Source organism: Myotis myotis, unplaced genomic scaffold (genome assembly GCF_014108235.1).
Source record: "Myotis myotis isolate mMyoMyo1 unplaced genomic scaffold, mMyoMyo1.p scaffold_m19_p_5, whole genome shotgun sequence".
In the NCBI taxonomy this organism is placed as follows: domain Eukaryota; kingdom Metazoa; phylum Chordata; class Mammalia; order Chiroptera; family Vespertilionidae; genus Myotis; species Myotis myotis.
In genome coordinates this window covers 32,165,141-32,237,229 of record NW_023416357.1, presented here as the reverse complement: position 1 = coordinate 32,237,229, position 72,089 = coordinate 32,165,141, and positions in this window count along the sequence as shown.

The window sequence follows — 72,089 nt, the reverse complement described above, 5'->3', positions numbered from 1 at the left end:
TTGACTTGTCACCTCCATTAGTAGGTTGTAAGCGCCTTGAGGCAGGAAACCATTTGTCTTGTTCACTCTCGTGCTCCTACAGCATGCCTGGTCAGAGTAGGAGCTAAGCCCTCGCTCACCCAACATCCTCTGGATTTCTCCAAAGACAGGCATCCTGTGCTTGGCCATTTGGGGTCAAGAGGAAACACTCTGGTGCCCTAGGAGGCTTTCTTCTAAAATGCCTCATGTTCACCCAGGCCACCAGGTCACTCTGTTTTGAATTTCGAAATCTGTTCAAGAATCTTCAACTTCTAAAACACTTTTCCAAGTTAACCTTTCCTGAGTCTAGTCCAGAACTTGCAAATGGAGAGACCAGGCAAATAATTGAGAGAGGCAGGCCAGGTGGCGGGTAACAGAGAGCACCAGAGACCATGGTTAACTGCAGAGCTGTGTTCCCTATAAGGGATATGATCCCTGCTCATCTCCAGTGGGTGTTCATATGCAAGAGAAGCAGGCCACATGATATTAGAATTTCTGATTTTTCAAAAGAACTAAAATCTGAGTTTCTTTGAGACATCTGGATTTTTAAAACATGGTAAGGGCATATTTCTACAATCTCTGTTGGCCTGATAGTCAAATTCTGCTCTATTATTTCAAGGAAGTTGGTTGGCACTTACATTCTGAAAATTATGGTGTGTCCTGTTGCCTATGCCAGGCTGCTCCCGAGGGCAGAAATGATGCCTTTGTCTTCTTTGCAATCCCTCCAAGCACCCAGTGAGCAGGGCACACTACTCTCCCTGTCAGTGCTGCTGTCTAACAAAGCGTTTCTTACGGAGGCAGCAGCTTTGCTTTTTTGTGAACGGAAGCCTTGCCTATTACACACAGAAGCTCGGCACTTCACACAAGGCTCATATATTTCGTTCATTAGGCCTTCCGTCCCTCAATCAGCTGGAGAGTTCCAGACTCTCTCCACCTCATCCATTCTCCTTCTGCCTTAACGCCTTGTTGAAAGGTATCTCCGTCCTTTGTTCTAAATTCCAATCTCTTTTGTGCTATGATGATAATGTTAACTTTGTAATTGTGCATAAGTCAGCAAACCAGAGTAATTCCTTATTCATTCAGCATCTGCAGGAAATGAGGTGTTCCACATAATTAAATTGTCCAGATAACTAGCGCTAGCCAACATTTTAAAGATCAACATTTAAAAAAGAGTAAATGGAAACATCCTCAAATGTATTACCTACCCTCTTGTCTACTTTGTTTTTAAATTATTTTATATAATTTCTTTTTCAGAATATGAAAGAGTAGAGAGTGATAATTAAGTTTTCCTCCCACCCCAGTGCCCCAGCCTCCCTCTTCCCCATCCCTAGCAGATGCCTCATTACTACTATTGCCAAGTTACAGGGAATCTCCTTCCTCAGGTAGTCTATACAGACACAAGCACATTTTTTTTTTTAATCTAAAAAGGTGGCATGCTATGACACTGTTCTGCACCTTGTTTTTTAAAAATAATTTCTTGGTCATTCCTCTTCACCAATACATAAAGAGTTGCCCCATTCTATATAATGGCAGCATCCTATTCCATTCTATGGGTGCAGTACTATTTATATAAGCAGTCCCCTACTGATAGGCATCTCGTTGTTTCCAATCTCTAGCTCTTATAAAAGATGCTGCAATTATAGTCTCTGCATTTACTCCATTTTGCACATGTTCACATATATCTGTATCTTAAATTCCCAGAAGGGAATCGCTGAGTCTAAGAAAGGATACGCACATTTGTGATTTTGATAACTATTGTTACATTGCCCTTCACAGAATCTGCATCAATTTCCTTCTCTTGACATCACTAAATGAGCAGACCTGTTTCCTAACACCTTCATCAGCACAATATGTAACCAGACTTTTATTGGAAGTTTTATCAATTAGTAAATAAAGAATATTAATTCAATTACTCTAAAAATATTTCATTGTGGATGTGGCTTTTATAAAGCATTCTTTGTCTCTTCTCATATGGTTCAGCTTGAATTTTACTTTGACATTAGGATTGAACACATGTATTCTTATTGTTCCCACTTTTCTTATAAATCTTTGTCCATTCTTGTTTTTTAAACTAAGAGGCTTTATTTTTTAGATCAGTTTCAGTTTTACAGAAAGATTGAGCAAGAAGTAGAGGACCTATATACCCCCTTTCTATGCCCCTAATCTGTCAACCAGCACACACTTTCCTCTGTTATTAACATCCTGTATTTGTGTGGTACGTTTTTAAAACTGATACATTATTATTAACTAAATTGTGTTTGTGTTTTGATAAGTACAGAATGCCATGAATGCACCATTACAGATCATACAGAATAGTTTCACTGCCCCAGAATTCCTCGTGCTTTGCCTATTCATCCCTGCCCTCACCCCAACCCCTGGTAACCACTAATATCCTTACTATCTTCATAGTTTTGCCTTTTTCAGAATGTCATTTGGTTTGAATGATATGGTATCTAGCCTTTTCAGATTGCCTTCTTTCATGTAGCATTATGTATTTAGGATTCCTCCGTGTCTTTTCATGGCTTGCTAGCACATCTTTTAGCACTGAATAACATTCCATTGTCTGGATGTACCACAGTTTATTTATCTATTCACCTACCAAAGGACTTATTGGTTGCTTTCAACTTGGGATAAATATAAGTAAAACTGCTGTAAACATTCATGTGGAGGTTTTTATGTAGACATGAGTTTTCAATGCATGTGGATAAATACCTAGGAGCATTTTTTAAAAATATATTTTATTGATTTTTTTTACAGAGAGGAAGGGAGAGGGATAGAGTGTTAGAAACATCGATGAGAGAGAAACATTGATCAGCTGCCTCCTGCACACTTCCTCCTAGGGATGTGCCCGCAACCAAGGTACATGCCCTTGACCGGAATCGAACCTTGGACCCTTGAGTCTGCAGGCTGACGGTCTATCCATTGAGTCAAACCGGTTACGGCCCAGGAGCATTTTTGCTGGACGGATGGTAAGGCTCTGTTTATCTTATTTATTTTTTGTTTGCTTAAATACTGTTTTCCAAAGTGGCTGCCCATTGTGCATTGCCACCAGCACTAAGGGAGAGATGCTGGTGCTCCACATCCTCACCCGCATTTGGGGTTGTCCATGATCTGGACTCTTGCCGTTCCAATAGGTGTGTAGTGATAGCTCATTGTTTGCAATTCCCTAATGACATATGATATTGAGCATCTTTTTATATGTTTGTTTACTATTGTCAGGGGCCAGGGAAACCTTCCCCACACCCCTTTATTTCTTCTGACTGGTCAAATAATTCAAATGACATATAGCGGATGAACTGGAGAAAGTCAAAATTTAATACCTGTGCACAGGGAACTCACATAAGCATGAAAATTCTAAAGATGGTGAGGCAAAATTGGGAATATATGTCATTTTTGAAAAAAAGAGGAAAGGGGAGGATGGGGGTCTTAGATTCCGTATGTGAAAATGGATAATTTGCAGGTGGCCAGAGAAAGTGGCAAACAGACTCCTGCCAGGTGTCTCAAAAACAATGGAACACAAGCAAATCCCAGGGCCCCTGCTTGGATTCTGCCCCGCTATAATGGGAAGGTGAAAATGCTTAAGGTGATTATGCTAAGGTCCCCTTCCAGGAGCAGGTATCTCCATGTGCATCTCTTTAAGAAGAAGGGAAGGTAAAATACTGCCTGTGTTGTTGGGCTTTAATTGATTTCAGTTTGAAATAATCTGCACGCTGGGTGGCCCATCCATAAACACTCCCAGCCCTCACACTATATGTGTATCTTTGGTGAGATATCTGTTCATAATTGTGCCTACCTTTTAATTGGGCTATTTATTTTATTGTTGAGTGTTTAAAGTTTTTTTGTAGATTGTGGCTACAAGTTGTTAATCTGATATTTGTTTTGCAAATGTTTTCTCCCAGTCAGTGGCTCCTTTGTAACACATTTGCTTTTCATTTGAAGCTTTCTTATTTAGAATGAGGCTGAGCATCATTCATTGTGTAAGGACCACTTGTATTTCTTTTTCTGTGAACTGCGTAGCCATATCTTTTGGTACTTTCACGTTAATGACTTCATAGACCTCACAAAAGTGTACCATTAGTTGAGAATTGAATCATTCGCGTGAACATGGATTGCTGTGCTATAAGCGATTGTCCAAACTGCTTTGCTCACTTGAGTTCTTGTATTTATTTATTTTTATAGTTCCCTGTTCTCTCTCTAGGCTTTAGGATACGCGCTATCACTTTTTGCTTTCTTCAAAAGTCTGTCTTTCAAAACCCGTGCCCCCTCTTGTAATTTATTGCCTTTACTATCAAAAGTTTCTGATACTGAAGTAATAAAATTAGTTATGATAGCCTGAGAAGCACATGTATTTATACAGCCATTTTGGCCATTCAGGAGTCTTTATCATTTCCTGGTTAGTAGCCTTCTTCAGAATATGCAGTATCACCCACCAAAGGAATCCCTAGTTCCAGCATTCCCTGCTAGAACGTGTGATGGTGATCACAGAAGCCCTGGTTCTGAGCAGAGCCCTTGCACTCATATGTTGCTACACATAGAAATAGAATTGCCTAGAATGGGGGGAAGTCTGCTCTCTTGCTCTCAAGAGTAGCAATATGAACTTGTATTTCTGGAAAACTTAAATTAATTTTCAATGGTGCAGTCGTGTAGAGGCTCAGTGCAATGCCCGTGCTTGCTGTGCGTGGACATTCCCGCCTGGCTTTGTATCTGGAGTTTCCCGTGAGTTACATGGGAAAGGGATCCGCTGTCCTAGTAGCCAGCTGCCTCCCATAGATGGCAGTAAACACACTTCCTAGCACTTCTCTCCATCTTCATTGGAATCTGGCTCCTTCCAGAAAAGAAAATGAATGCAGAAACTGTGGAGTAATAATTGGCAAACAGGCTCTAGTCATTTGAAAAATTGGCAAGAAGCCTTATTAGAGGAGGTAATAATAGTCATATTTTGCACTTCTAATAGGGCCCTTTATCTCTGTGCCTCTGAGAGCCTGTCTGAGTCATGTAAAGGGGGGAAAAAACCTGAGCTAGGTCAGAAGTCAGGAAACAAGGACTCTGTTTGACATTCAGTAAGGCTTTCTCATTTCAAAGTGAAGGTAGAGTGTCTCCGTTGCATTTAAATACCAGGAATTTCTGCTGGTCTAAAAAGGAAAGTCAAGCAATGCATTGGGAGATAAACTGCACATTCCTGGGTTAATACGGAAAACCTGCTTTTCTCACGTTGTTTTCCTATGGAAATAACAACAAGGATTTAAATACTTGGCTTCCTGTAAGCTCACGGACAGCATTATTATTCACAGTGCCCTAGACAAATGGAGAAAGCGTTCTTACATCCTCTTTCATGTATCAAGGTGTAATTATCAGCACATCTCGTATTTATCCCTAGGAGGCTGGAATACATACTGCTGCTGATGGATATCAGTCCCGTGAACTCTGTATCATTCATTCTTTATCTCTGGCAGCGGAGGCAGCAGAAGAAAATGACTCCTAACATGTATACACAGCAAAAAGCCTTAAATCTACAAGATATGGCTGTCCTCCTTGTCCCACATTCAACCTGCGTCTTCAATTTCCCACATAAACTCCAGATCTATTGAAATCTTGGAACATTAAAATTCTCCTTCATTGTTGTCAAGGTTTAGTAACTTGACAGCCAGAAGACAGACAGCCTGACTACTTGAGGGAACGTGGGCTTGGGAATAAAGAAGAGCAGCTTTTCCTGGTGCATTAAAATTTGCTTGGGGCTTGGTAGGAAGAATGTGTTTTATAATAATCATTTTTTGGCTGTGTCACTTTGACTTTGGGCAAGCTAATTAACCTCTCTGAGCATCAGTTTCTTCGCTGTAGTAATTCCTACCTCATGAAAGATGGCTAAAGGATTAAATGAAATCATGAATGTTAAAATATTTAGCACAGCACCTGTCAGCAGGTTTTCAATAAGTATTAGTCTTCAAAAATAGATATACACACATGCAAACATACATATGAGAGAGGCAAGGTGCGGGGGGGAGGTTCTTCTGAGCCTCAGAGATTTAGGTAAACTGGTTCAAATCCTCAAATTCTGAACCCATCAGTCCTCCTTACAATTCCTACAAGTTCATGACCTCACATCCTCTTGATTTCTTAGAATTCTTCTAAACCCAAGAATCTCAGGTTGAAGGAATGCCCAACCAGCTAGTACATAGGAAAACAGCTTCTTAGCCATTTTTGCACATGAAAAAATCCCATTCACTCTCACAAATAGTGTGAATCTGGTGAAATGACTAGAGATTTACATATGAGAAGAGATCAGATCTTGCACCTCTTGGCTTTCTGTCATTCTTCTGACTCCCCACCATGCCCCACTATTTTCCAAAAGTGTAATATGGAACTTGTACCACATGCAGTCCCAGCCCTGGGGAATGCAGCCCAGTTCCTCCCCTTATCTCTCTAACTGCTTTTAGGTAGGAAACAGCTCAACCTGACCAATCAGATTGTTCCAGTCTCCTGGGTTTTGAGGAAATACAACTTCTTTCCTATTACCTTATGATTATTAAGTCACTATAAAACTCAACATTCCCATAGATAATGCCATTCCCCTCCTTCTATGGAACAATAGATTTTTCTACATTTATATATAACAGCACACATAACAGAGTATATATGTAGCATACAGTATATAAGTAAGTAATATATATTTCATACTCTAAGAATCATTTCTACATCGCAACTCTTCTTTTAAGGATTACCTAGTTGTGCTTTGTTTTAAGACATCAATGTTTGTATATAAAGTTTTTTCTGATCATTGCATTCATCCTCGTCTGATTTTTTTTCCACCCAAAACACAAGTTCATCTTTTCCTGTTGGTCTTGAGCCATCAGTATGTATGACCGTGATGACATGTTGCCCTCTGGGGCATCGATTGGGCTGTACAGGGCTCTTTGTACCAAACACCCCAGATTCTTGTGCATTTGGAGTTACTGTATGTGGTTGTTGGGTCTCCCAACTCTTTTGTCTCCTTATCTTATTTTGCTGTCACTAATGTATTCTGTCTCCAGCAGTAATTCTGTCACCATAGTTTCCTTTTGCAGCTTCCAGTCTACTGACTGATGAGAACAAGGAAAACATTGAAGGTGGTTTTACTGTCAAGACCCCTGGCATAGAACCCCTCAGGACTCTCAATGAGCAGAGCATGGGAGCTTTGAACAGGAGACTCTCTTCTAGTTACATTAAGTGACTCAGTCCTCTTTGTGCTGAGCTCCTGGTTCTTGAGTGGGTTTTGGATTATTTAAATCATAAGAAAAATGATCTGGGAGGAGTGATAGGTTGCTCTATTATTTTCCCATCAATCTCATTTTTGAACTCCAGATCAATGATATCTGAGGGCTGAGGGCCGGTTGGTTCTCATGGACACCTTCCAGGAAGCACCTGCTCTAACTGGGGCCTGGCCCTAGGATATACCACTCTAAGACTTAAGGAAGGTTACGCATGATGAAAATCTTAAATAAAATATTTCCTATGAAGGCAAACATAACCACTTCACAAAAGGGAATCAATAAAGCCAGATAATTGTGGATGATCGGATTATATTCTCATTACCACACTGCCATAGTTTAATCTAACAAAAAGGTTTTCCTTTTTCCATGTCTTCCCTCCTTTGTTTATACTTCTTTCCCCTCTCTTTTTCCCCCTTTATTTGTCTACAAATCAGTGATTCTTTTTTTTACTGATGGCAGAGAAAAGAGGGTACCAAAACACCTTACAGTTAGGCTGAGGCAATCAAACTATTTTTTTTATAAATCTTTATTGTTGACAAACTATTAACATATGCTAGTAGCAGGAAGCTTTCCCTTTTCTAACTTTGAAAGTAACTATGCTAATTAAAAAGCACACACCTTAATATCTTGCAGGATTTTCACAGTATAAGCATGTTTCTCCCAAGTTTCACATTATTCGCACATGAAAATTAAGCCCTTCCTATAGTTCAGGAAACAGCTATGAATCCTCTCTCACAGTGTGTGAGATTCCAGGGAAGAGGGTGACGGCAAAGGGACATGTGTGTGCATGACTGTCATCCAGATACTCCCTGGCTGCTGAGCATGGTGTAGGAGAGGAGGCCGAATGGGTGCCTGAGTCCATGCCGAGTGTGTATCATTCCTGAAAAGATCCTTCCTTGCAAGTCATATGTGCATACTCTACACGTTTTTCTCTTCAGTACAGTGCTGTAGCAATATGGTCAGAGCCCAGCCACCTGAGTCAAAATTCTCACCTTTGGCAAGTTACTTGACCTCTTTGTGCCTCAATTTGTTCATCTCTAAAAAGTAGAAATTAATAGTGTTTTCTGCACACGGTTGTTTTAATGTTAATAGAATTAGTAAATGTAAAATCTTTAGAACAAAGCCTGAAACACAGTAGCACTATACCACTGTTGGTCATTATTGTGCACAGACTGTAGACTGAGGCCTCCCAGAATGTGATGCTGTAGCTGCCATGTGGGTTTTTAAGAGTTTGGGTTCTGGAGTCAGTCTCATGAGGATTATGGCATTTACCCTCTCACATCCTGGCCAGTGACTTTGGACATATTAGTAACTCCTCTAAGCTTGTTTCTTTATCTGTAGAAAGAGGTTAATTATAATATCTTCCTCATAGGGCTGGTATTAGAACCCACAGGATGCCTGGCACATAGAAAGCGCTCCGTGAATGTTAGCCATGGCCATGTGGAGGAGGAGGAGGTCAATGACCCGATGGCCTGCCTACTGAGAATTTTTACAGGCAATTCCCATGTTGTCCTTTGTGAAGTGAAGGAACCAGATAGAGCAGTTCTTTGCAAACCGGGGGCACAATTTACACAGTTCTCTCTGTGCTGGGCTGGGAGACAGACAGGAGAACAACGGAAGCAAAATAAGACTTGGGGGGTTCTGCCAAATCTTACAGGTAGTTGAGTCCAGACGCCTCCAGAGGGAAGTCCTGAGCTTTACCTGTGGCCCCTGATCAGCAGTAAAGCCCCTAACCCAGGAGATAAATAAATAGCCTGGACACAGGACTCAGGGCACAGCAGATGAGGCCCTAGATTAAAGAAACTAGAGTTCTCTTCTCTGGGTTTTCCTTTAATTCTCAAACCCATTTTCCTGAAAGAGGGCTGGGGAGAATGCTACTTCATTCCCCTGGAAAATCTTCTTTCCTTTTCCTCTTGGAAGACTCCTACCTTTCTTTCAAGGCCAAGTTCAAATGTCAATCCAGACAGCTTTAGCTGTGCATGTGTGTTATGAAGGTAGAAGGAGTTGGAAGGGGCCATGACATTTGGGAAATCACTGCTTACCTCGGACAGCTGGGGTTTCTATTTGCCACAAATAAGGCAGGTGAATTTTGTATATGTTGCACTTATAGTCCCCCTAAGTGCCTAGATGGGATGGGAAGGCTTTGAATAGACAATTTTAAGTTTTATAAGAATTTGAAGGTCTGGCTCAAGCAATTAAAATTCTTTTCTGCCCAGTCTTGATTATAAAGATCTGCTGGCAAATCTGGTGACCCTTGCCCATCTTTGACTCCTGCCATCACTGGGTGCCTAGCACAGAGCTTGGCACAGTTGTCCAACAGCGTAATGGGGATGAAGCTACCTCTGCACGCTGAGCCCAATCCATGCCTCTAACTGTCACCCATCTTCTAAGTATAGCTTTCTTAGGTCACATATATCGCCTATAACTTTTCCTATATTTTTCATATCTGTTGACAACTGCCAAACTTATCGAACATTCTCATTTCTTCCCAAATACCTCCCTGGCCCAACCCACAGTTTCTCAGATAGCATAATTTTTAATTCCCCTTACTTCTCATTCAAGTTCATCAACAATCCTTTTAAAATGCTGCCCACAGAATTGAACTTATCCTCCCCTCCTCCAGCCTGCTGCCCTTCTGCCTTCTTGTCTCTTTGCTAATTGAACTACCCGTCATTTACGCTGGCCACTCCGGGCTTCCTAACTGCACCTCCTCCATCATCTCCCCCATCCACCTCCCGTCAGGCACTAAGTCCTATTGATTGTTCCAACTAAATATTGAACAACTATAGTAGGTATTCAGACAGTATATGGTGACGGAATATAAATGAATAAAATTCATCACTTTATATTCATCCCAGCTACTTCTAACTTGTGCAAAGATTTTGTTTTGCTTTGCTTTTATTTCTAAATATTTCAAATGTACAGCAAAGTTGAAAGAGTATATTGATGAGCACCAATACACTCTTCCAAGATTCATCAGTTGTTAACATTTTGCCTCAATTGCTTCCTCTCTTTCTCTCTCTCTCCTCCCCCCAAACACACACACACACACACACACACACACACACACACACACACACACACTTAACATTTCATCTTTAAAACTGCCGCACATATCTCCTAAGAACTATAAAACTCTCCACAAACTATTTCTCACAAATACTTTTAGAGTGAGAATTTATAAGCTGGGGTATATGGCATATGGGCGGGCTTAGGGGAGGTCCATGAAATCATATGTAAAATTGTGAATGTATGAGCAGTGTTCCAGGAGGCAGTTCACAGCCTTCATTGGAGACTCAAATCTCCAAACAAATGCTGGCCCCACCTTATAACTCCCTCTTTAACCCAAATGGGTAGCAATATTGTCAGGTATGGGTTTTCAGCTATCTCAAGCAAGTGATAATTCATTTGCTACCTGAAATGTATTCAAAGGCTTCCTATTGGTTTCATGAGAAAGTTTTTTTTTTATTTCTTGATTTTTTTTGAGAGAGAGAGAGAGAGGGAGAGAGAAACATCCATTTGTCTTTCCACCCATTTATATTCATTGGTTGATCTTGCATGTGCCCTGACTGGGACAATGCCCCAAACAACTGAGAATCCTGCCAGGGCGAGAAAGTTGTTTCATAGCATGATGCCTGGAACCTTGCGATCATGCTTCCAGTACATCTTCACTCTCTCCTTTCATAGCGTCCCTCTCCCCAAAGGGAACTGGCCACCTGTCCCCACCCAGGTCATGCTCGCAGCGTCACCTCACCCCACTCCCACTTCTTAGCCTTGTCTCCTCTTGGAAAACTTCTACTTTTCTTTCAGACCCAATCAGTTGCTACTGCCTCTGGGAAGCCTTCCCCAGTGCTCCCCCCAGTCGCTTTTGCCTGTAATTTGTGCATTCTTCTGTTATATTAGTTATCACATTTACTATGCTTATTTGTTTAAACAGCTTCATCCCCAGTGATATTGTGAAGCACTCAGCATATGAATAAATGGATGTATCATGAAAGGGTCCCTCAGCCCTTCTAATTGCCTGGCCTCCTGACCCTCCTGCCTGCTCTGTTCTCTGAGGCCTGTTTGCACTCTGACTCGGTGGCTCTCCTGGTCTCAGGCCCCTGTTTTGCCTTCACCAAAGGCTTCCATGTCTCTCCCTGTATGATGCTCTTGGCTCCTCTAATTTTGGCAGATTCCCCCATACCCACATCCCTACCATCCCTGGCCTTCCAAATGCAACCCCTTGAGAAGACAGCCCTACAGTCATACATGGTAAAGATTCCACAAGATTTAGAGGGTCCGAGACACCAGGAAATGCATGTTTGTCTAGGCGCTGGGCCACCAGGAAGAGAATGACATGAAGCAATTCCAAGGCCTTGCGAGAAAGCACCATGCCAGGCTGTCAGGCTGCAGGGACTCGGAATAGAATGTGGTGGGCTGACCGGAAAAGCTGGCACTGGAGAGGCGGCAAGGACCCTGGCAGCATCCCCGCACAAGCTGGAGGCTGTTTTCTTTGATTTTGAAGGGTGACTCCATTGTGCCTTTCCCACGTAGGTACTCACACTCCTAATCTAGAAATCAGATCCTGACCTGCAAGGATGGCAAGCAGCTGGCCTTTTGGCCAGAGTCCAGATCTGCAGCACAGGTAAGAGCCCAGCATTGTTTTTACTCCAAAGCAGAGTATGGTCCAGTGAAACAGCAGGGAGTTGGAGTGGGCGGGGTAGCCATTCTATTGTGATTCTACGAGCTTGCCTGCGGGATTGCCAAAAAGGATTCTCGGGAGGGGTTGGGGATTCTGAGGAGAAGGCTGGGACATCCCACTGAGCCTCCAGCTTCCCCAGAAAGCAGCCCCTCAGCAGCCATGGCCTGTGCTGGGAAGCTCAAAGGCTGCTAAGCTGCCTGCTAATGTCAATGCTGACCTCAGCCGGCTGCACCCTCCTCCTCCTGCTTCCCTGGTGGGTTACCCCTGTGGGACGTTAGCCCATCTGCTTCCAGAATCCTGGCTGCCCAACCCTCTTCCCCCATGCTGCCTTCCTCTCCCCCAGCGGGAGCCCCTGGGCGCCCGGTGAGTGATGTTTCTGAAGGAGTTTCATCCTGGTGCTCCAATCAGAATGCATTACCAGGCAGGGCGCATCAGCTCAGCGATTTGGTTTCCACAATAAATCTCCTTGCTTTCATGAGTTTAAATCAGACTTTAAAACATTGCCCTTAATGTTCTTTTAATGCAGTTTTCTTGTGAATGAGTTCCCTTTAGGTCCAGTCCTTGTCATTAATACACTCTCTTGGCACACGAAGGAGGGCTTCTTCGAGGAAAATCCTGCCAGTTTAGGAAACCCGTTGAATTGCCTTGGTGATGCCAGGAGCCTCTTTTGCATTTTACAAGGACATTTGAGAAAACAAAACTCTCTGACCGTAAATTTAATTTTCTCTTGACAGCCTCAGTGTCTCTGCAGCCCCAGAAGTTATCCATTACTCCTTTCTTCTGTAATTAAAAATCAAGGGGGGAAATGTACAGGATTAACAAGTTCTAATTTTCATTGATGAACTCTAAGAGCTTATCAATAATGGGATCAGAAAAGCCGCTTCGCCTAAGCTCTATTTTTCCAGGCTGTCTGATTTTGATGGAGAATCTTGCTTAGGATGGAAAATACTGGTTTTCCAAGGAGTCCCACTGCCAAAGTCAAGAAGGAGACGGGGTGGGGGCAGGCCAAGCAAGCGTCTAGCAGGAGTGAGCGGAAGAGCGGCCTGGGCTTGCAGCTTTCACAGACTCAGCATTTGGGCTCGGGGGAGCTGATTACAGGGAAAGATTAAACAGCCCGTCGTTCACACACATGTTCCTTCTCTATGGATGGCTTCTGCAGGAAAGGAGCTTGCACATCTCTGCTTAAGGGGAAGAAAGATCTTTCCAATTAAAAGAATATTGGTGGTAATTCCTTTTGAGTTATACATTTGTAGATATAAATACTTTATCGGGGATGGGGCATCCATCCTATTTATCACCCACCGGCAAGTAGCTGAGCATGGGATTCTCTGAGACAGACTGAGCTGATCGATAGCATCTGGGCTGTGTCATTTCAAAAGCTGTGACATACAGGCTCCCAGTGAACAGACAGCATGCGATAGGAATGAGCTGTCTAATTGATATGCACAGGTTCCACAAAAGTCCCAAGTAATCAGGCACAGAAATGATTCAGCTAGGATTTTTTTTTTTTTTTAAAGACAGGACAGGTACAGCATAGATACCATGAAGCAGGAGCCTGAGCTCCGGGTCTTGAGGTTCTTCTGCAGGAGAACAGAGGCCTCTGCTGTGCTCAACGGGGTTGAGCGTATGAGTTCAAGGCAGAAATGGGATGATTTGGCTCCGAAGCTTCCTTGCTTGGAGCTGAAAGCTCAGGCCATCTCTGGAGACCAGAAAATGCACAGGATAGCAGGAAAGGCTGGCAGCTGGGGGTTCTGTCAAAATGATACCAGCTTAGTTCCTGCCATAAAGAACTACTTACACCAAGTCTAGAGATCACAGACTTCTGGAGGGCACCTCTTTGAGGCATTCTGTCAGCCTCCCTGCCAAGCATCCCTCCTTCCCAGTGAGAACACTACTCTGCAGCGAAGGCTGGATGCTGAGGACAGTTCCATCTGCAGGACAGGCTCCCCTGTTAATGCTCTATGGATAGGGTAAGAGCATGGGCTCCAGCCAAATGGTCAAGTTTGAATCAGAGTCCACTCTTATGAGCTGTGTCATCTTGGGCAAGTTCCGTAAGCACAAGCCTCCTTGGTCTTTTCTGTAAGATATTATTTTAATCCCATCACATAGAGCAATTATGAGGATTAAATGAGTGAATACAAGTCATAGAACAGTGTTCAGCATGCAGGGAGCACTCAATAAATGTTAGCAACTTAAATGTTATGCCATTTAAATAGTGATCTTGCCAAAGACGGAAAGAGTGGCCTCTCAGAGCCCTCTCCAACTCTGTGATTTTAAACAGCCAGATGGCCTGGCTCACTGCTTTGAGAAGCTGGGGTAGTTATCGTGGTACACAAGATGAATTGGGCCCTAACTGGTTTGGGTTGGTGGATAGAGCATCAGCCTGCGGACTCAAGGATCGCAGGTTCGATTCCAGTCAAGGGCATGTACCTTGGTTGCGGGCACATACCCAGTAGGGAGTGTCCAGGAGGCAGCTGATTGATGTTTCTCTCTCATCGATGTTTCTAACTCTCTATTCCTCTCCCATTCTCTCTGTAAAAAATCAACAAAATATATTTTTTTAAAAAGATGAATTGGGGGTTATATGGATAGACACATTAATTTTAATAACTATGCATTTATTATGTATCAGAAAAATCAAGTGCATTATTCCCTGAACATTATTGATTGGTTTGGAGATAAGACTTTTATAGAGTGAAATGTATATATATATATTAATTTATTTCAGAACCTGTGCTGTGTGCAATATGGGCAAAATCCTAATGACACTTGAGCTGAATCTTAAAGGATGACTAAGAGTGCTAGAGGGACTTTTGACTGGGGCACTGTCTGTGCAAAGGCCCTGGTCAGAATCCAGCATAATAGCAGGGAAGGGTGATGAGGCTGCAGAGGGGGCAGTCAGAACACGGAGGGCCTTATATGTCAGGTTAACAAGTTTGAACTTTGTCCCAGAGGTGATTGGAAATGTTGGTGGATAAGGTTGAAGGGGAGTAGAAACAGGGATCTGGTTAGGACACTTGCCAGTTCAGAAACAATGAGGGCATAAACAGAAGCAGTGGTCCTGGAGAGAGTGAGAGAAGCAGGTGAAGTCAAGAAATCTTTAAAAGGTAAAGGAAGATGCCTAGGATTCTATCTGGACATCCAAATAGATGCTGTGTCGACAACAAAATCTGAGATGAGGGGGCTGGTGAGTGAGGTGATCAGTGAGTGAGAGCAGGGAAATGATCAATGCAGTTTGGGTCTACGGAATTCGAAGTCCCTGTGGGGAGAACTTTAGCAGGAAGATCTGGGCCAGAGTCTAATTGAAAGTCAATGGAGGTGTGCTTGTGGAGACAGAGGGTGCAGGCTGCTCTTTCAAAATGCTTAGATGAGGTGGGGAGAAGAGAGGTGAAGGACACCTCTGGAGGATTGGAGAACCTAGAGTGTGCTTTATTGGTTGATGATAAGGAGCTGGTGGGAGGGCAGGGAGTAAAGTGCAGCAATGCCTTTGAGCCTTGGGCTGACCTCACTGGCGTCCAGATGTGTGTGTGTGTGTGTGTGTGTGTGTGTGTGTGTGTGTGTGTGTCTGTCTTCATGCACTTATACATGCCTGTCCCTGTCCTCCAGCCCACCCTGGCCAGCCTCCCACCCCCTCTTTCCATCCATCCTTTCTTTCTTTCTTCACTCAGCAAATATTTATTAAGCACCTACTATGTGTTCTAGGGGCAAACATATAAATCAAAACAGACAATCCTGGAGCATCTATTCTAGTGAAGGGAAGTAATCAACAAACCAAACAGTAAACTATAAAGTGAGTGAGATAGTGATAAGTTCTCTTAATAAAAATAAAGTAGGACCGGAAGAGAGGGATGCCTTGTTGGGTGAGCAGAGGGGAGTAGTGATAGTAAGTAGGGAGGTCAGATAAGGCATTACTGAGAAGGTGATATCTGAGTACAGATCTGAGGGAGGTGAAGGAGGGGATGATGTAAGTGTCAGGGGAAACATGTTATCAGAAGTGGGAGCAGTGAGAGCAAATGCCCTTAGTCAGGAGAGGGCCACGGTGGTTCAAGAAACAGCATCACAGCCTCGCCGTGGATGTTTTCCAGGCATATCGGGCACTTAGCCTTGCTTAGAATATAATTTTATCATTTTATTTCATCTTTCTATCCCCTTCTTGCCATCAAGCTAATTGCAGTCGTAACTCATGGGGCCCACCTTTCCCCAAACTCATGGGGAGAATTTAGGGATTGTAATATTCTTTGGCTTTTGGTATTGACTCTCCCATACCGTTATCTGGTTTTTCAGTCTGGGAGGCAGGGCTTAGGAGTAATGAGGGAGACCAGGTGCGGGAAGGACAGGATCATAAGTTTAGGCTGAATCCTAAGATATGGAAAAACTAAATTCCAGTAGCAGGGGAAAGGTAGGTGTTTGTCCTGAACCTGGAGATTGTTCTGGAACCCAGGTTTTGTTCTGTGGTGGAATCCAGGCAAGGAATGGTTTCTGGTGGTTTTAAGATCAAAATATTCACAAAGTCAATTCGGAAATGAGTGGGCAACGTAGGTAACCAAGAGGATGACTTAGGAATGTGTTGAAAACGTGTGTTAGGGTAGATCCAGCAGCAGATTTCTGGGAAACCCAAGTTCAGGGTCAAGAAATGCAGTCACCAGAGCAACTGGGACTCACACAGGACTTGGTTCCAGCTTAATTGGATCAGGCCTAACTCAGTGATGAAACAGAGAGTTATCAGTGAGATCCTTTGATTCCCCCCACTAGGGACAAGACTAGCTCCAGAATCTTGGATGGGACCACCCTTAATTATGGGATTAAATGGCTCCAGCTTTGACATATGGGGGTGGCCACAACCCCAAACCCAGCCAACCCCTTGAAACATATGGAAAATTTAATTGTTGGCTCCAATTATTAACCAGTTCCTGTAACTACATTCTTGCTGTGGCCAACTCACGGTGGAGAATACTTCTCAACCTCTTGACTTTGGACTTGGCCATGTGACTTGCATTGGCCAACAATAAATGGATACAAGCCAGTTTTGAGTATAGGTCTTACGATGCCTTACACAACAATAAATGGGTGTGTCGGTTTTGAGCATAGGCCTTATGAAGCCTTACAGATTTCTACCCACCCTCTTGAGGTTCTGCCATCAGTCTGAGAAGAACCAATATTGGCAAGTCCACTGGTCCCAGAAAAAAAATGGAGACATGAGGAGCAGAGCTGCCCAGCTACTTGCAGCCTGAAACAGAGCTACCAAAGCCCATCCAGACCATGCACACCTCAGATGACCTGCTGATGCAGGAGCAACAAATAATGATTGAAGACAAAAACCCACCAACTTTCTACCCTGCTTCCAGGTGCCTAGCACAGTGCTTTGTCCCCAAAACCTCAGAACTGACTTGCTAGTTTCATTTGAGATGCTCACTGGAAATCCACTGGATATCTGGGCTCCCCAGGGCAAGGGGACATGTAGACACTTTCGTGCAGGTGACAGAAAGTAAAAAGCCATGAGGTTTCCTTAGACACCAAGGGCGATGACTGAGCTTTCTGTCTTGTGCCTGCTCAGTGCATATTAACAATATCTAAAGGAGTACACCAAAGGTCTATAGTAGTTTGGGACTCACAAAAAATAATTCATTATGCATAATGGTGATGTTGGCAGTGCATGCCAAATGGTTAAATCTAATGTAGCATACAGTTTCATTAAGGCACAACAAAATTAATCTATCCCTTCCCACCAGGAGGTTTAAACAAAAGCAATGGGGAAGGAGCTGCATGTAAAAAGCAGCAATTCATTAATGAAATGAAGACATGTAAAATAATTAGGCTTATAACAAGAGATTAGAGAACTAAATTAACCCTTCTGTTTACTTTGCACAGAATGCAACAGAGAACTTTGGCAATTGTTAAGTTATTACGGAAATGTCTGCTCAAAAGATTAACCTGATAGCCTCTCATGAAAGGAGTGACCTGTGAAAGTCCTAGTCTAATAACTTCGTTTTATGATAGTTAAAGCATATCTGTGAGGTGGCATGAAAGAAAGCAGGTTTGCAGCCATGGAGCTGCAAACGAAACAGTTAATTCAAAAAAGTAGGGTTTGATGTTGACATGCTATATGCTAACTCAGGTAATTAATAATATTGAAACGAGGGGGCTAATCTAAATCAATGGTGGGTTGAAGCTTTCCTCTGCCTGGTTAGTGATGATAAGCCAAGGGGGACAATGGAACTTCTTTTCTTAATAACTCCAAATCCTCATCTGCATGGGGGAATGGCAGGAACAAGAACCGGTCCACATGACCAGGTAAAATGCAGCTTAAGACAAAACTGAGGTAAACAGCATGTGCACATCCAGGCAGGAGCCCTCCTGGCTTTAGAACGTGACCCTGGTTTCTTGCATCTTGGCTTCCTAGTTGAAGGGCTTCTATAAGGATTTACAGGCTGGTACTTCCCCACTGATACGAACCCTTCCATGTTTTTGGAAGAGGTCTAGATTCTTAATAGATTTACACTGTAAATCTTAGACTCCGTGCATCCTATCACTGAGGTTGGGGACATGCCGAGAGTTGGGTACCGAATGACCATGGGCAGTGTCCATACACCTACCCTTCAATGGGGAGAGTCAGCTAAAAAGGCTGTGCCCAAAAGACGGTGGCAGTGAGGAGTAAGAGGGCAGTAGGAAATGGTCTAATGGGCTGACTCAAGGGAGAGCTTTTTAAAGAGAGGAAGCAGTGCCCCCTTTAGGACTCTACCCACAGTGGCAGCCCCACAAAAGGCAGCTTGGGTCAACAGTTCCTGATACCCCCATATGCTGTGCCCAAGGCCATGGATGCTGTCTCACACAGTGGCACATCATCTCTTTACAACTTGCCTTATGTGGATGAAAGCCAGTGGCCACTAATTCATTTTACATGACAAACTGAGGATCAGAAGGTTGTGTAATATACTAGAATCAAAATTACCATTTTTTTAGTGCCTAGTGTGTGGCTGGTGCTCTTCCAACATTATCTTGTTTTATCATCCAATGGAAAATGATACATTAAGGAATTGGCCTGAAATCATTTTAAGATTTTAAGACTATGACTTTCAAAAATGTTATAGATATACCAATCATCTTCTATGGCATCTCCCCAAACTATTGGAGAGCACAGCAGGTAAAATCATGGTGAGGGAGGGAAGACCAGAAATCAAATTCCTCAAAGATAGTTGTGGTGACTCTCAAAGCTCTTAACCCAGGACTAGGTCTGGAGAATGTGACTTTGTGGTGCTGTCCCTCCCCTGCCTACCCTTGAACTGTTGCCAGGAGTGGGCAGTTTAGCAAGGCACAGGGAAGAATAAGGTGAGAATGTGGTTGGACAAACTTCCAGGGCTGCAGAAAGAAATCTTCACAGCCTGGTTTCCTGACGAGGCCCACATGGACAGCAGCATCGCTTCCAAACTGAAAGTAGGACAATTGCTTCAATATAAGTATAAGCCTCTTTAATGAAGAATATTTGAACTTCTGGAATTTTTGTAGGCATAGGACTATCCTATGTGGTTGAGCAATTTTGGAAAGTAGTGCATCTCCTTCCTCTCATGGGCCCATAATTGTCACCCTTTCAGCATTGAGTCTTTGCACACACAGCTCTCCTGGCCCACTTTGTCCCAAGCCAGAGAAAAAAGAGAGGACGGGTAAGAAGAAAAAGACACCCTACTTTTTCCTGTTTGCAGTTCTTGATGCATGCTCAGTCCTATTCTCCAGGAGCTACTTTTGCACTCATTCACTTGTTCGTTCATTCAGTGCTTACCTGGGTGCCTACCACGTGCCAGGCATCCTGCTGGCACTCCTCTCATGGTATCGTATTTGTCACAATCTCCTGTGAGGAGGGTGCTGTTATCCATGATTTATAAATGAGCAAACTGAGGCACAGAGAAGCTGAGTGATTTCCCCAGGTATCCCTAGCCCATAGGCGTTGGAGCCAGCCTGTGAACCCAGAGCTCTCCAGCCCCTTCACCATACATACTATCCTCCCTGCCCCAGAGTTGCATCCATCATTTTTTTTTTTTTTGCTAGAAATTTGCCATTATTATCTCTAGGAGAAAAGGCATTTCTCCCATTATCCATATATTCAAATTGAGGTCCTAGGGTCATTCTGGAATAAATGAGAACTTGGAACACCCTTAGATGCCGGTAATCGTTATTAATCTTTACTAAGCTACTTGGTTTGCTGAGCCACACTGCAATTTCCAATGCTAACTAGCACAGCTCCCCTTGAGAGGAATTGTGTCCTTGATGGTACTTCAAACAAAGAAAACAAATTGTAAAACTGCAGATTTGTGACTAGATCGTGTCCAGAGCCTAGCATAGTGTCTTGTGCATGTAAGGGTTTAATAAAGATTTGAGTGGAATGAATGAGTGAATGATTGAACAAATGAATGACTCTGAAAGGTGCCTGAGGCTTCTCTGATCTTCTGAATTTCTTGCTGTTGATACAGACTCATGTGAGAGGTGGATAAACAGCAGGCTGGGCATGTCGGCACTGTCCGGCTCTGTAGGTAGCCTACAGTGGGATGTAAAGTGCGCAGTTCTTTGTGGAACTGCTACTTTATATTCATGCTGAGCACTTGTCTGAGGTTCCCCACGAAGGCTGGTGGAATTTGTGTTTAGGATTACCTGACATGCATTAAAAGCAACTGACTTCAGAGCAAATGCTAAGGAGTCACTTTGTTCATTGTCATTCACTTCATGGAGACCAGAAAGAAAATGGGGTGTGAATCTATCATTTTTAAAATAAATTTTATTTTATTTATTGAAAGTGGGGAAATTTTCATTCCATGACCCACTTCTTAACTAATTAAATTAAATAAAGGTGGGAGCAATTATTAGGTAGTGATTTTCCAGTGTTTAGACTCTCAAGGAAATATGATGTGTATGGAGTTTTCAAAAAAAATGTATATATACTTTAAAAGCTGATTTCTATTACATTTTGAAAATGAAATGTATTTTAATAAACATTGCCTTTATAATTATTCAAATTGTATATACATTTTTGGGACACCATATATATAAATATATGGATATGGATATTTTGTGCCTAAATTATGTGGAGATGGTTAAGACCCTAAGTCAAATTTAAAGATTTCTCTTTTGCAAATTTTCCCTTCAGAATCTGCCTCCCCTGCTCATCTCCCAAACCTTACTCTAATCTCTTAGGTCTTGGGCTTCTTGAACTGAAAGGAATGTACAGTCAACCACATCCAGAAGGCAATTTGTATTTACCTCCTCGTGGACTTGGTGCTCTGAGTCATGGTCTTTTGGACCATTTTGCTCCCTTCTCTGGAGACATCTCTGCCTGTCTCTGCGGTGCTAACTGCTTTTGATTCTTATAGAGGCTTTGAACAGGGCCCTAGTAGAATGTCACAAATATTTGAGAAATCCCCAAACTTAACCAAGACACATTCTTACTTCTATTAGTGGTTCTGGACCAAATCCCTCCAATCCAGAACCTTTGGTAGATTTTGAACTTCAATTAAAGTTCCAATCTGTGCCTGAGATGGATTCCTGTTTGAAAAGTTTTATCTTTACTCTTCAGGAAGGGAGAGGAGTCAATTTTCACATAGGTGTAATTAGAGAGGTGCCAGGAAGTTCTGTCTTTGGGTTTCCCATGCTAAATTGCACATACCTTGGGTTGTTGACATAATACTTTTAGTGTTGAATAATTTTTGTCATCCAATTCCAAACTAAGATGCCTGAGTATATTTGAAAAAGGGGAAAATAATCTAAACTGGAAGTTCCATTTTTAATTTTTTGAGGAAACGCCATACTATTTTCTAGAGTGGCTGTACCAGTCTGCATTCCCACCAGCAGTGCATGAGGGTTCCTTTTTCTCTGCATCCTCCCCAGCACTTGTCGTTTGTTGATTTGTTGATGATAGCCATTCTTACAGGAGTGGGATGGTATCTCACTGTTCTTTTGATTTGCATCTCTTGGATGATTAGTGACTTTGAGCATGTTTTCATGTCTCTCAGCCTTCTGTATGTCCTCTTTTGAAAAGTGTCTATTTAGGGACTTTGCCCATTTTTTTATTGGGTTGTTTATCTTCCTTTTGTTAAGTTGTATGAGTTCCCTATAAATTTTGGAGATTAAACCCTTATCAGCAATAACATTGGCAAATATTTTCTCCCATGCAATAGGCTTTCTTGTTGTTTTGTTGATGGTTTCTTTCGCTGTGCAGAAGCTTTTTATTTTGATTTAGTCCCATTTGTTTATTTTCTCCTTAGTTTCCATTGCCTTATGAGCTGTATTGGTAAAGATATTGCTATGACAAATGTCTGCTATTTTGCTGCCGATGGCCTCTTCTATGGTCTTTATGGTTTCCTGTCTTACATTTAAGTCCTTTATCCATTTTCAGGTTTTTTTGTGTGTGTATGGTGTAATTTGATCCAGTAATCCCACTTCAAGGAATATATCCCAAGAAAACAGAAACACCAATCGGAAAGGATATATGCACCCCTATGTTCATAGCAGCAAAATTTACAATAGCTAAGATTTGAAAAGAGCCTAAGTGCCCATCAGTAGATGAGTGGATTAGAAAACTGTGGTACATACACAGTGGAATACTACGCTGCTATAAAAAAGAAGGAATTCTTACCATTTGTAACAGCGTGGATGGAACTGGAGAGCATTATGCTAAGTGAAATAAGCCAGTCAGAGAAAGATAAATATCACATGATCCCACTCATTTGTGGAATATAATGAACAACAGAAACTGATGAACAAAAATAGAACCAGAGTCATAGAAGCATTGAACAGACTGTCCAACTTATGAGGGAAGGGGGCGGGGGGTGGGGGATGAGGGGATAAGAGATCAACCAAAGGACTTGTATGCATGCATATGAGCATAACCAATGGACACAGATGTGGGTGGGAGGGGTGAGGGCATGTGCTGGGGTTGGCAGCAGCCAGGGAGAGGTCAATGGGGGAAAAGAGGAGACTTATATAATACTTTAAATAATAAAGAATTTAAATTAAAATAAAAAAATCTAAACTGTCTCTGAAAATAATTTCAAAAGGTGAGTTTGAAAAGAGTTTTGAATAATGAAAACATCACTTAACTGGAGCCTCTATAGTGACTATTTTAAAGAATAATACTTGATGTGCAAGTTTTGATATGTTAAAAAATTAACATGAGTTTTTATTGTCTTTGATGCAATTGTTTTTAAATCCTCACCTAAGGATTTTTGTTGTTGTTGTTGTTTAAGTTGATTTTGAGAGAGAAGAAGAGGGAGAGAGAGAGAGAGAGAGAGAGAGAGAGAGAGAGAGAGAGGGAAGGGCATTGATGCGAGAGAGAAATGTTGATCAGTTGCTTTCCACATGCACCCCACCCACAACCTTTTGGTGTACAAGATGATATTTCATCCAACAGAGCCACCTAGACAGTTCTGGTGCAAACTTTTTATGCTCAGGAAATACTATTTAGTATTGCTTTTGTTTTTTAAAATTCATATTTAATTTATTAAGTTGATACTTTTAAAAAGATACATGTTTTTATTGATTTTGAAAGAGAGAGAGGAAGGGAGAGAGATAGACATAGAAACATCAATAAGAGAGGAACATCATTGATCGGCTGCCTCCTGTATGCCCCCTACTGGGGACCAAACCCACAACCTGGGCATGTGCCCTGATCAAGAATCAAACCCTAGACCTCTTGATTCCTGGGTCAGTGCTCAACCATTATGCCACATCACTGGGCAATTAAGTTGATACTTTTAAAAAATTTTTTTAAATTTGGTTTTTAAGTTCAACTTTCAAATATTTTTATTTCAAAATCAAGCAAATTTTAACACTTGCTTTAAAGGGGCCTTCAATTAATTTTTGGTCTGATTTACAAATTAATCATTAAATTTATTTAAACATTTTAAATCAAGTGTACAAATTGCATATATTCAATTTTCTTTCTAAGTACATCCTTTGTCCAAGTAGAAAACACATTTTCTAAAAAGATTTCAGCTTAAAAATCACAAATCTAATTTTCAATTGGAATGACAAGCACTGATCTAAACTCTAAAAGGCTGTTAATCATTACAAGATTAAATATCAAATATGCACATATTACTCATAAACACCCACATGTTAATATTACGAGATTGATTTTCTTTAAAGATACATATCCACTACAGAAAAAACTATGTCATCCCTAAAAATGTTATAGTAACCTTCACAAGCAGTTTTAGGACTACAGTTTTTGCTGAATTAGGTTACTTAGTGATTCAAGAGGCCATAAGCCAGGATAAGAATTGGATTTGTGCCTGTGTCAACGATGAGACACATACTAGTAAAGTCCCTCTCAAGTTTATAGTTGCTTTGTCAATGCTTGCCAAATCATATCATTATTTTATGTTTGAATTTGACTTTCAGAATCACTAATCCCTACATTTTGCTTTATCACCTGCTTGAATTCAACTTCTCTCTTTGCTGCTTCATTATATATTTTTTCAAACTCTTCATGTTGTAGCCACAGTCAAAGAGATATTTAAATAACATTTTGAATCTCATTGTTCCCCCTAAATCTGGGGTCACTATCTTAATTAGGCTATGCCAAAGAAAAAGAAATCAGTCTCTGTATATTTTTAATTATATATATACACACACACATATTTAATCCTCACCCATGATATGTTTTTATTGAATTTGAGAGAGAGAGAAAAAAAACATCGATATGAGAAAGAACATAGATTGGTTGCCTTCTATACATGCCCCGACTGGGAATTGAACCTGCAACATTTTTGATATACAGGATGATGCTCCAACCAACTGAGCCACACTGGCCAGGGCCAGTCACAATATTTTATTGTTCTGCCTCATCGATACAGATGAGTGTTGACCTTTTAGCTATCACTGGAAAACTCTATAACATTACTGAATTGTTCCTACTTCCACAACACAAACACTTGCTTGGCCCACAGGGGACTTTGCTTTCTTACACTGTTGCTGAAGAAGTGAAGACAGTATTTCTGATATCCTCAAATGGAGTTCAGAAAGTATTTCCCATGTGAACGTTGCTAGGCAAATTGCTTAGTTCCCATATGAATGTTGTTCAGTGTTCCACATGGCTATGTCCTGGCTATAGAGGACAATAGGTTTCTTCCCAGCCTGCATTTCTTCATGTGGTGTTTGAGCAGACAGGGCAGTTCTAGGCAATTCAGGAGGCAAGTGCAGTGTTCTGTTTTCTAGATACTCTCTTTTTACCTGGGTTCTCTTGTCTCCCAGAGAAAACCTCCGACTGTGGTTACCTCCACTCTTCTTGAAAAGAAGAACAATTTGGTACCAGAATTTGAAATTCTGGGTGACAGTGGTCAGGGGGCAAGTGAGCGGATAAGAGAAACCCTAAGAGGGCGGTGAGGTTAGAGAGTATGCCACGTTACAGCAGAAGAAAGCAGCTCGGTAGACAGGGCTGAGGTGCTAGTGGTAGTAAATTAGAGGAAAGGGGCAGGAAAGACTCAGTATTGTTCTGGCAAATCAGTGAAGGTAAGAAAGGCAATCTGAGCAATGCACTGTGAGATTAAAAACCACTTCCTTTCTCCCCTTAACTTAGTCTTTGGATCAGTTTGGTGTCCTTGACTTTTTCTCCCCTAAACTGGTTATTCCCCAGGAAGCTCTTCTGTCGTTCATGTGAATTGTTCTCAACAGGCCTTACCCCATAGAATCAGCAAACTTGCTCCAACAAAAATGAATGTGCAGCTTGTAAATAACCCCTCATTGTAAGATCCCCACTGTCCTCTCTGATTCCCCACTCAAAGACAAGCCAAGATGAAGTGAGATCTCTAGGGAGCCGATAGTTCCCATTGGAGGTATTAAAGCAACTCCCTGATGATACTTAGGATCAAACAGGGGAAATACAATTGCAGAAATGGGAGTTTATGACTTTGGTAGGCCATTCTTATGCTTGGAGACCCATCCCATAGCATATCAAAAGTAATCAAATATACCCACATTGAACACTAAAGATATTATTTTTACTATTAAAAAACTGGAAGAATTTTTTATAACTTTGTTTTAGAATTCCTTGATTTAGAATGTAATATTTACAATCATTTGCACTCTGTGATCACTTTTTTCTGTATTCAGTTATCTCAATGCCCAGTTGACCTCTCTTTGTGCTGATTCATAATGGCACCTTTGTCAAATACCAGTTTTATTTCTAAACAGTCTATTTTTCTTTTTTAAAAATATTTTTATTGATTTCAGAGAGGAAGGAGGGAGAGAAAGAGAGAGAGAGAGAGAGAGAGAGAAATAGAGAGAGAGAAACATCAATGATGAGAAGAAATCATTCATCGGCTGCCTCCCGCACGTCCCACACTAGGGATCAAGCCCACAGCCTGTACATGTGCCCTGATGGGAATTAAACCATGACCTCCTGGTTCATAGGTCAATGCTCAATGACTGAGCCACACCGGCTCGGCAAGAGTCTAATTTTCTTTTGCAACATTAGTCTACTTTTCTAGTCCTATGTGAATACCACTGCCCCACCTGCCACCCATAGCCTTTCTTAAGCTGTCAGTCAGACATCCTTAGTGGTGCTGCAGAGGCAGGAGAGGCTCCCGACCGCTGCTGCACTCACCAGCCATGAGCCCGACTTCTGGCTGAGCGGTGCTCCCCCTGTGGGAGCGCCTTGACCACCAGGGGGCAGCTCCTGCATTGAGTGTCTGTCCCCTGGCGGTCAGTGCACATCATAGTGACCAGTCATTCTGCATCTGGCCGATTTGTATATTAGCCTTTTATTATATTGGATCGTTTACATGGCAGACATTGCCAGGTATCCCTGAGCATAGGGAAAAAAAAAACTACACTTCCCAGGTACCCTGCAGTTAGGGGACATGTGACCAGTTGTGGCCAATGAAATAGGAATGGAAGTGATGTGGATCATTTCCAGGCTGAGGCAGTGAAAAGCATGGTGTTTTCATCACCCTCTTCTCCTGCTGAGACAGATGGGGATACCTAGTGTTGAGGGAAGGCAGGACCTGGTTGAGGAATTACTACCTGGTAGCGAAACACTCAGAACTTCAACTGATGAGAAGGAAATAAACTGCTGATGTTTCGGGATTAATTGTTACCATAGCATAACCCAGCCTCTTTTGGCCACTGCAGTTTGTCTGTAGATTCCCTTGGTTTGTTTTAAGTGGACCATTACAGTTTCTGAGTTTGTTTTCTCTTTTCTAATTCTTAGGTCATTAAATTTTCATGAATACCAAACTTAACAATTAATGAAGTTGACACAATGTTACATTTTGTAGATCTTTAATTAAACATTCATTAATTTTGATTTGCAATTTTTCTTTATTTTCTTTCAGTTCTCAGACCTGCTAGGCCCTTAAAAAGCTGATAGGCCCCAGGCCCTGTGATGAGAGGGCCTCAGGGTTAACAAGGTCCTGGTTAGGCAGGTTGTCACTTTAAGAACTTACTAGGAGCCTGCAGTTCCAGAAAGAACTAATGTAACAGGGGCACAGAGAACCCTGGCTGAAGGGTGTTCGCTGGGCTCAGACCAAAAGAATCCATAGCACCCTGGGCATCCTGGCAAACTGGCGCTGCAAAGTCTCCCTTTTTTCCAGTCCATCCTTCCCTTCAGGAGGAGATCTAGGGTTGGTTTTCACTCTCTCCTTCCCTTCCAGAATTTGGCAAAGACTCTGAATATCTTATTATTACCCTTTTAACAATGTAGGTATGCTCTAGTTAAAAAAGGTCCAAAATAATGAAACCTGACCTTATCAAAGAATATATGGATTGGAGGGTGATAATTTGCTTTACAAAGTGTTCTCTGCACCACAGAATGAATTCAACTTTGGTGTCCCTAAAATAGCCAGTTCCCTTGGTGCATGTTAAATATAATTCAATTTACAAAAATTCGATTTGCATATAACCTTTTCAGGAGCACATCCACTGTGCAAAGCAATGTACACTTGTAATTGGCCACAAATTGCCAGGAGACCTGCCTTGCACATATTGCTCCTAGATGTGCAGTTTTCTCTTACTCTGCACGCAATACAGGAGTGGAGTGGCTAAAGTTCCGGTTGTTTATCTGGTCCCGATGCCTATGCTGCGACGGCACATTTGTCAGTTATTTGGGGCAACATGTGGTATGTGTGGATTAATGTCGGGGACGTAGAAACAGGAGCGCAGGAAAGGTTAGGAGGTTAGGAGGACTGCCATGGATAGCCCGGCTCAGTTCATGATAACTGTCTATGTTGAAGAAGCTCTCTTTATCTTGGTGGCTTGACAGGCATCAGGAGGACGTGAAATGAAGCAAGGGACAATTTATGACCATGGTTTGGATAACATTTTTTCCCATGAGGCAGTGGAACTGCAGGAGCATCTTCCAAGGGAAACGGAACAGTGTGGTGACCTGCGCCATGTGGTTAAGGAGAGTCACAGCGGATCCAGCCTGACCCTGGGGTTCTCCGGTGTGTTCTGGCCACAGGAATGTAGCCAAGGTGTTTAGCAAGGCAAGTGTGGTGTTTTCTCATGTGTTATGTAAAAAGCAAAACTGGCATCTTTTTACAGCAAATTGAATTAAAGTAGATTATTGCCGATGATGCCAAGTCACATCTAAGACCCTTTTCAACCTGAATATTAAAAACCCTGCCTGGCACATCACAGTCTCTTTTCAGAAATGATACCTTCCTCACACATTCCCACTGCCCCCCCCCCCCCCCTTCCCTGCATCTGATGCCAGGTCCCTTCTCTCCTGATTAGGAGGTTCCCTCTGGGACTTCTGGGCGGCTAGCAGCTCTCCTTCCCTAGGCTAGCTGCAGGGTGTGTCAGACACTGGCAACTCCGATCCCTCCCTCCCTCCCGGAGACCCTGGGCTCCTCTGCCAGGTTGGGGGGTGGGGGAGATGCCCTGGAGGGAGCTAAACGAGCCTATCTAGACCTAGTTTTTTTCTTCTTCTTCTTTGTTTGCTTGTTCTTTTGCTGGAGGGAATGACTCCTTATTCCCTAGTTCAGCCGAGCAGTCTCTCTCACTGCAAGTTCAAATCCCAGAAGGCAAGGCTTAGCTCCTTCTGGGTCTGAGGCAGATTCTAAATTGTCTGCTCTAAACTCCTGGGTGCAGAGCAGTGAACAAGTCGACAATGGAAATGTCTGCTAAACCTAATAAAAACATTGTGATAGTGCTTAGAAGCCCAAAATTGGGGGAGCTGACTATCTCAGCCCATCTCCAACCGAAAATTTATTACTTAACCAAAATTTGTTTTTGCTGCAGTGGGAGGCAGGCCTGCACCTCGGGAGTGCACGTGGCCCCAGAGGACTCCAGTTTGTGCCATGAGCACAGCCTGGTATGGGCACTGCCCAGAGTCAGGCAGTTCACAGCTTGCATGCCATGCCCGGTGGCACCGCCCTAGGAAGAGTGGGGCTGGTATAAATCTATCTAGATGGTCTGAATTCGGGGAAACAGGGCAGCCTGGGGTGCAGGCCAACCTGGGTTCACATAGGTGCTTGGCCACTTATAATCTCTGCAGTCCTGGAATCTGCATAGCCTCTCCTGAGTGAACCACACCAGCAATGTGTGACTCACAGACTAAAGATGAGATGAAAGGATGGAGGGGAGCATCATGTTGTCCATCATAAATGTGATGTTTCCTTCCTGAAAGTGCTGCTAGGAGCTGGATGTGTTCAACAGCCAGGCTGGACAGGTGTCCAACTCTTCCTTCTCCATCTGCTTTGATCCTAGAGGCCAGGGGGAAAATGAGAAAGTAGCGGATGACCAGGCCGTGGCTTTGTGGCCTCCATGGGGTCTGTGCTGTGTGGTGGTGAGATGTGGCAAGCTCTCATCCCACTGGATGACCTTAGCCTTTCAGAAAAGTTTCCCCATATTTTTAAAATTTGTGTTACATCCAAGTCGCTTCCCTGGTGAGGGAATAAGATGAAGGAGAAGCTTGGGCAGTAGGGTGGGGGGTAAGGGTGAGAGGTAGGGGAGGGCACATGCTCCTTCCATTCTCAGGGAGAGAAATATTGGTTGAAAATGGGAGAATAAGGTGTGAGAATTTGAAATCTGTTTTTAGATTTTATTTTTTCTATGCTATTCTCTCTCTCCCTGTCCCCCCTACCCCCTCATTGTGCCCACAGGGCCTATGAACACTACGACAAGGGCTGTCCCTGAAGGAAGCATTGTTGTTGTTTTTTGTTTTGTTTTTTTAAATATGTTTTATTGATTTTTTACAGAGAGGAAGGGAGAGGGACAGAGTTAGAAACATCAATGAGAGAGAAACATCAATCAGCTGCCTCCTGCACACCCCCTACTGGGGATGTGCCTGCAACCAAGATACATGCCCTTGACCGGAATCGAACCTGGGACCTTTCAGTCCGCAGGCCAATGCTCTATCCACTGAGCCAAACCAGTTAGGGCAGGAAGCATTGTTTTGGGGGAACAGCAGTGACCAGGTGATCAGTCCTTCCCAAGATTTTGGAAACTATGAGCTCAGAATCTGGCTCTTAGGTGGCCTCCTTGTCCCATTAGGGGACTACAATCTTCTGGGTTGTTTTGGGCATTTTATTTTTCCACCCAGACATGTTGGCTATAACAGACAGAGGCCTTCTCCAGCCTGTTTTGCCCTGGGGAGGGGTGGGATGGGAGCCATAAGGAACCAGATGGAGTCGCCTTCTTTGCCTGAGGGAAGAATAGCTTCAGATGCCGCTTCCCCTTTTCTCTCCAGGTTCCTTGGAGAACTTTGAACCCAAGGTCATAACTATTCAGACTCAAGGGGGGACATCTTCCAGGGCCCAGACCTCAGCCAAGCTTGGTGACACCAACATTCATCTCATTTCCCTGGGTATGATCCAGGCTGTCAGTCGACGATAGAACGTAAGACTCGGGGAACTTCAGAGGGTCTCCAAAGCAGCTTCTCAACTTGTTCAATTCTTCTCTCCATCTCTTAGCTGCCCAGAAATGATTTTACCATCCTGGGTTCAATACATTTTCAGGGCTTAACTATGCCCTTGCTCTTCCTCTGTCCAGAGAGAGAGCAGAAGTGGGGTGAGCTATGGGCTGAGCAGCAGGAGGCCAGACTCCACCAGAGCAGTGTTGACTTAGGCAAGGCACAAAACTTCCCTGGGCCCTAGCCAGTGTTTCTCAGTGGTTAGAGCTTTGGCCCTCACACCAAAGGGCTCAGGTTCAATTCCCAGTCAAGGGCATGTACCTGGGTTGCAGGTTCGATCCCCGTTCCTGGTTGGGGTGTGTGTGGGAGGCAACCAGTCGATGTGGTCCTCTCACATTGATATTTCTCTCTCTCTCCCCCTCCTCTCTCCCTTGCACTCTGTCTGAAAAAGCAATGGAAAAAATACCCTCAGGTTAGGATTAACAAACAAACAAACACAAAACAACCTTCCTGGGCCTGCTTTCTAAAAAAGAAAATAAGATGCCTGGCCTGCCTACTTTCCCCCTGGTTGAGAAGTTCAAATCAGATGTGGAGGTGAAAACATTAAGCATTTCATACATTATAATAGAGAGCCCAGGTGAAGAGTATGATGATTCTCCTTGGGAGGGCATGAGCTGCTATGAGGCTGGCCTAAGCCTCATCCTGCTACCTATGGTAGAGACATCAAACTAGTAGTCCTTGGAGTCATGGGCATATTGTATTTACTACACACAGTGTTTAAAATTATTTAAAATTCATTGCCAAAATTAAAAAAAAATTTACATTAAAGAAATGGATTTCTAGCTTCACTTCAAAAACTAGAAGAGCTGAAACTGGTTTGGCTCAGTGGATAGAGCGTCGGCCTGCGGACTGAAAGGTCCCAGGTTCGATTCCGGTCAAGGGCATGTACCTGGGTTGTGGGCACATCCCCAGTAGGAGATGTGCAGGAGGCGGCTGATCGATGTTTCTCTCTCATCGATGTTTCTAACTCTCTATCTCTCTCCCTTCCTCTCTGTAAAAAATCAATAAAATATAAAAAAAGAAAAGCCATTCTTTAAAAAAAAAAACACAAAAAACTAGAAGACCTGGCTGCGGCTCCTTGGACTACAGCTTCTGCCCTCTGTACACAGGCATGTGCTGGCTAGTTCAACCCAGTCTCCACCACTTCCTATTGTCTAGTACCCTATCTGCTCTATCATCTGGCTGCCTAACCCTTGTGGGCATCTGAATCTGCAGCCCTGGCCCACTAGGAATTTACCTGGCAAGTTGCCTCCTACTTCCCCCTTACTTGCACTGTCCACCCCCACCCTGACCCCCACTACCACATGCTCCCTTCCCATGGAGAGGACATTTGCCTTTTCTGAAGCAGGTGAGGAGGGAAATCCAGGGCTAAGAGGAACACACAGAGGACCTCTCCATAAGGCACCAGCAAAAGCTTGTCTTCAACAGCTGCTCCAAGAGGACCAGAATGAGTTTTCACCAAGCAGCATCTACTGCAACACTAAGAGCAGTGCTCTGGTTAGCTATGGCTATGTAATCAACCACCCCAATGCTTCGTGGCTTAAAATAATATATTTCTTTATCTGGCAGTTCTATAAGTTAACAGGGCTCCGTTGGGCGGTATTCACTTAGACCACCTCATCCTGTTGCAGTCAGATGGCAGCTGAGGTTGTCTGAAGACTCAGTTGGGCTGAAAGTGCAAGACAGCTCATTCACAAGGTTTGCAGTTGGTGCTGGCTGGGGACTCAGCTGTCTACCGGAGCATGTGTGTGCTTTCACGTAGCAGCTGGATTCCGAGGGGGAATGTCTCAAGAGTGAGTGTTCCAAGAGACCCAGGAACAAGGTGCAATCTTCTTATGCACAAGCTTCAGAAGTCACATGAGGTCACTTCTGCCGTATTTCATTGGTCAAAAGCTAGTCACAGGACCTGCCAGATTCAAGGAAACAGAAGTCCATGAAGCATGAATGATGGGAGGCCCGATTCACTGAGGAGCCATCTTTGGAAACTAACGACCACAGGCAGCATGGGTGAGGCTGGCCCTTATTTCCTATCTGCTTTCACATGTGGGTTGTTTTTTGTTTTTTTGGTTTTTAAGAACAACTCATCTCCTCTCCCTTCAGCTTTCCCCAAGGTAAGATATTAATGAGATCATATTTGAACTGCCTAACAAAGTCATGCCTCTTTGTAAAGTATGCTATTATTACCAGCCTGCCTGATCACTCCCACCTGGAGTCCACAGAAGACGGGCTGAGGGATGACACTGCCTATATCTCAACAACAAGCAAAACTTCATTAAATCCATTGACATAACACAGACATTCAGATTTAGTACAGATCAAATCCTATTACCAAGAAATTGCATCAAATTGCCTCCAAAAATCTGTGGAACCAGATGTTTCCCAAGCCCTCCTTCCTTTAGGCAAGTACCCAATGCAAGCAATGTGAAGGCTACCGAAGAATTAGAACATCCCCAGAGATTTGTTAGGAAGGGATTTGACCCATTTTCTTTTAGTCACAGGTTCAGGCATCTTAAAATCAGAAAGAACAAACTTGCAGGATTCATAAGTGTGAGCTGGCTGAGAAATGGGCCTCATTTAAATTGTAGAAAATCCATCTTTATGCTGCTATCGGCTCCTCTTCCAGGGTCCTGAGGGGTTTCCACTTGATTCTCTGGTTGGTATCTGGGGAGCTTACAGTGCGAGAGCGTGGCTGACAGCTAGGCACCCCACGCCAACTCCAGAGCCTTCCCTAGGAGAGAGAGTGAACTCAAAAAAAGGTAAGGGAATCAAACCATGGGAACTTCTGGGGCAGCAGTGGAGATGTTAGGCGTTGCGCAGCATTTAGACATGGAAAAAAAATTTGTTTCCAGGAGCTGAGGTACATGTTCCTAATGAATAAGCTTTATTTTTACTAGTTGGACACCTTCCAGGTGGCCCCCATGTAACTACCCTCTGTCTCGCTTACATTGGAATATTCTTTCATGGTGCAGTGTCAGCAATCTTGAATGGTGGTGGCCTGAGCCACATTCGTGATGTACCATTAATCTTTGGCAGCTATTAATTACCACAGTGATAAACTTTCCCAAAGTCTTTATTTTCTGAAATAGCAATCTGTACATTTCCTTGGAAATCTATCAGGCTTGTGAACACCTTGTTTTTATGTGTTTGGAAAAGGCTGGGTTGAGAATCATGCCTTTAGGAGGACCTCTTGCCCAAAGTGCCCACACAGACACCGAGAACAATTGCAGTGATTTGCTGAAAATGCCAAACTCCTTCTGGGAGGAGGTGGCAGGCAGCCCCGCAGGTCTTTGTGGCACTTGCCTGAGGAATTTCTTGCCTCTGTGTGCTAGCCTCAGGGTGCAAGGGAGGCTTGCCTTTTTAAATGGTTGGTTTATTGATCATGATGTACGCCAGCAATTGCCCCTTCTGCTTTATGTATTTTAATTACCTGCCTTTCCCCCTGCTTTTGAGTCTCTGTGTGATTGAATCACCAAGGGTGCAGTTTCCAATAATTCTAATGAAGAAGTAAGTCTGTTACACGATGTTGGCAAGTTGACCCTCTTTAGCTCCAAAATGAAACTCACTCTTAAAAGAGGCTGCTTGTGGAAGCAGAGCTCACATCTCCTCTGCGCTTCGGGAGTAGGCTCCGGGATGCACACACAGCAAAGTGAGGCAGACTGTGGGACCGGAGGGCCGTGTTGTGTGTTTGTGTGTGTGTGTGCACGTGCTTGTGCATATGTGTGCCTGCATCTGTGCACACAGCTGGGCTCACCTCCCCAGAGACAGGAACAACAAGGCTGCCTACCTTTACCCAGGGCAAGGGGCACATTCCAGGATAGGAAGCATAATTCAAAGCAAAGATCACCTGCTCTTTGTGTTCAAAAGGAGCTGCTGTATGTTCAGAAAATGGTCTTTCCTCCCCTCTAACCTCCCTTCTCTATTCCTGGGGGGCTGCTGTGTCCTTACTGTGACTTAGGGCAGGGATCAGTGGGAACAAGCAGACTGTAGCTCCCCTTGAAGCTCCAGGGGTTGCCCCTTGAACTGCCCTTCCCTCCACTTCCTGCCCACTGCCCACCTCTCTGGGGCTGAATCTCACCTATGAGGCAACTGTGAATCAGGTGGTTCAGACAGAGCATGGGTGAAGCCACACGGCACTCACAGCCAGGGCCAGGTTAGAGAAAACCAAGTTAACATCAAACCTCAGAACCAGAGGACACATTTCTTTTTCATTCCTATTTCACTCGGTGGGAAAATTTTTAAAAAAAGCCAATTCTGAAACCTGACCAATTCTGAACTGTTTATATAACATCTTTGATCCATAATTAAAATGTAAACAAAGGTATACATTTTATTTCTTTAAAAGAATGTTTTATATGTTTTCTCTATAAGGCATATACTTCTATTTTTCACTTGACAGTTGAGGAGACAGACTCAGAGGAGTTAAGTGACTTTCCCAAAGTCACACACACAGCAGTGAAGGCAAAAGCCGGGCCTCAAAGCTCACTCTTCTGACTTCAAGATCAGTTCTGTCCAAAACATCTTTTTCTTCTTATTTTCTCATTCCAAGCCTATCGCTCTCTTTTCACTTTGCCAGGATCTAAATATCATTCTAATGTTATAGAAGCGTGTTCCTCCTTCAGATGCCACTTCAGAGACAGATTTCCTCGGGAAACCATCTCATCACAAAATGGTTCCGATACATATGTCCGTACACAAGAGCCCTGGGTCTGAGTATTTCATTGTTGGGGCTGTGACAGCAGCTGAAACCGCAATGTGATGACTCCTTCCTGTGCCACCGATGCTTCGGGCCTCCGTCCCTCCGACCAGCTTCTCAGGCTGAGGGCTTACAGTGGGATTCTAGAGGACATTTTTTCTTCCTGCCAAAATAGCGATTATCGGGTATTTCCTATGTGCTAGTCTCTCTGCTTGATGCTTTTCAGGCATTTTTTCATCTTCACAAGAACCCTGTAAGAAATGGATGGCGATGATGATGATAACGATGGTGATGATGATATTCCCAGTTTACAGATTAGGAAAGCAACCTGTTGTCTGTGCAGAGCTGAAATTTATTTTGACTCTAAAGCCCACATATTTTTTTCCTCTATAGTTTTTCTTGCTTTGTGTTTTGATATTAATTGCTTGGTATAAGAAAGCATACAGGATTCTTGATACCTTAATGGTTATGGAAAGCATCAGTATCAGCCCCTCTGGCATCACCTTAAAGCCACAGGATGAGGCCTAAAGCCCGAGGCTCATGAGTGGTGAGTTGGCCTAAAGGATGAGAGAATCAGGAGTCCCAGCTTCTAATTCCAGTGCTCTAGTTAAGCACTCACCAGCTGTGTGACCTTGGACAGTTGCTTTGCCTTCATTTCCCCACCTGTATAATAAGCATTTAGAGCAGGAGCTCTCTCAGTCCCATCGGGTTCTAAGACTCCCATCCCACACCTATTGGGACATGGGTTTTTTTGTGGGTTGTTGTTGTTGTTTTTTTGGTTTTGTTTTTGTTTTTTTTTTCAGAACAATTCTGGCACCCAGAATCTCAGGAAGCAATAAGACTCAATTCCCCATAACTGCGACATTCCACATTCCCACTTCCCCAAAGCATATGGCGGTGTGGATGCCTGCCAGGAAGCAAAGTGAACGGAAGTGAGGAATGAATGAACAGCAGCCTGCACATTGGGTTTGTCCTTCTTTTCCTAACTGCTGAACACCTACAGTGGGTATGGGAAATGGTCCTTTATTTTAAGGGTGTGTTCTCTGCCTTGAAGTAAGTTATTTGGGGTCCTGGCCTTCACAGTCATGCCCCAGTCTTCTTTTCGGCATTTCCCATTTCTGGTGTCTTTCTGTATTTAGTATACTAATAAAAACAAAATCAAACAAACAAGAGCAAAATAAAACCAAGGTTTTAAATAGAGAAAAATAAGTCCCGGTGTCTCATGTTTGCCCTGTTAATAAGGAAAGGGTCAAATGAAGACCTATTTCTTTTGTGCAAGAGAAGTGTCAACTGAAGTGAAGAAGAAAGGCTAGGAAGACATCTTCATTTTCATTGGCTTCTCTGTTCTTTCTCAGTCTCCTCCAACGCCATCCCAATTTTACCTTTAACTGTATGGTTTAAGACTCTGGTGGAGGGAATATAGGGATAGAGAGAAGGTGAGGAATAGAGCAAATTAAATATATTTAATGAGTTATCACTTGGTACAGAATCCTAAAATTCAAAACTAAAGTCAGATTTTTATTTTTTTTAAACCCAGAGGATCTTTTTGTTTTATTCTGTTGTTTATTTTGCCATTTGCAAGATTGTGATTTAAAAACATGCTGTATGGAGCTTTTTTGCCCGGCCTGTGTGGCTCAGTAGTTGAGTGACGACCCATGAACCAGGAGGTCACAGTTCAATTCCTGGCCAGGGCACATGCCTGGGTTGTGGGCTCAATCCCCAGTAGGGGGTGTGCAGGAGTCAGCTGATCCATGTTTCTCTCTCATCAATATTTCTATCTCTCTATCCCTCTCCCTTCTCTATATCTAAAAATCAATAACATACTTTAAAAACGTTTAGGAAAAAACCACGCTGTTTTTGCTCTGTTAATCACAAAAGCCCTATGCTCCTCAAAGGTTGCCCACAGAAGAGCTTTGTTACCAGGCTGTGGGAACCCTGGGGCCTGAGGGGAGCCCAGCAGTGCCATCATCAGCCCAGTTGGTAGGTGGGCAGGAATTCTAGTCCTTTCTGCCCCAGGGAGGGAGGGAGTTGGGCAGTGGAAGGGCAGGGCCATGGCAGGTTTACTCAAGTTTCCAGCAGAAATTCCCTTCCCAGGGCTCCACTGGGCAGCAGGATGACAAGGAGGGAGTGGTGGGGAGGACAAAAATTGATCTGTGATGACAACCTGGAGAGGCGTGAAAAGGCTTTTCTTAATGATGCAAGTTGCAGACAGTCCTGTCTGCAGGGGCCATCGTGTGTTGGAACCTGTGTCAGACGCTAGCATTGTGGGGAAGGAGCGCACATCTGGGCAGTAGGACCCAACTCCTGGACTCTGTGTGGGTGGTGAGTGGATCCGAATTTGTGTAACAACAAGCTGCTTTATGATGTGAGGAAGGGGTCCAAGTGCCCTGTTTCCGTTCCTGCATTCACCACCCATAGACCAAAAACCAAGCAGTGTGAGATGCTAGAAGAGACCCTTGGAGCACAGTGGCTGTCCATGATCCCCTGTAAGACTGAAGCGAATAAACAAACAAACAAAAAAGAGCAAGCCTGTCCAGCATGGCTCAGTGGTTGAGCATCGACCTATTAACCAGGAGGTCAAGGTTTGATTCTGGGTCAGGGCACATGCCTGGGTTGCGGGTTTGATCCCCAGTATGGGGTGTGCAGGAGGCAGCCGATCAATGATTCTCTCTCATCATTGATGTTTCTATCTCTCTCTTCCTCTCCCTTTCTCTCTGAAACCAATAAAAATATATTTTTTAAAAAAAGATTGACTCAATTGGTTATTTTGCCTTGATAGGTTAAAAATTGGTCTGCTTCCTTTTTATTTCCTTAACTAATGTTTAATCTCTAAATTCATGACTCTGGTCTCTGTTCCTTTTTTTGTTTGACTTGGATGTAAATGTTGGGAGGAGAATCCTAGGGTGTGTATCTATTCTAGACAGTTGTTTGTATTTGGGCAGCCGAGGACGATGGATACAGAAAGATGGAAAAGAAACAGCAATGACAAGAAGTGGGGCAAGGCAAGAATCGTTGAGGGGTGGTGGCATAAGGGAAGAGGACAAAAGCGAGAATTGTAGCAAAGAAAATGTTTGTGGTGAATGACTTCCGAAAAACAACTTTTACCACAGTCCCAGATATTTTACAGAAACATTTTGAAGTTCTTATGACTTATCTAGAATATTTAATAAAAGCACACTTCTAATATTACTAGGCACCATTTTAAATTGAAATGAGTTTATGGAAGTTTAATAAATGTTCACTTTGCATGGGTGGGGTAGAGGAAGGTGATAAAGATAATGGTTTACCTGAGATCTGAGAAAGACCCCTGAGGAAGGTACTTGACTCTGTGTGAGATTAATCACCCTCTCAAATCTCCAGTTCATTTACATATATTTCCGAGATGTTGAACCACATTCTTTTCCTCAGAAGCTCTTTTTGTTCTGTTTGCTGACACTAGACTCTATAAGACTATTGTCATGATAGTACTTGATGTCTTGTTGGGTAGAATATCCTTTGAAATTTTCTCATACCTACTTTTCTCAGAATATGTATAATGAGGAAAATTAATTTCCTTCCTGTCGAGAAAAGCTAATGATCATTTTCCATTATATTAAAAAATTACCCATTGTTATGACTTCAGTTTAGTGTTCCCGCAGACATCACCATGTGTTGCAGAGTTGAGCTCTCCCAAGACCCAGGCACCCATGTGTTACTTCAGTTTCTCTTTAAAAAGAGGGGGGTTGTTTCAGATGAGGCATGACAGGGGGGGGACGGGGGGGGGGGGGAAGCAAGGAGAAGGCAAATCACACCATTTCAGGAGAATTAATAGGTAATTATATATATTTTAAAAAATCACTTTTAGCACGGAAACCCAAATTTATAACAGTGTTGTCTCCAGAATATAATTATAAATGCCACACTGAGTCTCTGAACCAGAAGCAAGAGCTTTCCTTTGAGATATAATAAATGCTTTAAGTAGTGGGACAATGCTTCTCTTTCAGGAGAGATGAAAAGTAGAATTACAGGCTACTACTCTTTTATATTCCTCAGTAAGTCTAGTTTTTAATATTAAAAAAAATTATTTCTCCCCTGGGGTTCATTATTTGTATTTACAAGGGCAGTGACAGGTCATGAAGTGGACAGATAGAAAAACTAGTGTGGCCTCAGAGGACTCCCAATCTCCATGAGTTAGGGACTGGTTCTCCCCATTTTGTGGCAGATATAAGATCACCAGGACCAGAATTTTAGCATTGTGAAGGAGACTGCTGCAGGAACAATGGAAGAAAGGGGAGACAGAGGGCAGGATTTTAAAGGGTGGGGAGTGATTAACTGGGGAACTTCTATGCAAATATGTATAACGCATAGATACAGACAATAGAGTGGTGAAGGCCTGGGAGGGGCTGGTACAGGGTGGAGGGGGCCAATGGGAAAAATGAAACACAAACAAAGGGAACATCTGTAATACTTTCAACAATAAAGATAAATTTAAATAAAAAACAATAAGAAAATTCAAAAAAATTTCAAAAAGTGGAGTAAGAGGCTTATAGGGAGAAGGAAGAATAGCCCAGATTCATTCCGGCAGGCTAATCCAGTATTTCTTCTTTCCCTTCTGTCTTAGGTTATATTAGTTTGCTAGGGCTGCCATAACACAATGCCACAGACTAGTTGGCTTAAACAACAGAAATTTATTCTCTCACAGTTCTGGAGGCTGGAAGTCCAAGATCAAGGTATCAGCAGGGCTGGTTGCCTCTGAGGTCTGGCTCCTTGGCTTGCAGATGGCCACCCTCTTACTGCCTCTTCACATGGTCTTTCCTTTGTGCACACCTACCCCTTGTGTCTCCCCTCTTACAAGCACACCAGTGACAGGCTTAGGGCCCCACTCTAATGACCTCGGGTTTCCTGAATCACCCCCTTGAAAGCCCTGTTTCCAAGCAGCTCACATGGATGAGGGTCCACCTATATGACCTCAATTCCTCTTTAAAGGCCTCTATCTCCAAATACATTAGATTCTATACTATTTTAGATAACACCTCATACAAGTACACCGGTAACAGTCACTTTTAGATACTTCAGTTGCTTTATGGTTAACCATATATAACCTGGATTTCAGCTGCCTACACTGCCAACTGCCCCACCTTTGGGAAAATAAGTTAGAGTTGATTCAAAACAATTGAACCACCATTAAAATCCAGAGTTTGTGCTGTGACTCCTGGATCGTCCAGGGGGTACCATGCTTATCGGCTCCTCCCCTCTGATGCTCACAACCATGATGCTGCCTCCATTTCACCCACCTCAACCAGACCCCAAACAGTTCCTTCAGGGACCTTCACACCCCTCCACTCACACCGGGCATTTTGTGAGCAGCGTCACTTCATTTGGGAGCTGGGGCCAGGACCATGGAGAGGGCTTCTCCTCTAACCTTTTATCTCTTGCTGGCCTCTGTCTCTCTCCCACCCACCCACTTCCCCTCACTTACTTTTCTTTTCTCTGCTCTCCCTCTTATGATTATGACAAATTCCTCTCCTTATCTCATGCAGATCAGATTAATAATAACTTTTCTAGCTTGAATATACTCTTGGGTCTTACCCTGGACCCCAAGTGGCTCACTAAAGTATTTCTTCAACCAAATATATTCAGGGCTGTCTTTAAGAGGAATTCTGGTGAATAGAATTTTCTCTGCTTCATTATAAGTGCATAAGTCAGCTTCTGTTTTTAGTCCAGCTCCCAGGTTTTTCCTGCACATTCATAACAGTGTGCTGGGGGCATCTCCCTGGACTCCTTCCTCTCACAGAGTGGTACCCCAGGAACACTGCTTGCCTGGTGTGGCCACAGCTGTTCAGAAAATAGCAGCAAAGTGATGCCACCCACATGAGAAGTCTTTTTTTATTTCACTGAAATGCACCACTCCCCGGTGCAAATGCTCAGCAGTTTTCATCACCCAGCAGGCGAGCCTATGGCTGCAGGCAGACTGTTTAAGCCTGCCTCTTCCAGACTTCCAAATTTTTTCAACTCACAGTCAGTATTCCCACAGCCAAGGAGTTCTCGCTTGCCACCGAGAACAAATTACCTAAATATTTGTGTCTCACCCAATTCAGCAGATCACAGAGGATAAATGGCACATTCTCTTCGAACTTGGCTTCAGGAGGATGTCCATCAATCCCAGCGATCCTGGTGCCAGAGATGGCAGAATTCATGAACCTGGGACCCCCTTCCACCAGGCGTGTCTTGACTCTGCTTACAGCACCTTCCCCCCCACACACACTTAAAAAGGGATAGCCAGGTTCTTCATATTTTCCTTCTTTCATGTCCCTTCTGTCACTTCCCTTAGCTCCCAATCTTCGTCAACTTGCACACTCTCCCTGAACTCAAATACCAGATGGTATCCCATTATTTGACGAAAACTCTCCAACCAAGAGCGAGGATATTGACTCTGAGTATAAGGGCACTCGAGCTGTGTGATATTTTCAATTCATCCAAGCTGCCCACAGTGCAAAAATACACCTCGTGGGGTAAGTACGTGCACTCTGTGATTCCTGCAAGATGTCACCGTCCTCGTCAGATGCCACCGAGTCATGAGTTCCAGCTCTCAAAATAAATGAATCATGATGCCTTAGTTTTTCCCTTTCTGAGCCGCCGAGCCTACCATTTATGTAAGTTCTCAGAACTTCCTGTCGCGAAAATACATCTGCTCTCTGACCAAGCACTTCCCTGGGTCTGTTTGCAAAAGGCTATTCTAATGGGCACAATATTTGAAGACCAATACCTTTCCATTATACCTGCCTCATTATCTGAGAGGAATCTCCCTGTCCTTTGTTTGGAAATGTGCTTATTGTGGAGTCTGGTAAGTCTCAGGCTGAAAACGGGAGATTTATGAGCTGTCCTCCAGTTCCTGTCTGCTCTCTCCTCGGGCCACAACCCCAAAAGATCCGTCACTGAAACGTGTCTCGGTGTCAACTCTGAAATTCTGCTTTTTAAGAACATATCATAATAAAACGTTGGAAACAGCACTTGAAGGTTTCACTGCTGCCATACCCCAGAAGGTCACACGCTCTAATTCAGCTTAAAGGGACACTAATCACAGTCAGCGTGTGAGTAGAGAGGCTTACAGTTGGGGATGACACCATCATTTGCATAGGATGTAAAAATGAAGGACCATTAATTTTATAGCATTAATTGAGGAGCAGAAGTGTTAGACCTCTGTAATTATCTTCAGTGAATACATTTCAAAGACATCTTCACAAATGAGGCTTGTGTGTGTGACTGTGCGAGGGTACAGATACCAAGAGCAATGGCAAGGCTCCACAATGTCCCCTTCAAGATGCCCAGATTAGCAAATCATTAAGGTAAAAGCTTAACTTAAATCTGAATAGCGTCCCCTGTGTGGAAACAAGACAAGTGTGGATTCTAAGCTCCTAGGAGGATATGCTGCCCAGAAAAGGGTGTCCAGGGCTGGGTGCCACATTTCAGAGCCACTGAGATAGAGAAGAGGGGGGAGTGAGGGAGCCTGGCTGCCCTGGGATGTGAGCAGTGTCCCCAAGTGGCCTCCAATGCCCTGTGCTCCCATCTGTTACACCCCACCTGAACTGGCACCCCCTCTTGCTCCTGATTTTATCCTCATGTCCTCCCTACATTCCAAATTTATCATTCTATCCATTATTTCCACAGGCCAAATTCTCAGCGAAATGTCTGTGGACCCACACAGGTAAATCACACCAAACAACTCTCTGCAACATTAGCCACCTCACTGGTTTGCAACCCCAGGTCAGCATGGAAGGTAATATTTCTAAGGATTTAAACAGAAGATCATAAAGAACCGTTTGAGTGACTTCTTAGTCTTATAGCCAAAAGAAACAAAGTAGATTAAGGGGTATGAATTTTTTTGGGGGGGAGAGGGGTGCGGTGGGCATGATACAACTGGGAGCAAAATTCATCTTCATGATCATAAGCAACATGTTGCCAGGGTCCAAAGCAGTGGTCACAGTCATGCTGGCCCATCTTTGTTTCTGTCTGAGTTGGTGAGGGGACAGCAAGAGCACTGGGAATAGAAGGACTGGGCAAAGAAGAGGTGCAGCTCAAAGTTTAAGAGCTATTTGGGATTCTGGTAATTATCCTGATGTGCAAGACTCATCAGTTGGAAAAATACGAGCTAATTTTGAACCTCAGAGTCACAGAATCTCCCTGGTGTGTAACTTTGGGTTCCTGGGGGGAAAGGTTGGAAGCCACTGGTGTAAATAAAGTAAGGCATTAGCTAATGAGGTGACATGATGCCTGCACTCAGTATAAATGTCCCTGTCTCCAGGGGCTCTGCAGGAGTGACAATACTGGAGAGAATTTCAGGTACCACTGTGTAAAGGTGGAGGAGAAACTGGGGGCAGATGGACCTTTTGAGATATTTTATCCTTGGGAATATTTTCTGGCGGCTTTGTGATCAGTTTCTCTAGGTACAAGGGGTTCACTCAGGATGGTGAACTCCTATATACCTCATAGCTCAATTTGTTCTTCATTTCAGGCTTCATTTACTTGGTTTGGTGCTATACTCTTTTTCTTTTTTTACTACTTTCTGGAGGTAGATTTTGTCTAGATTTATAAAAGCTTAAGTGACCGTTTGACCGTTCGATCATTCAACTGATAGCTATGACGCACACTGACCACCAGGAGGCAAACACTCAATGCACAGGCATGGAAACATGGAACAGAATGATGAATCTCAGAGGGAAGGGCGAGGGGGAGGGCAGGAAGAGATTAACTAAAGATCTTATATGCATACTAGAGGCCCAGTGCACGGATTCATGCACCGGTCGGGTCCCTTGGCCTGGCCTGCAGGGATCGGGCCGAAATTGGCTCTCCGACATCCCCCAAGGGGTTCCAGATTTTGAGAGGGCACAGGCCAGGCCGAGGAACCCCATCAGTGCACGAATCCATGCATCAGGCCTCTAGTATACAATAAGCCTTACCATATTTAAAGTATACAATTTGATTTGTTGGGCTATATATAAATATTCATGAAATCAAGATACCAAATATTTCTATTACTTCCAAAAGTTTCCTTGTGTCCCATTGTCTCTCCCCCTCTCCCTTGTCCCCACCAACCACAGGTCTGTTTCCTGCCCCTGCAGGTTAGTGTGCATTTTCTAGAACTTTGTATAAATGGAATCACTCAGCATATATTCTTTTTGGTTAGGCCCCTTTCATTCAACTGTATTGTATTCCTTGGCTCTCCCTGGAGATACTTCCCTGTTCCCACACCAGAAATAGCCCCACGCACCAAGAAGATCATGGTTTGACAAGATACAAAGTGAACTTTGGGTTTTGTATTTCTGAGATGCTCAAGGAACTGTAGTCACCCCACCTTACTGGCAAATAGGAGTATGGTTTTCTTTTGGAAACTGCACTAATTCTTATAGTATGTTCTTATTCTGTGATTGAATTTCCAAGGACTTAGAGAGCCTTTTTTCAAAACAGTCATTGCACCAAGGTGTGAACATCCTGCCTTCATCTTATTACTCCATAAAGGAGCACATGGACTTTCTGTGTGGAACATAAACTGAGTTGTCCCACCTGTGGGTGAGAATGATGTCCTTCATGCTTGCTTTCTAATAGCTTGTTGGAAGAGCTGGAAATGCCAAATGGAAGGGATTGGACTAAGTGGCCTCAAAGGCCCTCCACCTTCCTTGACTCCAAGAGGCCCAACGACTCACCCAAATGTCACTGCAGAAGTGACCTACATGTGGAAGCTTGCTTAGGTGCTACAGGTAAGACTCCTTCCATTGCAAGTGTCAGAAACTTAACAAAAAGTGCTGTACGTCAAAAACCCAAACAGAAAAATGTGTAGAGCAAACAGTTGAAATTCTGGGACACCCTGGCATTGCAGCCTGGGCACTGCTTGTATATGCAAACCAGCCCAGCTTGATCCTGTGGCCTCCTAGAAACTTCTTGGGCCACCACAAATTTTTTTATATATATTTTTATTGATTTCAGAGAGGAAGGGAGAAGGAGAGAGAGACAGAAACATCAATGATGAGAGAAAACCATTGATTGGCTGCTTCCTGCATGCCCCCTACTGGGGATTGAGCCTGCAACCCCAGGCATATGCCCTTGAGCAGAATCGAACCTGGGACCCTTCAGTCCGCGGGCTGATGCTCTATCCACTGAGCCAAACTGGCTAGTGTGGGCCACCACAAATTTTTTACTAAATCCTCTTAACCTGCTTCCACTAGCTACAGTGGGTTTGTTGCTTATAACTGAGGCACTCACTGATACCCAGAGAAGCTTTTTCTGCTGTCACAGTCACTCCTAAAGTGCACAACGAAGGGAATGTTCCTTCTCTGCAGATGTTGGTATATCCCAGTTGTCCCTGGCTCAAAGCTCTGAATACACATCAGGTAAAGGGAAGTGGTTCTACTTAAACACTCCTTTACACAAAGGGACGTTAGCACAGCTGCGGTTTGCTTAGAAAACTTAAGAGTGGCCCATAAAGGGAGGGCCCATCTGTTTGGGGACACTAAATCTGCCTGGAATCCGTAGGATATTATGCACCCAAAGCAGGGACTCTAACTGTGAAGTCGAATCCTATAGACAAATCGGATTTACCCTTATGGCAGCCTAGTGGGATGCATTGCTGTGTCCGGGGGGGGGGGGGGGGGGGCGCCCTGCGTTGGATTAGGTGGTGGCTGTTATGGGTTCAGAGGTTTGCACATGGTTTTACTAAATCTACATTTCCTACCGGCATTGAAGAAAATCCTGAAACCATTTATCCCCCCCAAAAAGGAATGTATATTCATTTCAAAACTCGAGGCCAGCCCTTTCAAGGGACTTCAAGATTTCTAGCCAAGAAGAATATTTCATAAGCCAGAATTCTAAGCATGTTTAATGAATTTGTTACCTATCAATCATTCACAACAATTGTGATTTGTTATAAGTTGTATTAAATAATGAGGACTGGATAGGTATTAGTCAACTTGTCCAGTCCGTGTCATCCTGGGTTACTGAACTAAAAATAATGAGAATTATCCAAAGGATAGCTTGCTTCTTGACTATTTACACGGACAAACTATCTTTCCTTTATAGCCCATTTTAATACGAGTGCCCAACATCCCCTGCTTTGCTGATACCATATGGTGTTGATGTAGGTTTATTTAGGTTCTGTGTTATCTGGGGAACAGAAAATTGACTGGGGAGTTAGATGAGCTCTTATCTCCTGCTGGCTTCTTTGCTTGCTTATACTGCACTTTAAATAAATCACTCAACCTCTGAGCCTCCATTTTCCCATTTAGAGAATGGGATCACGATGTCTTCTTTGCAGGCTCTTGGGAAGCTGTGCCAATGACAAGGCCTGTTGTTTCCTGGGAAGCTCGGAGCTATTGGAAGCAAATGCACTTGTGGTGTTCGCGAGAAGGTAGCATCAGCCTGCAAGAGACAGATACTGGCTTCCCCCACTCATTATTCAGAGAGCTCAAAAGCAGGTGCCTCCCTTTTTCACATTTTCCTCCAGAGAATTTCCTGTTTCCCAAATATTAATTGAGGATGGGCACCCACATTCTAAATTCTCAAAGGGAGGAACTGCTCCCTTCTTTTGCTATTGCTTATTTTCTTTTTTATTTGCTTTGTTTACTTGTTTCCTCAGGGGAGAAGAAAGAGGGGACGTGCTTTCTGGGTTAATTGTGTAGATTGCTGGGTGTGTGCACGGAATGGTCAAGCTAAGCTCTACCTGCTTGCTTTTCTCACAGAGCTTTCTTGGCAGGAAATGTTTGGGGCAATAAAGTGAGAGACTCATTGCTGAGTCAGGTTCTTCATCCTGACAAAGTAGTCTAGAAGGCGTGATCCCACCATATTAGTTACTGTGAAGGCTCAATCTCTGTAACAGAGACTTTGCCACAGAGCCATGTTCTTTCACCGCCAACAGTCCCGGTAGGGGCAGGTCAAAATGGCAGGCAGCTCTTCTCTGGGTTCCTTCGACCTTGGGGTTTCTTTGTTGTTGTTTTTTATCCTAAGTACAATTCTACTTAACTCATAGAGTGAGATATAGCAGGTTCCATGTGGGATGTGGGGCATTTTCATATGTTGGTATATTTAAATAGGGCCTCCAAATTAAGAGGCCCTGGGTCATAATAGTCTTGAAACATTCCAGTGCTCCCATAAACAGCACTAGGCCACTTCTTGTTCCGTTTTCCTACACTCTGACTGCAACAGCAAGATGCTGCTGCAAAAACACTCAACAGTGATGGGTCTTCACCTGGAGACTCCCATCTATGTTGAAGGGAACAGAAATTTTCCAAGTTTTTCCAGTGTTGTTTGGTGGTCCTAATAGAGTGAGGCCCAGGGTAGTTGCCCTTCAGGCTCGCCACTGCCCACCACTGTCTCCTGCCCCCTAACTGAACTCCCTGGGGACCTGAAGATGAGTACATGATCCCTGCCATGAGAAGGCCTGGCCCACGTGGGGGACACAGACAAGTGAAGGTGAACACAGTACACAGTGATAATGCTCTGGGCAGGGGGCAGGCAGAGGGCTGGAAACACACAGAGGTGGGCACTTCCTTAGTCAGGAAAGAGCAGCAATATTTCCCAGGGGGAAGGGAGGTCTAGCCAGGTTAGCCTGGTAAAGATGTGGGAGAGGGCTGGAGGGTTCCAGGCAGAGAGCAACACTCATGAAGCAGTGAAAGTACAGCAGATCCCACTCAGAATGACGGAAATGAAGACGGAAAGGGTGCAGGTGGTGAGAACTGAGCCTGGAGAGAGAAGTAAGGGCCAGTTCCTAATGAGCCCCGATTGGCCATCTAAGGAGTTTGGGCCAGATTCTGATGGCAATGGGAAACTATCAGAGCATTTTTTAAAGGGTATAGTATGAACCTATTTGTGATTTCAGAAGATGACTCATAGCCAGGAGGAGGGAATGTTTTTCAATGTGTGGTCTCGAATCCACCAGCATCACATTCCCCTGGGTGCCAATAAAACTGCAGGCCCCACCTTATATGCAGTGAACAGAATCCTGGGGGTGAACCCACCAGCCTACACCCCTTTAGAAGACGTTCTCCCTGTGATTTGTGGCTCACTAGACTCAGACATGTGGGTGGTGGCAATTCTTTTAGGGCTGAGGTCAGATAACAGGCATCCAGTCCTCTGGACACAAAAGGAGTCAAGTTTGGTGGTGGATGCGGATGAGGAGGGTGGGGAAGTGTTAATCCCCAGCCTGGGGAATTAGGGATCTCTGACTCTTGGAGAACTCTGGTCCTGAGAAACAATTGCTGTAATTCCTCTCCACAGAAGCAAACTCGGGAAAGTCTGGTAGAAGAAGATAAGAAGTAGCTGTCCCTCCTCTGGGTGGGAATGGACACTCACAAAGTCTGTTCACAGATGTGGATATGTTGGGGACAGCCTCTGTAAAAATAGATTATTCTCCAGGCCAGGAAAGTGTGCAGCTAGGAAACATTGATTGGTGGGTTTCAGCAACAGTGCTGCTCCTTCTGGCATTTTTTATTTGTTTGTCTTTTAACTAAGTAAAGTCAATATTCATCTCGTGGCTTAGCAAACTGACACTGACAAGGACAGAGGCATTGTGATTGGTGCATCTGCAGTCGCCTGCCTCAAAGAAAGGTCAGAAAGCTCCTCACGGCCGGCCGGGCCTGGAATCAGTAAGCAGCCTGTGCAGGATTGGGAGGCATCATGCGTTAAGACTAGTGAAGCCTGGAAGAGACGAGGTATAAGAGCATTATTGTCTCCTGCAGCAGAAATCACCATCCCCAGCATTTCTGATGGGGAGGTTGTTTTTGCTTTTATGTGTTTTCCCCTTGGGTGGGTTGTTTCAGCATCCATGTTGTCATTTTCCTTGGCTGGAAACCCAAAGCCATTGGGGGGCAGACCCAGGAATAGAACTGAACCTTCTGATCCTCAATCCATTGCTTCAAAATTGTGCCCAGCTGCCTCATATTACGAGTGACCTTTTTCTAAGAAAGAGGAGGCCAGAGACAACAAGACTTTCCAGGATGTAGTTCTGCCCTGTATGTAACATTCACCACACTCAGAATCTGGTTTGAACTGAGAAAGTCCTATTGGATCCTGTGCAGGGGTGGGGAACCTTTTTTCTGCCAAGGGCCACTTGGATATTTATAATATCACTAGAGGCCCAATGCACGGATTCGTGCACCAGTGGGGTCCCTCAGCCTGGCCTGTGCCCTCTCGCAATCCGGGACCCCTCAGGGGATGTCAGATAGCCAGTTTTGGCCAGATCCCCTCAGGCCCAATTCTGTGTATTGGGTGTCTGTCCCTGGTGGTCAGTGCATGTCATAGCGACTGGTCGACCAGTTGTCAGTCGTTGGGTCGTTTAGGCTTTTATATATATACACTAGAGGCCCAGTGCACGAAATTCGTGCACTCTGGGAGGGGGTGGAGGTAGGTCCCTCAGCCCAGCCTGTGCCCTCTCACAGTCTGGGAGCCCTTGAGGGATGTCCCACTGATAGTGGGGGAGCAGGCCTAAGCCAGCAGTCGGACATCCTTAGCACTGCCGTGGAAGCAGGAGAGGCTCCCATCACTGCCACTGAGCTCGCCAGCTGTGAGCCTGGCTCAGGGCTTCTGGCTGAGCGGTGCTCCCCCTGTGGAAGCGTCTGCCCCCTGGTGGTCAATGTGCATCATAGCGACCAGTTGTTCCACCATTCAGTCGATTTGTATATTAGTCTTTTATTATATAGGACTAGAGGTCTGGTGCACGAAATTTGTGCATGGGAGTCCCCTCAGCCCAGCCTGCACCCTCTCCAGTCCAGGACGCCTCGGGGGACATCCCTCTCACAATCCTGGACCACGGGCTCCTAACTGCTCACCTGCCTGCCTGCCTGATTGCTCATAACTGCCCCCCCCTCCCTCCGACCTGGTCACCTCTAACTGCCCCCCAGCCTGCCAGCCTGATTGCCCCTAACTGCCTCTGCCTGATGACCTGATTGCCCCCAACTGCCTCTCCTTCACCAGCCTGGTTGTCCCAACTGCCCCCCCCTGCCAGCCTGGTCACCCCACACAGCCTGCTGTTCAGTTGTTTGGTCTCTCCTCACTAAATCCCCTGCCAGCTTGGTCTCCTCTCGCAGCCTGCTGCTCAGTCATTTGGTCACCCCTCACTAAACCTCCTGCCAGCCTGGTCGCCCCTAACTGACCCCTGCCTGCTGGTCTGATTGCCCCTAGTGCCTCTGCTTGCCAGCCTGATTGCCCACAACTGCCTCCCCTCCCCCCTCCCCCACCAGCCTTGTTGCCCCCAGTGGCCCCCCCCCCCCGCCAGCCTGGTTGCCCACACAGCCTGTTGTTCAGTCGTTTGGTCACCCCTCACTAAATCCCCTGCCGGCCTGGTTATCCATTCAGTTGTGATGGTCGCTTAGGCTTTTATATAGATAGATAGATTCTCGGACCATTAAAAATTAGCTGGCTATATTTGGTCAAACATTTAATTTACTCACCCCTAATGCCTTGGCAAGGCCAAACCAAATGATTTTGCAGGCCTTATATGGTCCACAGGCTGGATGCTCTCTACTCCTGAGATAGAGCAATGTTAGCTGTGGAAATAAGCTAGCAAATAGACCCCGAAGTGCTGGACAAGTTGAAAGGAAAACGCAGAGGATGAAGCATGGAAGTTTTGAGGGCTAGGCCTGGAAGCGGCACTCATCAGTACACTGAAATGAAATCCATTCCATGGCCACCTCTGACTAAAGGAAGGCTGGAAAACACAGGCAGACTAAGTTATGGTGAGCAGATAAGATGGCAGAGGTTCCAGGAATAGCTGTGACAAAAGCCAAGGAACTCTGGCCAGGTCTCTCTGCATTTGTTATTACCACTTCTCATTCATTCATTCATTCATTCATTCATTCATTCATTCATTCAGTATCTATTCCACAAGCATCTATTAAGCTCTTACTGTATTAAATGCTGGGCTAGTGCTTGGAAGGGATTTTAAGTGTATAAGACTTAATGTGTTCCTCAAGCAGCTCACAGGATAATGGGAGAGACAGACAAAAATGATGCCAGACAATGAGGTAAATGCTATAATGGAGGAGAATATGAAGAATTATATATCATGCAGTATCATGCAGGGGGAAGGTGCACTTCTGTGGACCTTCAGGGATGATTAAAGAGCTTTTAAGGACAAAAAGACAGGAAGGGTAAACTTCACATGGGGAACAGCATTGACAAAGGCATAGGGTTATGAAGGATCAAGGAATATTCAGAGAATGGAGTTGGGCGTGCATAACAGGTAAAGTGTAGGGTGAGGAGAGAGAGACATAGGGAAGGAAAAGGTGGAAAAGTAGGTGAGCACTACATCACAAAAGGCCTTGCAAGCCTGAGAAATATTCTTGATTTTACCCCTAAGCCAAAGATTCTTCTTTTCTCTAATTATACATTGTTTTCCCCTCACTCTTCTCAGATACTTGGTTCAAATTGTTGTTTCATATCTGTGTAGTGGCTTCTCTGAGTATTCCGAAATAAGGCTGTAGGTATGAGTGGATTCAGAACTCAAATTATGCCATCAGGAGTCAGTTTCTCTCCAACACTGGGCTGTGCCCTCTGCTGTGTTTGCTGAGGTAAGGCCTCAGGCTTTGCATGGAGTGAGATGGCAGTAGCAGACCTGACCCCTGTCATCTTTCAGCTGCCCATTCAACAGAAGTTCCAGCCACATACTCTTGGTGTGTCATAGGTTTAGAGGGGCTTGTGTGCCCATTCCTGAGCTATTTTCATATGTGTGTGGTTATTTATTGTCTATATTGTGTGTGTGTGTTTGGGTGTGTATGTATGTATGTGTGGGCAGTGGTGACCTCCTAGTCCTCCATCTTGCTAACATCTTGAATTAATATTTTAGCCCAGGAAATGTAATCCCCTGTTTAGCCCAGGCCTTGAACATGGTGTCCTACTGTGCTAAGAGTAGTGAGAGGATGGTTGCCCAAAAGGAAACTTGGGAGAATGACACTTAAGCAAGGGAAACAATCCTTATCCAGAATTTGACTGGACAGACGGCAGCCAAACTGGCCCACGGCCGGGACCCAAAACATGCCCAGGGCTTTTCTAATGTACCTGTCTGTTCATAAATCACTTCCTGTTGGGGATCCTTCCTGTTCTCTCAGCTGATCCAAATCCTCTCTATTTTTAAAAATTAAGGGAAAGAAGCTCAAACCCAAAAGCCTGCAGTGTTCACTGCTTCTTGCAAACAATTATAGCACTCCTTCCCACACAGCTCTTTAGGAAGCAAATTTCCACTTCCTACTGCTTCCCTTGACTTGTAATGACTACAGCTTTCTGTCCAGCTTGATTCTAAACTTCCTCAGGGAAATAACTTCACACATCTTTATCTTCCCTTGACACCTAATTTATATTTCACTTGATTTATACCACGATAGAACCTTATGTGGGATTTTTTTCCATATCTGTCTTTCTCTCAAGACTGTGAACTTGAGGGCAAGAACTGTATCTCATTCGTCTTTACAAACAGCACAGTGCCTGGCCCAGTCGGTGCTCAATGAATGGATATGGAATAAACCTGAGATTTTGTATGTTCAGAAATAAACAGGCAGGAAGATTTGGATCAAAAAGAATTAACATAAAATGGGTTATAGCTCTAACTATATAATATTTTTAAAATAAAAAAATTTGAAGAAAATATAGGAGGGAATTTCTGTGTGTTGTAATCAGGCAACATGCTTTTCAACACCTCACCGAAAACCTAATCCATTACACTAAAAATTAATAAATTGAACTTCATTAAAATGAAAAACTTCTGTTCTGCAAAAGATAGTATTAAGAAAATAAAAACACAAGCTGCAGACTGGATGAAAATATTTGCAAATCATATAAACTGACACAGGACTTGTATCCAGAATACATAAATAATTCTCAGCATTCAACAATAAGAAGAAAACAAACAACACAATTTAAAAATGAGCAAAGACTTGAAGAGACACTTCACCATTGAGGGAACTGCACAATAAAATCATGCAATATTGCTGCGTGTCTATGAGAATGGCTTTAAAAATATAATACCAAGTGCTGATGGGGACAAGGAGCAAGTGGACCTCTCATATGTTGCTGGTGGAAATCTGAAACCACACAGCCACTCTGGAACATAGGTTGGCAGCTTCTTATAAAGTTGAGCATGCATTTACCATGAGGCAGCATCCCATGCCAGATATAGTTCAACAGGTGAATGGATAAACAAATGAGATACGTCTTTACAAAGGAATATTAATCAGTGATAAAAAGGAACAAACTTAGATGAATCTCAAAGATATGGATTACATTCTGATAACAAATGATTCTATTTACAGTCTCCAAAAGACACAACTGCAGTCATGGAGAATAGGTCAGTGGCTGCCACTGATTTGGGAGGGAGGACTATGACTAGAAAGCACAAGGGAATTTGCTTGGTGATGGAACTGCTCTATATCCTGATTGCGGTGGTGACATAAATTGACCCATGTGTTAAAATTCACAGAACTGTACACCAAAAAGATGAATTTACTTTGTTAATTTTTAAAATAATATTTTAAGAGGTGGGATGGAAAAAATTATACCTAGACAATAGTCCAAAAGTTGAAAACCTAGGTCATGTAGGAAGAGGACACCTGGGAATTCTTCCAGAGAAACAAACCTTACCTTTGACCTTTGACACTGCCAGGCTGTGACTGTGATGGGGCCCAGCTCCCTGGCTCAGTCAGTTCTCTCTGCTGAGAGCCTCTCCCAGCATGAGCCACTATATCCTCACCGAGCTGTGGACTGAGGACATTTGTATGCTGACAGCTTGCTGTAGTGGTTAACCATTCCTCGAGGAGGAAGTCAGAGGTATTGACTGACCTCCACCTGTGACAACAGTACACATCTCAGCCAGCACTGGTAAGCCAGGTAACTGACCTCGCGTTGCCCTTACTCTTTATACACTTGCTAACACTTTTGTGTGTTCTACCTCTTTCAAATATCAAAGCACCTGAGGAGAGTTTGGGTAGATATTATTATCTTTATATTATGTAGAACAAAACTGAGACTGACAGATTAGTGAGTTGGCTAAGGTCAAGCAACAGGGGGAATGTCCACACCCAGAGGCCATGATCTCTGGCTTGTACTCTTCATTCCCTCCTTCACTCATCCATCTAAAAAGCATTTATTGAGTGTCTACTATATGATGGGAGTTATCCCTTCAACTGCTTAAATTCCAACGGAAAGAAAAGACATATGCATAGATCTTCAAAACAAGGTACTAAATGATAAAGGCCATATGCATGGTAAGAACAAAGAGTTCCAAGGAGCGCTAGTTGTTGACTGGTCAGGGCAGACTTCACAGAAAGGATGGGCTTTGATCTGGATATTGAAAGTGGGAAAGATTTTTGAAAACTTGATATTGGGGGAGGGACTTATTCCACATGCAGGATATGAGTGTTGGCCAGTCTCCCAGATAGCCCCGATGATTTTTGCCTCCTGATATCCTTGACCTTGTGTAATTTCATCTCACATTGAATCAGGACTGTTCTGGGTGAACAAGAGAATGTAACAGAAGCAACACTGTGGGACTTCTGAGGCCAGGTCATACAGGGCACTATGACTTTTTTCTTGTCTTTGAAATGCTTGTTCTGGGAGAAGCCAACCACCATGTCCTGGGCGCCTGTGGAGAGGAGCTGGGACATCTTGCCAACAGCCAGTACCAATTTGCCATCCATGTGACTGAGCCAGGTTGGGAGTGGATCCTCAATCCCCAGTCAAGTTCTCAGATGACTGCAAACCCCAGCAGATACCTCAGTGCAACCTCATGAGAGACCCTAAGCCAAAACCACCCAGTTAAGCCAGTCACCAAATTCCTGACCCACAGAAACCATGAGAGATATACATGGTTAATGCTATTTTAAACCACTGAATTTTGGGGTGATTTTTTTTACACAATTTTGGTAATAAAATTAAACAAGACATGTTTAGAAGATAAGTCCTCTTCAGAGCTAGGAAGGTAGAAGTTCCAGCAGGTTGGGCATGAAGTAGAAAATTCCCAAACAAAGGCAAAGGCAGAAGAAGAAGGGACAGAAGATAAAGGTGCCACAGAAAGTCTGTTGCTCCCTCTGGGGTTCTATGCCAGAACAACTCTTGGTTATTAATGCTAACATTAACAATTCTGCTAATGCTATTAGCAGAAATATCCCAAGGAACACAGAGTGAACTATTTCCTTTATAATTTACTCTTCACATTTTGTGACAAATACTGACTAGTCATTAACCATAACCCATTTTCCTTTCTTCCTGGGCACAATGCTAGATTGCGTCTCAGCTTCCCTTGCTGTGGCTCTGAGACCGCACTGTGAAACCTCCTGCCTAAGCCTTGATTCTTTCTCTTCACCACGTGCTGCCTCCATGCAGAGGGTGAGAGGCCCTAGAGTATGGTAAATCAGTCAGGTGAAGGGACTGTGGGTCCCCAAATTATCTCCCAGAAGGCCACCTACCAAATACCTGTACTCAACAATTATGTGAGCAAGAAAGAAATTTCTATTGTGCAAAAGAACTAAAGAATGAAGCCATCAGAACAGTGTAAAGTGAGTACATGGGAAAATAGGATGGAGTAAGAGTGAGCCCAGTACACACACACACACACACACACACACACCTTCTCAGGGTCTGAGTGGATGCTTTTTAGAGATGAGCCACAACCTTGCAGTCTGAGCTTTCCAGTAGTCAAAGCAAAAAGGGAAACATGACCAGTAACATGTTTCACAAAGAGCAAACAGATTTTTTAAAGGAAAGAATAAACTTGTTCAGGTGAAGGATGGCTCTTTCCAATAATGATATTAAATAGAATTTTCTCAGTGAGTCTCATAAAAAAGACACTACATGATAGAATAAACAATGTCCTCAATAATAGTCTAGCAGCCAGTAGAACCACACATTTAATAACTCCATCTCTTATAATACCCTTCAGTGAAGGACAAAAGAAGTGATAAAATGCCATAGACAAATCCAGTAAAATCAATCCCCTGGGGTGTGGACAGAAAGAACAAAATTCTGTGGTCAAATTAGTTCTCTGCTGGTCTGGTAGTACCTAGTAACAACCACGAGAGCGTCCACAGATATTAATAAATTGTGAATCTCTTAGTCCAGTAGTAGATAGTTAACAAATATATTTTGATTAAGTGATTCCCTGGTAGTTACATGTTTATTTTTAAGGGTGGGCAAAGGAAAGCAGGAGAAAGAGGCCCAAAGATCCATGTGCTACTGCCCTATGACCCAATTACCTACCAAATCTTCTCTGGCTGCTGGTGGTGGCTACCTCCTGTGTTTTGCTGTGTTTTCTCGCAGTGAATTTTCCTGGGGCGTGTGATTAAGAACACTGACTAGGGAATAAGAAAGGAAGAATAATAGAGTATAAGAACAACTGTAAAAAGTCATTATGATATGCGTTCAAAGCCAGTAATTACCGCTCTTACTTAACATGTAAATCACTATTGGTGTTCTATGTGAGCTACAACTGGATGCTTTTTTTTTTTTTTGACACAATGCTTTTGAGAGAGACCTAACATCTGCCCACAATTGGATTCCTTTCCAAACATTCCAGGGAGGAGGAGGAAAAGGATACAGCAAGAGGGTAATTTAATGCTTATAGTTAAAACCTTGACAGGGACCCATTGTAAGGGGGGAAAGCAGAAAGGGATGAATTAGTAATCATGCAAAATAACTCCTGGTTGGCCTTGTAAAGCAAACCCAGGGAGTTGTCTTCAAAATGAGAAGCTTCGAGATTGGCCATTTGTTTTTAAAAAATTATGTGCCATACTAGGAAATCAGGTGTAATTGGAGAGTTGTGAGGATGGAGGGACTGTGGAAACAGGAGACCTGGGCCTAAAGGCCCGGGGGACTGATTTGGCAACTGAGGTCAGTGAGTACTGCCAGTCATTTTAGTGAGCATCGAAAGGAAACTAAAGGGAAGCTGATCTTTGATGGGCGGTGGAGGTTTCTCCAACAGGGAACATGGTGCTACACAGTAGTTTTATGTCTTTGGATACGAGGTGTGGCAGGGAGAGGATATTTGGAATTAAATGTATTTAAAATATGAGTGGCACACCATGCGTAGTAATAATCATTTAGATTCCCCTAGAGTCAGGCAAACTAGCTGTGAATCTGACAACAAGATGGATAAATTATTATCCTGACAAGTCAAAAATCTGGCAAGAGCTGGAGGTCTATTCCAGCGGTAATGACAGAAACAGGTCAGGCTCGGATTAAGCCAGAGCTACATAACAAATATTTCTAGTGTTTTATGCAAAACACTATTCCACCATTCTTCTTTCAGTTTGGTGAAGCTTAGAAACAATAAGAAACACTATTTATATCGTTATTGCAGGAATTCAGGACAGCTGGGAGGATGCCTGCAATCACAGGAATCGACGGGTGAAGATGGATTTATGCTAGCATTCGTTTAAGAGTAAACTCGGACCTCAGGTTCGGCCTTTCGTGATATAAACCTAAGAACCTTTCCCGGCCTTGAAAGCATGTCTTTTCTCCTCTAATCTCCATGGATATTTCTTTTGCTTCAATCTCCTGAACTACTCCGAACCACTCCTAAGACAATACTAATACGGCTCTGCTCTATTGATATGGCAGACACCCTTGGTTGCCTACTTCACAGTAATTTCACCCCTTTTTTTCTTGTAAACAAAACCTCATATTTGTTTGGCAAGTTAACCTCTTCCACCTGGCCGTGTGCCTCGCTGGACAATCCCGTTCCTCTAACAGTTCTTGCTTAGGAGTAAACATGTGACACCACTCTCCGCACAAAGATGTGAGGAGGAATCTATTGGAGGGATTCTAGGAAAGGCTTCCTAGATTTGAAAAAGAGATGCACGGGGGAAATAGTCATTCTGCTGCTGAACATTGTCGGAGCTGTGTGTGCTTGGAGCCAGCATGACAATCTTGCACCCGTAAAGGGTACTGGTTAAGGAAAAGTCATTGAGTGATGACAGCAGAGCAGAAAGATGGAAAGAACAGCATTTTTGATCTTATTAGGGCCACTGAATCAGCCAAGCTGGGGCTCCACCTTTTAGGACTTACAAATGTCCTCATTGTTTAGGTGAGGTGATTTTAGCTGGAGTTTTCTAATTTTCTGTTACTTGCAGCTGAAAGTATAACTGGTAAAATGGATGTGTGTGTATTTATACTCTTTATTAGATTTCATAGTAAACATCTTTGTTAATAACCACAGTGTCTGCTTTGTACCAGTTGTCAATGAATTGAGTTGAATGAGTTGATTCCCTAAAGAGGTAAATGCATGGATGGATAAATAAATATGCCACATCTTAATACCAGCTGCATTCCCTACCTAGCTCAATGAATTGCATAGCTATCCATCCAAGTGCATAAGCCAGAAACATATTCTAGAAAATTTTCTATTCCCCTCTCTCCATAGCCAATCCATCAACAAGTTCTGTTCATTTGCCTTCTAGATTCATCTCAAATCCATTCACTTCTTTTCATCTGTACCATCATTCTATTTCAAGATACTATCATGTCTCCTAACTAGTTTCCTGAAAATTTTCAAATCTGTTCTCCACATTACACCCAAAGGGTATCTTTGCAAAATGCTAAATCCCTCACCTCTTCCACCTTCATTCCTGATTAAAGGATAAAGGAAAAATTCATAAAATACCCACAAGGCCTACATGTGGTCTGGTGCCATCTACCCTTTTAGGCTATCTCTTGCCCTTGATGCTGTAGCCACACAAGTCTTATGTTGATTCTTTGATGGTCCTTGCTTTGCTCATACTCTTCTATTTGCATGTCAGGCTCTCCCTGCTGGCATCCCAACACAATCATATACCCTGTGTGTTCATCCTCCATTTTCAGGTCAGTCTTGCCTTTCCCAAGGAAGACTTTTCTCTTTTTTCTGAGTAGGCGATCCTCCCCGTTCTGCACTTTGCTAACACCAAATATCCCTCAGTCATAGCCAGGATGACCATCCAAACTGGGACACTTTGGAGACTGAATAGGGAACCATTCAAAATTAGACTGGGAGCCCTAACCGGTCTGGCTCAGTGGGCAGGGCGTCGGCCTGCGGACTCAGGGGTCCCAGGTTCGATTCCAGTCAGAGGCATGTACCTTGGTTTCAGGCACATGCCCAGTGGGGAGTGTGCAGGAGGCAGCTGATCGGTATTTCTCTCTCATCAATGTTTCTGGCTCTCTACCCCTCTCCTTCCCTCTCTGTAAAAAATCAATAAAGTATATTTTTTTAAAAAATTAGACTGGGACAGAGATTTTCCTGGGCTAACAGAACATTTGGTCACCTGCTCTTTACACTCACTTTTTGCCTATTAGTGTTTTCATTAAACTTTTGCCTCCCCCCGATCTCTACATGGGCAGGAACCATGTTCTTTATTTTGCTCACATCTCATTCTTCATGTCTAGCACAGTACTAGATTAATAATAGACACTCAACAAATATCTGTTTGAAAGACATTAAAAAGAATGAATATGATAACTCAGTTCACATTTTCCTTTCCTATTATTTTTTATTGTTCTCCTTAGACCAGTGTTCATGTAATGTTATGCCATATTCTTGCTTATTTTTTAATATCTGATCATCTTGCACAATATTGCTTTATCAATAATTCATTCATTTAGTCAACAAGTATCTACTGAACATCTAATGTGTGCTGAGCATGAACTAGATGCTAGGGATACAACAGCAAACAATACATGTTCCTGCCCTCGAGGAACTCACAGTTCCATCAGGGAGATACTTGAAGTTCACTACCATTCTACATCAGTTTTTATCATGTTAATGTCTAGCCAATCAGGACCTATCCTGGGCATGAAAAAGATAATCTATGTTTTCATTTTCTTCTTAGTTATGTCATTTCCTCCATTTCAGTCCCAAGGTCAGTGCCCGCATGGTTTCAATTTCTTACTAAAACCAGCTCCAGGAAACATTCAGCTACTTAGTGATAGTTTCAGATTCTGGAAATATGTTTAAAAAATCATATTCATGCATATCAATTTGCAAGAAATAAATGGAAATCTCAAGGTTCCTGAAATTAAGAGCTATAAGCTTAGGATCTGATCCTGAAGCTTCCCCATGGGTGATTATCAAATTCAGTAATAGCTAGTACGTACTTTGGATTTTAACATACAATCAGGCCACGATATGACACCGTGAGCCTTATGAGACATTTAGTGGGAACTAATAGCCCTTCATGAAGCCAGGATGCTCAAAGGGATGCCTCAGTAATGAGGGATATAGAAAAAAGATCTACCTACCTTAATAGGGAGTTGATAAAGTTTGCTGTCCTGGGCTATGGAATAAAAAAAAAAAAGGATTCTCAGAAAAATACACATGTTAGGCCTCTACCTCATGCAGTGTTGAAGCTAGAAAGTACACTTCTGTCATGATTTGGGACTGTCAAGATTAGAAATTTACATAAAAATTAGTCCTGGGACAGTGATGTCCCTGGAGTACCTGGCAGAAGTGAACAGAAAATCTCTATAGAGTGATACTTCCACAGCCCAGGCCACACAGGATTTCATAGGGAAATTTCCATCGAAGATAAGTTTATAATCCAAGATGTAGGTACAAAAAGAGAAGGTTGGATAACGAATAACCTGCTATAATAGACGTATTATCTGAAAAAGATGATGTCTTGAGTAGAATCTCCTGGAGACAGATTCTGAAATGGAGATTTGTATGCAGGAAGTTATTGCGAATACACTCTAAGGAACACCATTAAGGTAGTGAAAGAAGGATTAAGCAGAAGGAGATACAGTTGCAACAGAAGCCTCAGCTGATTCCACAAAGATCTCTCAAGTTGGGATGGCCCTGAAGAGTTCATAAAATTGGGAAATATACCCCCCTTTGGCCAAAGGCAATTCCCAGAGAGACTCAGACTTGAATCATCAGTAGCAGACAAACCCAGCATCAAAAGGATGAGTGTCTGGTTCCTGGAATCAGACTGGGAGGTGGGACTCTGAGCAGAGACCAGCATCCACTACAGTCCACTCTTGGACTGCTCAGTCCTACTTCTATTTGCATTTTGTAGTAACTTTATCCCAATCCAGAATGAGCATCATCCAGTTGCTGATTGATCTCATTTCTGGAGGAATCTTACATAAGGAAAGGTAGTGGAGAAACTTAGTGAACAGTTCCTGCTGCTGCAACTACTTTTAAGAGCACAACCAGTTCTCAAAAGATAGATATTGCACTTATCTATTAACCATCCAAAGTGGGCAGCAAAATATCAAAAGATACCCCAATTATTCATTGAGTGTGAAATATATCCTTCCCTTTCTTTACTATGTAACAGCAGCTGTACCTCCTCCTGATGATCAGTGTAAATTACTCCTGCAAGAATGGTGTGTCCTTTCTCTGCCTACTGGTCTCTTGACATGAAGAACCATGAGTGACGCAGTGGCAGCCATAGTTTAAAGAACAGTGGGCCTCTTACTGTATCCCCTGGTGGAAGGAGTCACCCTCTGGGACTTCTACCACAGAGCCTACAGTTTTGAGGACAGGAAAACAAATTCTACAAGTGGGTCATTGTGAGTAATACTAACATAAAGAGACAGAAAATAGGAAAGGGTAGTTAAGAAGCATGGCGGCACCTGCCGCCGCCGTTACTAGGCAGCACACTGCCGTCGCAGCTGCAATCACCAGCCATGAGCCTAGCATCTGGCGCCCCACTGTGGGAGTGCACTGACCACCGGGGGCAGCTCCTTCATTGAGTGTCTGCCCCCTGATGGTCAGTGCACGTCATAGCAACTGGTCAAACAGTTGTTCAGTCACTTAGGCTTTTATATATAGAGATATGTATTAGAACTTCACATTTTAGCTAGCAGGGCTGGGATGAGTGGGAGCTGCATGGGGCCCAGCCCGGGCCTGGGCTCAGGCTCCTCTCCAGCTGCCCGCCGCTTTGAGAGGGAGCAGGCCAGGCTGAGGGACTCCACCAGTGCTCAAATCCGTGCACCAGGCCTCTAGTACTAGTCTAATATGTATAGTGTGGGAAACATACAAAATTGGCTGGTTGAAAGCAGAAGGTAATAATATGGTGACAATAAAACCAAAATGTGTATAACCATGATAAATATAAATGGATTAAACTTAACAATTTTTTTAAAAGGCAGAGATGCTCAGATTGGATTTAAAAATCAGTTTATAAGTGATACCTATAAATAATGCTACAGACACACTGAAAATTAAAGAATGAGAAAAGATTTATTAGAAAAATTCTGAGCAACAGAAAGCCATTTGTGACTATGTTATATCAAACAAATTAATCTTTAAGGCAAAATATTTTTAGGGATAAAGAGGGTCATTATAAATAAAAATTACCAGGAAGATATATGGTTCTGAACAGCATGGACTCGAAGCCTGTAAAGAAATTCAGGGGCTAGTGGCAGCCTATCTAAAGTGCCACATCTTCTGCGAGTTTTGCATTTTCACAAGGCTTAGCACCTCAAGAAAATAAGACCACGCCTTAGCAAGTGTTACTCAGAGCATCAGCCATGGAGTGAAGGGTCAGTGGGCCGATTCCAGTCAAGGACATGTACCTCAGTTGCAGGCTTGATTCCCAACCCGAGGGGTGTGCGGGAGGCAACCTATCAATGTGTCTCTCTCACATTGATGTTTCTCTCTGTGTCTCTCCTCCTCCCTTCCACTCTCTCTAAAAAAAAATCAATGGAAAAATATCCTCGGGAAAGGATTAAAGAAAATAAGATCAAATTTAAGAGAATGGTTGTGGGTTTAATTTAATTCTAACTATTCAGAAGCAAGGTTAATTTATAAATACACTCTGGAAAGTGATTAAACAGATTCTTTTTATCTCGTTAAGTTTATTTGTCAAGTACAGCTGTGTTTATGAAACTGAATTTTTGCTTACTGATTTTAGGAATTAAATTGAGTAAATGAATTGTGGAATTGAAAATTCCTTCATATAGAAATCTAAAACCTGAGCCAAAGATTCATGCATCAAGGTAGACTTTCCAGGCGAGTTTCATATGAAACTAAAACAACTTTCGAGAACTTCAGACTGGCTGACAACTCTGTAACAGAGTCGAATTCTGGAAATAGAGAGGTATTTAAAAAATATTAGCTGTTTTGTATTTTTTTTATTTTGTTTTACTTGCTTGGCTGTGAAAATTTTCTTTTCTTTAATGAAAATAAATGTCAGTGGCATGGCTTACAAAATCATAGTCTCAATCAAAAATGTCCTCCCCTGAACTAAAATTCCAAGAGAACCATGTACCTGTAGTTTTCAATGTGTACTTACAAAATCAGCCACTCTCTTCTCTTACATGCAGATTTTCTCCCTTCATGTCTCGCCCATTCTTGCTTGTCCTTTCTCAAATGAAAGTAAAAAGGAATAAATTAATCAGGACTTAAATCAGGCAGGATTTTGTAACTGGCAATACTGTGAAAAGATGAGAAGGTGGAGAGAGGAGAGGGAGGGAGGAAGGAGACGAAAGAGAGAGGGAAAGAACATGAGCATGGAAGCTTTTACAGGGGGAGTCAATCTTGGGAAGGGAGGTGATGGATAGGCTCTTGACGGCTTCACAAAAGGAGAGATTTGGCTGCTAAACTTGACCTTGCTCCCAAGTAATTGATGGGATGTAGCATTATCATCAGAATAATGGTAATGAGCTATAGATGCAAACTATCTGCCTGTGGAGACTGCAGACAAAATAGACTTTAAGGCAAAAAACATCATTCAGGCTAAAAAGACTCATTACATAACTCCATGTTAGGAAAGCTTTGGTGGGGTTATTGATTGCAGGGAGCTCAGTTCTTCCACATCTGAAGAGCAGAAAAACTCAGTGGGGAACAAAGCAGGCTTTAAGCTAAATTAGGAAGTGATGTCTGAACATCAAGTGTCCTTGTTGCTGTCATCCTAAGAAGCTGAATCTCACTAATGCCACAAAAACAGGTTCAACATCAACTTCATTCTTAGGCTCTGTCTTAGTTATACTTTTGGTGCTCTTTCTCTTACACTTGAAAATGCCAAATAGTCTCCTAGTCGTGGTTTTAGAATACATTAGCTTCTTCATTTCTGCTTGTTTTGTATTCTTTCTTGAGAATTTCCCTTTAAAGGAGATTTTATCTGCAGTGATCTCACTAGACAGACATATTGCAACTAAGGCATCTCATTTCTGATAAACAGTAGTTTGTCTCATGAAGTGGGATTTTGTCTCATGAAGTGGGATTTCGGCCATGCGTCTTTGGAAAGCTCTGCCTCTAGAATCTGGGGTTAGCCCTGGGAATGTTCTCACCGACTTTGGAAGTGACTCCTCATTGTTTTTCTCTTGGTTTGGCAGCCGCCTTTCCACCGGTGTCTACCTTTTATTGATTTGTGGTCGTAGGTGAGCAGCCCCTTCTCTTCTGTCATAGGTTGACCTCCTTAGCTGAGGTTTTTCTAGAACTGGCGCACAAGGTGGAAGCACAGATAACCTTGTAAATTCAAAGGCTGGTTCCACTGAGTGAAAGTCTTACAACTTCAAGGTGCCGGAACTTGGCACTAATGAAAATTTAAACGCACAGCTTGGTGTTTGATGTCTCACACTGTGAATGGTTGCCACCAATCTAGGTTTGTGAACCTGGGTTTGTGACATCTCTCTTTCAAGAATGATGCAGCATGGTAGTTAGAAACACAGACTTCTAGTCTGTTTTTCCTCATTATGAATGTATCCAATGTTTCATCATTCATGCAAGTGATGAAGTCATGCTGAGTTCCCTTCCGTGCATTTTATCAACTATTGCAGTTTTTTTATTTCCCCACGACTGATGATATTCACTTGGATGGCTTAATTAAGGTGGAATCTGAAGGACTTATCCACTGTGAAGCTACTTTTTTTTCATAGTTTGTAAATATTTTGTGAGGAGGTACTTTAAAACTATGTAATTATCCTGTTCCTCATCCAACTTTCAGTAAGAACTCATAATATCCCATTTTATTCAGGAGTTAGAATATGCTAATTTAATTGTTTTGATGCCCAATTGCCACCAGTTTTTCTGGTAGCATCCTCTCAAATTGGCTTGATATATCCTCAACATGTCCTTGCTTTTGGCACAAGATATTTTGGGTTCATCTTACACTTTCCCTGCCCCATCCTGGAATCAGCCATTTCTCCAAGGAGTCCTGGATCCTTTTAGTGGGAAATGATAGTAAAAACTAAGATATAGGCACTAAGGATACTTCTTGCTATTGGTTGTTACAGTGGACAGAGCTGAGGGATATATGTTACATTTATATTTTTCCTGTATTTATTCATTTGTATTTAAAAACCACGAGTCAGTCATACTGATATCTCCAATTCCAAAACAAAACCACAAGGTTCATTCTAGTTTTTTCCCTTTCCATATTGGGTGAAGGGGGGCATTATTCTGTCTACCACATATATAAACTCATTTAATCCTTTAAAAAAAAAAACACCTTATGAGTTGGGGGAGGGAGGCAGAATTGCCAGCCCGATGCCTCATTGTCCTCAAACACTATAGTGTGTATTTCAAATGGCTCACAAAAACATTCCCTGTGCTCTGCTGACAATTTTTCTGTAAGTTTATGATTGTTTCAAATTTTTTAAAAGTTTATCCTTAAAAAATCCTGCTATGGATCAATAGACTATGAAATATAATAATGTTCATAGTGTACCATTAATCTGAATGAGAAAGGCATTAATACATTTTGCAAACTGGGGGAGGGGAGGAGAAAAAGAGAGAGACAGGGTTTTAATCTTGAGGAGTGGAAGCTGGGAAAGGTGTCATGCTGGCTCCTCTTTAACACCCCAGGTTGGGGGTACACAGCTGCACTCTTCAGTGCATCACTTCATCCATCATTTACATGTGGCCATGTGACAGGCCTCCAGGCCTGAGGTCATCTCAGAAGCTGGGGGGATCCTGATTAGCTAATCAGCGATCTTGGCTGGGACAAGGCCCATCAATATGGCAGAACATGTTAGCCTAAAACTATCCACTGGATGAATTTCTTAGGGGTTATTCAGCCTCCTCAATGAGATAAAAACAGAATAAAATGTGATGACTCACGGGGACCTTAGAGATTCTCAGGTCCAAGGCCCTTATTACAGACAGAGAAAACCAAACACAAAGTGGCTAAGGATTCAGACAAGTTTTCCCCTGTTGGGTGTCAGGACTCAGAAAACACTCAGGTTTCCATACATGTCATCAAAGACCAGCAGGCATTGACTGACCTGCTCACTGACTTTGTTGCAAGTAGCAACAGACTTTCCCAGGGGGCAGAAGCAGCCCCTCTTTATCCCAGGTGATTAGGGTTGGGAGCTGTTTGTTTAGTCAAAGTGGGAAAATTATAAAGTGTGACATCTAAACACCTTAAACATTTTATTTGATGGTTTTCCTTTGTGACCGGATCTCCTGATTGGAGTTCCATGGTGTTGTTCTTGCGCAATCCTCAGTCTTAATGCATCACCTCTGAGTTCCACTTCTGTTTCTTTAAAGAGGAGTTACAACTTAAAGATCTTTGTCAAACAATTTGAGTGCAGAAACATTCTAGATGTTATTTTTTTTTCTTCTCTCACTTTTTTAGAGTTGTCTCATCCACATAGGACTCAACAGCAATTTTATTGGGTGTGTGATTTGGGAAAGTTACCTTAATCTCTTTGTAACTCAGTTGTCCTTTCTGCAAAATGAGGTGCTCCAGGTTCATCTTGTATTTTCGCTGCCCCAGCCCTGGAATCAGCCATTTCTCCAAAGAGTTCTGCTCCTTTGAGTGGAGAAGAGTATCAGAAAACAAGGTCTGGGTACTAGGTGTGCTCATCACTATTGGGTTGTTGCTGTTCCCAGATCCTCACAGTGGATAGACCCAAGGAGTATATCTAGATATATATTTGTTCTTATCTCTATTTTTATATGTTAAAAACCATAAGTCACATTGATATCTCCTAAACCAACACGATTAAATTTTTTTCTAGCTTTCCTACTTTCCAATTTGTAATGCCTTTCTCCAACTATGAATAATCTGGCTTTCATTATCCTCAATATATTTGCTTGTTTAGGCAATAGTCCTGTATATAACCAAGCTACCATTTATACTACCATTTTCTCCCAGTGTGTACTGTCACCCCATACACACCTCTCTGCATAGACAACCTGCAGCCCTACATGTGCTCTACACCAGCCTCAGCCCACTCAGGCTCTGACATCCACTGTGGCTTCCCCCCTGCTTTTGGAGTAGATGACAACTTTGCTCTTTTATCACCTAAAGCAGTGATTTTAACCTTATTCATCTCATGGCACAACTGAACTAATTACTAAAATTCTTGGCACACCAAAAATATATTTTTTGCTGATCTGACAAAAAAAAGGGAATAATTTTGATTCATTCACACTGGATGGCTATTGTTGTGTTGGCTGTTGTCATTTTTAAATTTGACAATCTAAAGGAAAAGAGGTAGGTGCCCCTGACTAAACTCTTAGATATTGCATGTTTTAAAAATTCTTGCGGCACATCGTTTGAAAGTCACTGACCTAAAGACTTTAGGACTGAATTGTTCAGGAAGAAAAGGGGGAGAGGTGGAGAAAGAGCTCCTGTTGGTTTTTCACACATTCTCAGACACAGTGAAGACTGTCAATAGGGTAAAGAAAGAACTGTTCACCTTCAAAAGACAGTTTGATGTTTTGCCTGAATATGTAGGAAAAATTATGTCCAGATTTATTTATCCCCTAAAGTGTTTTGTCACCAAAGGCACTGGTTACTTCTTCAGTGGGAGCACCTTCCACATTCAAATATTTAACTGCTATTATTATCAAGATCGCTTATTCATGGGTACTGCCTTTTATTTCCTTCTCACTTCATTCCCTTATTAGCCCAGATGCCTTACCTGCCCCATCTCACGGTACTTAGCTCTTAATGTATTTTTTATATACTCTTGAAGGCCTGGCACACATTGATATGATACAATCAGTGGGGGCTTAGAAGTCAGACAGACTTGCTTTCCAATTCCTCTAATTTATCTGTCTTTAATCTTTTATATATACATGCCCCATAGTAAAACATGCTCTAGATGTCCATTCCCATCGTGTTCACCTTCTTGACAAGTCTCATGTTTGTGCATGTGTGTTTCTATCTGCCTCTTTGTTCATTCTTTTTCCTTTGGGAACTGAAATCTTGGGAAGAACTTCAGGCATGTGAAAACTGACCAATTAATAGCAGTCTGAAAACCAGAAAATTGGTCTAATTCCTCACTAAACTTTAAATAACTATATCACCTATTTTTTCAGATGTTTTTGATCCACTCAGACTTTCTGGGACTTCCTGAAAAATTTGGATCTTGATAGTTTCAGGACTGTCCTAAGGTCTTCTGTGTTGCCCCAAAGGTGTTCCAATAGCCAACACAATAGCATAGGAAAGGGAAGGTGGACCTGCCTCTTCCTTTGCTCGATATACCAAGAGTACATCCTGCCATCTTCTCATGTCTGAGCCCTTCTGGGTCTAGCTTGCTTGGCCTCATTCTCTCTCAACCCCTCATTGCTCAGCCACAAGGATTCCCTGTTAATTCCATGTTTCAAAGACCATTCTAAGGGAAGCAAAACTGCAAAACTTATAAAAATGTACTGGTCCAGTCCGCCCCAGTTAGTTGGAAAAAAATCTATATTTGTTGCTATATAAAAATATTCTGTAGGATTTGCATTACGTCCTTATCTTTGAATCCTTCTATTGAAACTGCATGATTTCCTTGGTTATTTCATTGTAATTTTACAACATAAAAACCTTGCTCTGATTACACTGAAGCCTGTGCAGAGTGAAGTATAGTGCCTCTCTCCCATGATGAGATGGAAATTGTTATCCTTGCCCCCATGACACCAGAGTAAAATGGGAAGCTGCACTTGTGTAATCATCAGAGTACAGACCACATAAGAGAGGTGCAGAATTGTTTCCTTTTTGGAGGGTTTAATTAAAATCATTACTTAAAAATAAGCATTGTGACAACATCCTGGTTGGGCTATTTTCAAACTGTGTAACACCTATGAGAATTCAGGGTTCCATGAGAAAAGTGCCTCCTCTCAGTTCGTACATGTGTGTTTGCTGCATTCAAAAATGTAAAGAACTCTGTTAATGTTCTTGTAGTGGCTGCCCTGATTATTTTACAGTTGTCTAAAAATAAGAGGCATACCAAAATAATTTAATATTTTGTAATTTTAGAGGGTCATTATATTGCATTCTCTTTTATTCAGTAAGGATTAAATAACCAAGTCTATTTTTTTATTGCTGATTCCTACGATTAAAGCAAGTACATATAAGCTGAGCTGATTGCAATATAAAGAATTATTCTCTTGGGTCCTACTTGTATTCATTCTCTTTCCACATTTTAAAAACCCATTCATCAATTACCTTGCAGTAGTACCAGGACTCAGCATGCGCATAGCATCTTCTCATATTCCCTTGCAGTCTTCCAATATCATGAGTGTGCGTGTGGGTATGTGCACACCCACCCACACTCACCAACACATGTGCACACAGGCAAGCACTTTTGATGGCAGCCAAACGTATTCACCCATAATTACACTCTAGGTGCTTTATCGAACACAGATATTTCTGCATTCATTTGTAGAACCTGAAAAGAATCCATGCTAATGTTTGGAGTCTTAAAGCAAACTGTAATCTTATAAACAGTGAGGTGAACCTCAGAGGCAGTAGTCTTTTGATATGCAGCATAAGTGAAACGCTGCATAATATAAAATGATGGCGCTATTAATCCTACGGCACTGGTAGTGCCCAGCCCCCCCGCACCCCCCTCGCTATTGATACCAACACCATTGTCTCTGGCTTTCAACTTCATCAGTATGCAAACGGAGTGTCACTATGATGGGTGGTAACTTGGTTGGATGCACTTTCTACATTTCTGGCAAATGAGTATAATTATTTTCAGAGCTGCGGGCAACTCATGCATGTTTTATCTCCCATCTGGACCAGCACGGTACACAATAGTGATAAAAGATGATTTTCCCCCTTGGATGTTCACAGGCCATCATCGACACAGTCCTGATGAAATGGCCATGTATCCCCTAGCAGTTCTATATCTGCCACAGCTTGACAACAAAATTATTTCCCCATAGTACTAAAACACTTCAAATATTCAAGCCCTCTGTGCATATATTTGTGTTTTGAAGCATTCAGCGTTAACATAATGTGGTAATTTATAAACTGACAAATTAACTATGCAGAAATCACAGAGAGGCCTTATGAGGTCTGCAGAGCAGCAGAAAAGAAAGCAGAAGCTTTTTGCGCTCTGTAATAATAATAATCCTATCAGCTGTCGCAGATTGCCCGGCCTCCCATTGTTAGAGCCTCACGCTCTAAAGCTTGCTTACTGTAGGTGATTCTGCCCCAGACGCCTCGCCTCCAACCACCCCAACCAGAGGCTTGGCTCAGGCTTAATGTGCCATCCCTCTCCAAGCCTGGAACTAATGGGGGAAAGGGCACCAATTAAAAAAAAAATGCAAGTTGCCTGTATCAGTCACTGAGAGCCAGAAATGGATGTGTGGAAAGGAATTTGGGGAGCGTGAGATTTGCCTTCGAGACAGGGAGTGAATTTAGGACTGGCAAAATCAATAACAGCGAAACTGAGATTACGCATGTGAAAGGACGATCAGCCTTCTTTGTTTCGTGGTTATAAAATCATTTTAATGATTAAAATCCATCATCTTGCTAGCCCGCTTTAGCAAATGCCGGCAATCCTTACAGGCCCACTATTGATCCTCAGACAGACAGCTGAATGGAGGCAGCATTCATCAAAGGATGCAAAAGAGCGCATTTCCACTTTTATTGTATTAGCCTAATTCTCTTGCAGATGAATTAAAGACTAATTTTGCTAGACCAAGGGGAGTGTCTATGTATCTCCTGCTGCCCCCATCTGTTTAAGGTGTTGATTCTTAGAAGGCAGAATTCATTTTTTCAGAGGCAAGAAAGTATTTACAAATTATTTGTGAAAATACAGAACATTCCTTCATGATATGGCACCCCCGCCTCTCTTCCTTCCCCACTGTACCCCAATCTCCACTCCACCTCCCCCAGCCACTCCACCTACACACACACGGGCACACTTGCTCTCTTACAGATTCACATGTATGCTAAGCTCTCTCTCTCTCTCTCTCTCTCTCTCTCCCTCTCTCTCTCACACACACACACACACACACACACACACACACACACACACACCACCCTTTAAATGGTATGTACCATGCTACAAGGCCTACCAAACATCAGACACTCTTTATCAGCAGTTGTGCCAGGGTCTCCATGGCAACAGTATAATAGATTTGCCCTTATTCAATCCCAGAGGCCACATTGAAGCGCAATGCAAAATTTGCTGGGGCCTGAATTCCTTTCAAGCCATGGCTCATGTGTCAGGAAACAAGTCAATGCACAGACAGCGCTGCACATAAAGATGGAAAGGAACCTTTTCTCTCCACTGCTGTTTGCTCACAGTGACATTCACAAGCTAGGGCCCTAGATCTCGTTTCTGTCTCATTTTCTAGTTATTAATTCACTTCTTTAGGTGGAGAGGCGAGTGGGGGAGGGGAGCGCCATGCTTTGCAATAATAAACCACCAACGAAAGTGCAAAGCCAGCTGCAT